This window comes from Leptosomus discolor, chromosome 7 (genome assembly GCF_034619465.1).
Source record: "Leptosomus discolor isolate bLepDis1 chromosome 7, bLepDis1.hap2, whole genome shotgun sequence".
In the NCBI taxonomy this organism is placed as follows: Eukaryota; Metazoa; Chordata; class Aves; order Leptosomiformes; family Leptosomidae; genus Leptosomus; species Leptosomus discolor.
Window position 1 is genome coordinate 55,272,372 of NC_141397.1, and position 71,664 is coordinate 55,344,035.

The 71,664-nt window shown below is 42.0% G+C and overlaps 3 protein-coding genes across 5 annotated transcripts in view; all 3 read right to left on the reverse strand.

The window, feature by feature from the left end:
- Positions 1 to 16,795: 16,795 nt before the first annotated feature.
- Positions 16,796 to 28,346, reverse strand: LOC104352521 (cytochrome P450 2J6). Of its 2 annotated transcripts, none has more exons than XM_009958881.1 (9): positions 28,176 to 28,346; positions 26,658 to 26,820; positions 25,393 to 25,542; positions 24,165 to 24,325; positions 22,647 to 22,823; positions 21,311 to 21,452; positions 19,385 to 19,572; positions 18,076 to 18,217; positions 16,796 to 16,974 (listed from the first exon to the last, which is right to left on the reverse strand). In XM_009958881.1, the coding sequence occupies exons 1-9, from the start codon at positions 28,344 to 28,346 to the stop codon at positions 16,796 to 16,798; spliced, it is 1,473 nt and encodes a 490-aa protein (XP_009957183.1). The 2 variants fall into 2 exon arrangements, with proteins under 2 accessions (XP_009957183.1, XP_086323978.1); XM_086467852.1 differs by having other exon boundaries at positions 21,311 to 21,459; positions 22,630 to 22,823.
- Positions 28,347 to 45,523: 17,177 nt separating this feature from the next.
- On the reverse strand, positions 45,524 to 60,540 carry LOC104352522 (cytochrome P450 2J4). 2 transcript variants are annotated; one of them, XM_086467778.1, is made up of 10 exons: positions 60,370 to 60,540; positions 58,870 to 59,032; positions 57,613 to 57,762; positions 55,646 to 55,806; positions 53,014 to 53,190; positions 51,711 to 51,740; positions 50,456 to 50,597; positions 47,896 to 48,083; positions 47,082 to 47,223; positions 45,524 to 45,764 (listed from the first exon to the last, which is right to left on the reverse strand). In XM_086467778.1, the coding sequence occupies exons 1-10, from the start codon at positions 60,538 to 60,540 to the stop codon at positions 45,586 to 45,588; spliced, it is 1,503 nt and encodes a 500-aa protein (XP_086323904.1). In that variant the 3' UTR covers positions 45,524 to 45,585. The 2 variants fall into 2 exon arrangements, with proteins under 2 accessions (XP_086323904.1, XP_009957184.2); XM_009958882.2 differs by lacking the exon at positions 51,711 to 51,740.
- Positions 60,541 to 68,427: 7,887 nt separating this feature from the next.
- LOC104352526 (cytochrome P450 2J6-like) overlaps positions 68,428 to 71,664 on the reverse strand; it is a 9,864-nt gene continuing 6,627 nt past the window's right edge. Inside the window, 3 exon segments of the mRNA XM_009958885.2 lie at positions 68,428 to 68,606; positions 69,136 to 69,277; positions 70,342 to 70,529. Coding sequence (XP_009957187.2) covers positions 68,428 to 68,606; positions 69,136 to 69,277; positions 70,342 to 70,529 — 509 coding nt within the window.

The following is a 71,664-nucleotide window of genomic DNA, read 5'->3' on the forward strand; positions in this document are numbered from 1 at the left end:
GTTCCAGGATTTACCACCATGAGTTTGGAAGGATCCCTGGCAGTATTTATATGAGGAATCAGAGGTGTTTATGCTGTTTTTTCACATCTACTTGATCGTTTTTCTGGGAAATAAGTTTGATACCTGTCTTTCCTTTTCTGCTCCTTTACCTGGAAGCATGCACTCAACACATGCTGGGTCCTGCTGGCCAATGTTTTTACAATTTTACACCTTTTACCACAAAGACTTCTTGAGATGGCTTGGTAACATGCTCAATAACTGAGAATTGCACAGGCTATGCAAGTGTATAAATGGGAAACACATGAGTTTTGTGTGCTGAATGTATGTTTGGGGCCCGGTGTTTGAGAAGGACATGCAACACTTGCAGCAGTGGTTGTACAGCATTCATCTTGCTGCCAAGAGCAGCTCATCTTGAAAAGAGGCATTAAGAGTGGATGCAGTCATTGTACCAAACCCCGTTCTCTATGATCCGCTTGTTCTGCTAAAAATATTTCAGTGCACACCACAACAGAAAGTACCGTAGAGGCCTCCCATGACATCCCTAAAAAAGGATGCCATGAGTCTCTTACAAGATTATTCTGCATGCCCAATCAAGGCATTCTTCACCGCTTGAAAGCCATTTAGCAAAATCGCTGGTGTTTTTCCTAGCTGGAGTGTGTATGTATTTCTATACATCCTGACCACCTAGAGAGATGATAAGATATGTGATGACATAAAGATGCGAGACTTTTACAGAGAGACCCTTGCACATCTCAGTGGTACTCTTAGGCCAGAGCTCAAAGACCATTTCTATTATGTAAGCGCTGTTCTGTAGCCCTTGGCATTGCCCGAGAAAGGGGTTGGAGAAATTTCATCCTGCTGTCAGAAAGTAAGAGACGTTGGAATCATGTTTCGCTATTAAAATCTCAAAGGGCTTTCACTGTTATTAATGCATTGCATTATTATCTATGGCTGTTATTATTCGTGTATCTAGAGTATATACAGCCATCCATGTGAGAACAGTGTCACATTGTCCAGAAATACCTCAACGGGATTTCTTCCATTTACATTGCCCCACCAGAGGTGTTTGATGGAGACTGCAAAATCATAAATATTGCTTTTATTGTCTTTCCATGTTTATTGTTTTCCAATCATACAGCTTTTTCAGTATATCAGTACTTACACAAGGAACAGCCTTCATCGTTTAAGTAGAAATTAGAGCTGTAATTAACACGTGCAGCCATTAGATGGTAATGTTTGCTCACCGTTGCACTGAGCATTGTGCTTGCAAAGTCTGGCACAGTGAGGCCGTTAAGCCGGACTTTTCAAACATAGCCATTGATCTGGAGTATCTCATCTGAGATGTGTGAGTGTCACGGCCTGCCTACACTGCCTTGGCTCCTACAGATCCTACCGATTGCCACCAGCTTTGGGTTCCCAGTAGTTCTGCAAATCAAGTCTCTGGCACCTGTAAATTAGAGACTAGTTTCAAACTCTTCGACCCTGGGCAGTTGAGAAAGACCTAATTGCACAGAGGGAGGGAAGATGAGATAGTGTTACCTTTAGGTAAATTTAGGATTTTGGATAGGAACAACATCAGCTAGCCTGTGACTGTATGGGGTAGGAAGTAAGGATTCTGAACATCTGTTTCAGGGATTTTAAAGTATGAAGCAGAGGGATGAATAAAGACCATGCCTACACATGTTTTTGTGTAACATATATTTGTACATGTAACAGCACACCATATTTTGTTGCATGTATTTGTATATGTAACACCAAGCCATATGTAACTATATATGTATTTATGTAACTAAATGTATATAACGTGTGACCTTTTCCTGAGCAGTTGCAGCACTTTGGTAAAATATGATGGACACTTGAAAGATTAAAAGGCATATCTCTGCTCTAGGGATTTTCAGGGAACTGGTGAAAACCTGCCATTTGTAAAGCTGTTAAGAGATTGACTGAGCACAGTTTCCACACATGTCCTTACTTCTGCAGTTTGCTCTTAGGAATCCACTGGTAATGTGTTGCTGAACTCAGTTATGTTGCTTAGTGACGTCTATAAGCATGACTGCATCTCTGTGGAGGTGGGTGCAGGAGTCCTCTTTTGCAATTTTTGGCAACAAAGATGTAGTCGGGGATTCTGAAATATGCTGACCATACTGAAAACACATGCAGGTATGATCAAGCAGCTGGTTGCTGCCGCTTGCTGTAAGCAATGGCTGTTTTCTGTAGGGGAGAGTAATTTGAAGAATGGTTTTCACAGCAGTTGGAGTCCAGTCTTTTGCCTTAATAGCACAAGTAATGTGGAGAGGAAAGAAGAAACAAGTGCTTGAATCCCTGAATTGGATTCCATCTAGTACCCAAAGGAACTGCAGAGCCTGTGTTTTCTTCTGTACACACAGGAAAATCGGGAACCTCAATGCTGCATCTTGTCTCACACACCTCCCAGACTTAGTGACCCTCCTTTTTACCAACATTGCTGCGTTTCCCAGGACAGCCAGAAATGGGGTCATGGCACGAATCATGAGCATGAATCCTTCCTGGCTCATCCTCCGGCAGCACATGGAGAAAAGGAAGGGTCCTGTGGGTCTCGTTTGACAGATGCGGTGTGTAGACCACATTAAGGAATGTCAGTAACATTACTGATGTCTTCCTTCTGTGCCTCTACATTGCCCAAGAAAAAAAAAGGCCAGAAATCCAGTGTGTTGATACTCTACTGTACCAAATGGTACATACAATATCACCTACCTGCAATTCTGTGCAGCTGCTTACTTATGTAGTCAAATGGATGAAGACTTTCGTCTATCCACTTGGCTGTTTTACAGCGCACCTGTCCTGGTTTGGCTGGGACAGAATCACAGCCCAGCCATGCCAGGCAGGCCGTTAGCAGTTTTGAGTCAGCCAGGGCAGCTGACCTGAGTTAGCCACAGGGATAGCCCATACCGCAGTGTCGTGGTCATTACAAAGGAGGAAGGTTTGCTGCGTATTCATTTGGCTGAGTACAACTTTTTATACCTTTTTTTGGTATTAGTGCTATTTCATTAAATCTGTTTTCATTTCAACCCGTGGATCTCCTCTCCTTTTCCCAATTCCCCTTCCCGGCTGGGAAGGGGTTGTCAGGTAATAGAGCAACTGTTATCCTTTAGCCCTGGGTACAGGCTAAATGTAGACAGCACATCAGCTCTGATGATTACTGACACTTGCAACACCCTCCCAAAACAAGCAGAACTCTGGGGAAGAGGAACTTTTGTCTCAGCACAACCTTCAAAATTGAAATGCCACAGGCAACAAAACTTTCTTTCGTCCTTTCCACTTTGTTCCTATCCTCAACGGCAAGGACTGGCCTGGAGCCATAACACCTCCAGTGTGCTGCAGTCTCACCTGCTTTCCTGCTTCTGCACTGGCCAGGCCTCTGTCTAAGGAAGACTTCCAGGCCCTTGTTCTCCCAAGATATAACCAGACAATGGCAATATTGACGAAATAAGGGCTACAGGATTCAGTCCTCAAGCAAATAAGCTTTGCTTTCTGCCTCTCTGAGTTTTGCTTATTCTTCCTATTTCCTTTCCTCCCTCCTTGTAACTTGTACTGTAGTACCAGGATTCCTCAGGCATTGTTTTTAACTGAGTGACTGTTATGGTGATTTGCACCATTTGCAACTGTTGCTACAGGCCCTTTCCACTCGCTGCTAATCCTCTCTAAAGTCCAACAGGGAGACACAGGACTTGAAGTTCTGCCTAGAAAGCTCACAGTTCAGACTGAAGCCAGGAAGGAGCAGAAAGATGCCTTTATGTTCTAGCCAAGAATACATTAGGAGTCTACACCCAAACTATTCATAGAAGTATAAAAATCATCAGTACCTTCAAGAGTGTTTCATGGTGAATTTGGAAGTCCAGTGCCCACAGCTTGCCAGTTAAGGGGAGAGGTGTTGGTCCTGGAGGAAACTTCCTTTGGTCCCTCTGGATGTTCAGGAGTATCAGAGGAATTCATACACAGAAAAAGACAAGAACACCCACAAAAAATTGACTTTTAGAAAACATTGTTGTCCTCATGTCCCTCCTCACTCAGTTGTGACCTGCTAGCTCAGAGCTGCCAGCACCCAGATCCGCGCCCCCCCAAGGCATTAGCCCCATTGGAGCACTTGGACAGCACAGGAAAAAGAACCATGTCTAGTCCCAAGTGAACGCAGCTGCTCCGCAATGGAGTGTGTCCCCTGAACTGTGCACAGGGCAAGCGGGAAGAATGGATCAGGTGAGCTGAGGTGGGCCACTTTTCTGCTATCACAGTGAGAACAAGGCTGGTGCCCTGGTCTGGACGTTAGCTTAGACTTTAAAGACGTGGTTCAACTCCCTGCAATGCTACAGATCTACTCTGGTTCTGGGCAGGCTGCTTTGTGTAGTTTCATGTTGTAGCCAGTCTATAATCTACCTATAAGCAAGGTGCCTTGAAAACAAATAGTCTCATCCCCTAATTTGCCCTTTCACCAGGGTTGGATCTAGCAACCACAGAGTTATAAAGTGACTGGATTAATTTGGCTGATCTGGTGGAAAGCCTTTCATTTGGAGTTGCAGGAATAGTTTTCTGCTGGCTCGGCAGCCTGAACACACTCACCTGCTGGCTGCTCTCTCACTAAGCACAGTGAGAACATGGTCAAGGACAAAAGAGGCAGGACCACACCTTTTGGCAGACTCGCTATAGTTTTAGCTGCAGCAGGAGTCTATCTGTATCCTCTCTGCTTCAGAGTCTCTCCTACTTGAGCTCCTAGGGCTGTTGCTGTCACAAATACATTCTGAATTAACCACTCCAGTGACAGTAGACAGAGAACTACCCTGTACAGAAATTATATTATGCTCTCTGGTGATTGTTTCCTTCTAATGCACTAAAATGTTCTCAGCTAACGTCCTAATAAGATTTTATAGGCAGTTAGTGTACAGATGGCTCAGGGATGGAGAGACATAATAATGGGAGAACTTTATGAAAGACTGAAAACAAATCTAATAAATTTAATATTCTTCAGAAACATTGTGAAAGACAACAAAAGCATTGCAAAACTCTTCAAGAGACCATTCAAAACAGCCCAGGAATTGCCAGCACTGTTATCTCCCCCAAATCAAACCCTTCTCTGAGATTTTTTTGTTTTGTCCATCTTCAGCATCAGGAATTTGAAGGACGTTCAGGGTCTCTGCCACTGTTCGGAAGAAGCTACACTGGGGAGGACAGTGGTGGCCTGTAAGGGAGAAATTATTTTGATCCTGTGTTAAGGATGGGTGTTTCCCCTCTCTCGTTGAATGTGCCACTGTCAGCACTGCTGTCTCATCAGGACCACCCTAGGAGAGGCCTGGGCAACTGGTTGTGCTCAGCAGCATGGTTGCAGGAACACTGCGCTCTCTACTGTCATCTTAGAGGCTTGTTCCATGCCCAGCTCCCTCTGCTTTCATTCTGACTCTCAAGGAAAGGAAGAAAGAGTGAATCCTTCTTGCAAGGTGCAAGGCAGCAAGATGAAGCTAATGGGCCTGGGTGAGTCCATGACTCAAGAAATCAAAGATGTGTTTTTTGGCTCACAGAGAGTATGAACTTCCAGCTGGATGCAGTTTTACAAGTTTTTACCTTTACACTTTGTGCTGACCTTGTTGTGTTCTCTGAGAAAACACAATCTGAGTGATTTTGCATGTGACTTCATTAGTCTCCTCACTTCTCTGGGATAAGTCAAAATATGGAGCAGTGCCCAGTGCAAAGTGGTCATTGCAATTTCTGTTCCTGCCAAAAAGAGGTCGTGGAGAACCCAGGCCAGGTTGTCTTCATCAAATTGCAGAGCTGGGATTGCCTTTAATCTTCAGGCAAGAGAGAGGCGGCTTCAGATACAGCAGACATTACAACATGTGCAGTCATTAACTCCAGATGACTTCAGCAAACAATGGTTTGCAGAATCTCTGATTTTCCAAAGCAAATAAATGTGAAGAACAGTAGGAAATAGTAATAATATCTCATAAGTCTGTTTCTTCATATCTGAACAAAGTATCCTGTCTTGTATGCAGTGTTAAGAAGCATTTAATGATAATAAAAGATCAAACTGGAAGCTTTTCAGTGGTAGATGTTTCTTTCAGAGATCTGCTGATCTACCCAGTTCAGAACACTCCATGGGGTTTTCTTATTTCAGTGGAAGCCTTCAGACAAGTTTATAGAGTCCCACTCCTCCACTACTGTCCTCCTGTGCCATCCTGCAGGGACAGAGCCCTGTGGTATCCCTGGGAACTGCAGCTGTGTTGGGTTCCTTCTTTACCAAAGAATGTGGAAAACATGCAAGCTCTTGACAAGCGAAAAACTTCTTGAGAAGATCTCAGAGATGGTTCAGGAGCCAGGGCAAAATATCATCAACCAGTAGCAAACACACAGCAGCCTTGCCTTTATTCTTTCTACTTATTCCTAGCAGCTCTCAACATATTGAGGGATCCAAGATAAATTTTGGCAGTAAGATCTGCTATTTGATTTTACCGAGAGATCCATTTCAGCACCACGAGGCTGGTTCAGTTTCATGACTCTGATTAGCAGCATCTAAAAATACATGGCTAAAGCACCATTAGGAAACATCTGAAATACCTAACCTGAATGACTAAAAGAAGAATAATAATTAGACAATTAAGATTCAGAGAAGGCAAAATCTCAAGAAATAGTTTCTTCTCAACTCACAAACAAGCTTTTTAGATACTTTTGCCACAGTGCCATACTGTCAGCTAGGATCTAACTGCTGTTGCAGCTGTCTTGCAGCTTTTTCTGCTTTTCATGTTTTGTCCTGTGGATCATACCTGGATTTTTTGTATTTTAAATTTCTTTGTATTGATCATTATTCCATTTGTGCTGCTTATATTTTTAATTTTCTTTCTCTTGTAGGACTCCTCTGTCTCAACCTTTCTACATCTGCAGGATATGATCTTCAAACAGTTGTTTAACTGGTTCTCCTGGAAACAGCTGCGTAGAACGAAAGGTACTTACTTGGGAGATGATACCCAAATTAAACATGTCATTCACTATTCCTCTGAATCATGTTCTCTACATGATACTCGTAGAGAAATAATTGCTGTGAGCCGAGCAAGAAGACTTATCAATATTTTCCAGGCTGTGTTGTGTAAGGTTGTACCAATGCCTCTTTTGAGGCTGATAACAGAAAAAAGCAGCCCACAATCAGTGAAGGTATACAATAGAAGTGGTAATCCTGGCAGGTGTGGTAGTAAGACTTCTGTCTAATATGTCCTCTCTGAGACTAATCACAAGGAAACAGAAATGAAGCTTTATAAAACAGAGAAGAATTTATGTCCTTTTAATTCCCTTTTTTATAACCTTGCACTATTATTGCAATCAATATTTTCAAGAAAACTTATTCCCTTTTTGTTTTATCTTGTATAGTGATGTGATTAACTCTGCATGCTCTGCTACACAACAAACTACATACAACAAACCCCTCTGAAAGAATTCTGAATGCTAATGTATGACACAGCACAAGTCATTCCCAAGTTCCCAGCATTGAGCTATTGACACTAAACAACACTGGAACTGGGGAAACTTCTGAAGTCTTACCTGGCACTTGATGATAAAACCTCTGAAAACTCCTTGCCATTTAGTGGGGCCTCTGGGACTTCCAAACTTGGTCTGTTGGCATCCCACAGGGCTTATACTTAACATTGCCTGGTATGGATTTCAGGGGGCACCTCTCTTGAGTCACCTGAGTGCACATCAGTTGCCAAAAAAAGCTTGAAATTAAAAGAAGAATGGTGAATTCTGATAATTGCAATGTTAGAAACAATTACAAAAAATGTAAGGTGGAAAAGTACACGTGAAATAGATCCCTTCTGCAGGTGGGCACAGAAGGAGGGATCTTCTTCTCTGGGTCACCCCTTCATTGCGTTAGCTATAAGCCAACAGTGGCAGATCCTGTCTTAGACCAGACTAAGTCTCCATGGCTCTGATGACAATGCCTGACAATAGTCTGGATTCACTATGGCAGTAGATTTCTTCTTTCTCCTTCCTTCTGCATATGTCCCTACTAGGGGGCATTAATCCCTATTAGAGCTTGGATTAGCAGCAGGCATAGGCCACAGCACGAAGAAATCATCCCCCAGCTTGTCAGCCTGTGTTTTTCTTGGACATACACATCCCCTGTGGCATGTTGATTTCTTTCTCTGTGAAACATCTTCCTGATTAGAAAATCAGTCAATACTGGTTTATCTGATTTCTCCTCCCAGGATGATATTGCTCCCTCTTGCAGATGACATGGCTTTCCCTGTAACAGTCTTCATGTTTTTTTGCAAACTGGCAGAAAATATGATCTATGTAATACTTCTGATTAATTCTGTCTCAAGGTGCTGGATTGCGTCCTTGAAGACAAAACACACGCCTTGTTCAATGCCAAAGTTGCCAGTCATTTTCCCCTCCTCTAGCAGTTTGAGGATCAGGGTTGCTCCATGACATCCTTAAGTCACCTCCTTCCTTTTGCCTCATTCTGGAGAGAATTTCTTACTGAGAATTTCTTATTCATGAGGTCACACTGGAGAGTGACAGGTCTTAAGGAATAACAGGCTGGGGAAGACTCCTTAACTGAACTGTACTAGTGACTGTATTGATTACCACCAAATACAGCAAAAGAAAGGTAAGTAGGTCAGCATAATTTAGGCTCATATTTTTTAAGGAGAGGGGCTTAAATAAATCTATATTTATTGTGTGGATTACCACAGATTTCTTTGGAAGTTTGGTACTGCTAAATACAACATCACTTTACCTCTATAACTTTATTTGAGCTCGGAAATCTCTCTCTTAGGCTGCCTGTGCTTGCAACAATAAACTAAAGGTTTTCAAATGGACTTAATTGTTCCCTGAGGGTGAAAATACTGCTTTCTTAACTGGCTTTTGGCTGAGTCACAAACTCTCCATTTTCATTTCCTCTTAGGCTCAGAAGGCTCACCTAAATCCATGCTTTTTTCCATGGACTCTGGCAGTGACATGTATTTTCACAAGAGTAAGCTACAGATACAGCATTGTTCCACATACAACAGATTTTATTTACATGGCATATTTTGACTATTTTATCATTTATCTGCTAGCTACTTTAAATACATGTTGTGTAAGTTTCTCCAGATGTTGTGTTGGTTGTGGTGCTGTCTGAAACCAACACCACCTGAACCCTGTTTCCAGTGGTGGGGAGAGGAGCTGGGTCAGGAGGGCTGGTCTCCTTTGCTCATCACAGCTACCTGCATCTCCCTTCTCTGGCCAAACACAGCAGCACTAACTGTTAAACTTGAGCTCTGTTATACCCCTGCTGGGTAGCAGAAGTGGCTACAAGGGCAAGTGTAGGGTCCTGCACTTAGAGAGGAATAACCCCATGCACCATGTATGCAGGGGGTTGACCTGCTAGAGAGCAGCTCTGTGGAGAAGGACCTGGGAGTTCTGGTGGACAGCAAGTTGACCACAAGCCAGCCATGTGCCCTTGTGGCCAAGAAGGCCAGTGATATCCTGGGGTACATTAAGAAGTGTGGCCAGCAGGTTGAGGGAGGTTCACCCCCTCTAATCTGCCCTGGTGAGGCCACATCTGTAGCACTGTGTCCAGTTCTGGGCCCCCCAGTTCAAGAAAGACAGGGAACTACTGGAGAGACTCCAGTGAAAGGCTACTAAGATGATGAGGGGACTGGAGCATCTCTCCTATGAGGAAAGGCTGAGAGACCTGGGGCTCTTTAGCCTGGAGAAGAGAAGGCTGAGAGGTGACTGTCTTGGTTTGAAAAGACAGGTGTCTGTGGAGGAAGGCAGGAGCCTCCCTTGAAATGGAGAGTGCAACCCCCTTCCCTCCAAACTATTATAATTTTGAAATTAACGGGCCTTCAGGCAAAGATATGGGGAATAGGAATAACAGTTCTTTACTAATATATATATATATATATATAACACAAGGCAGGGAAAAACAAACAACCCACTGGTTTACACTGACAGAGTCAGGAATACAACCTGACACCCTGTTAGGGTGGCAGTAGCAGTCCGATAAGATGCTGGCTGCAGTCCTCCTGAAGTGATGGGTGTAGTTCTGTGGAAGCAGCAATCAGGTAAAAGAGTCTGGTCTTCCTCCGAAGGTCCAGTGGTCGGCAGGTAGCTCTTGTCCTCTGGAACTCCAGTTGGGGGAAAAGCTCCTCTGGGAATCCAGTGGAAGAAAGGCTGGTAGGGTGTTCAAAATCTCCGTTTTTATTTGGCATGGACTGCTTGGCTCCTTCCCCGCCCTCCCCGGGCGGAGTATCTCACAATGGGATGGGGAGTCGTGAGGCAGTTCCTTGATGGGCCATTAACAGGAGATAGCCCAGGAGCGAGTTACCGATGGGTCAGGCGATAAGGCATTGTTGTGCCCAGTAACAGGAGATAGTCCAGAGGGGGGAGGCAGGGAGCACCGCCCCACCTGGTCTCAACAGCTCCTGAAGATGGTAATAGAATATATTTTTTTTTTCTTTTGGCACATTTTACACTGTAACCCAGGACAGTGACCTTCTCAATGCTTATAAATATCTAAAGGGCGAGTGTCAAGAGGACGGGGCCAGGCTCTTTTCAGTGGTGCCCAGTGACAGGACAAGGGTCAATGGGCACAAACTGGAGCACAGGAAGTTCCACCTGAACATGAGCAAAAATTTCTATACCTTGAGGGCAACAGAGCACTGGAACAGGCTGCCCAGGGAGATTGCGGAGTCTCCTCTGGAGATATTCAGAACACACCTGGACATGTTCCTGTGCAGGCTGCTCTAGGTGAACCTGCTTTAGCAGGGGGGTTGGACTAGATGATCTCAAAAGGTCGCTTCCAACCCCTACCATTCTGTGATTCTATAAACTGAGTTACATGAACCTTACCTTTTCAAAGTTCACTCATCTCCCTCCACTGACGTAACAACTGAATCCTGCACGCTGTCTTGTAATTAGTCTGTGATCACTCAGGAACTTTGTATACCATTCAGTCAAGAATGTGAGTGATGCTTTTGGGTACTGGCACTCCTAAATAAAGTTGTACTCCACATCCTGACTGGTGTTTGTTGCCCTGAATAAGGTTCTTGCAGCTGGCTAGTTGCCTGTGTCTCTGTGCTATACCCTCTGAACTCCTACAGAATCATAAACTCATCCCTTACTGTTCCTTTATAAATCATGACTGAACTGATTTGAACTCATTTGAGATTAAAAAAAAAATTGGGCAAGCAAAAACTGTTGGCTTTGTAAGATTTGGTCTCAGAGAAGGCGCCTTCTTGGTAGAGCTGATTAGACTAGACCTCCTGTTCTGAATTACTGTTAAAAGGCAAAAAGGCACTGTAGCGTAATTCACCTCAACAACTGAGAGCAATTTCTAACAAACAGAACGATTTCAATCTAGAGAGACATCTCAAAGGACTCGGGGACAAGGATGAAATGAAACTTTCCTATACATGTTGGAAAAAGGTTAGAGAGTTGACATTTCTTTTCTCAGGTACAATTTTTATCTACAAATCTAATCTAGCAAAATGGCTTGCTGATTCAAATCATAGTACCCATATCTCCCACCATTTGATTTACACACAAAGCTGCCTTAGCCATAATGTTTTGGGTGAAATGGCAAAGCTGTTCTTCAGGCCTCATGTTTGCCATCTCTTGTCTACCAATCACTATGTGTTATGGCTTATCTGATCTATCTGGCCTATATCATTTGCTGTATAACACACACCCAGAAGTAACCCAAATATTCCTTATACAGTCCTGCTCTTAAAAGGATGCCCTTGCTTTATTCTGCAGTGTGTTTCTGCATATGCAGCCCTAGACCTTTCTCTCTCTCTCTCTTACACTGATATTTGAGTTCAGGGTGATTGTTGCAGGTATGTTAACTGTATTTTCACACATTGAAGCTCGAACTGTCTCCAAATCTCCATGAATCTGTTCCTTCGTGACTGAAGTTTGTTGTTCCTTTTAATTTGATTCAGCTGCAAACATTATTAATGGTAAATATGATGAAAATATTGAAGATAAAAAAGAAGAAGTGGGGAGATAATGACATTTACAGCATAAGGATTTTACAGGGACGAATTTCCTCATCTTGGGTTACCCACAGTTCCCAGGTCAAGGTTGCCCTGATAGCATACACTTGAATGCAGATCTCACATCTGATGATACACAGCTCCTTAATAACCCATTAAAGGAAGTGTGTGTAACCCCAATTCAATTAGCATATTATATATATATTTTTTTTTTTTTTTTAAACCAGAAATTTCATCCTAGTACTGAAGAAAAACTGATTTACTGTTCACAATGCATTTTTCTCACCTGAAGACATCTGGCAAGTGAGTAAAGTAAGCTTTGAAAAGAGCCAGCAGCAAGACTTGTAATCAAAGGCAAATGAATAATGTTAAGTGCATTTTGGCTTGTACTCCAGGATTACAAATTCTTTGGATGAGCATCTTTTTCTAGTCTCCCAAGTTATGTCTCAACAAGCACTTGGTCAGGGCAGTGCCTGGAAGTAAGAGCAAATTGTTCAAATGGAAATATAAAGTTGTGACAATAAATGTTCAAACTGAAGATAAATATTGAACTGTTTAAATTGTGAGTAAATGGCATAGAACTTAAGCACAGTCATAGTGTGTCAGAGGAAAGTTCAGCTAGTCTCATGTTCTGTTTCCGACAGCATGTGATAGCAGATACCTTAGGAAAGTTTGTAAGAACAGGACAAACCAGAAACACTGTATGGGTATTAAACAACCCAGAAGTAATTTTCCTGCTGAAAGTTTATCCAATTGCTTTTTGAACAGAAATAAATGTTTAGTACAAGTCCTGTGATGAGTCATAGCTTACCAACAAGGCATGTGCAGAGCAATCCCCTCTGCTTCTTTTGAGTGACCTCCCTTTTTGTTGCATTTGACACCTGCCAGCCCTTCCATTGGAGAGATGGTGAACACTTCCTTTTCTGTCACCTCCTGTCTGTCCAGGGTTTTCTAGACCTCCTCAAAAGTGCAGAAATAGTTTCCCTAAATGTGCTATGCTGGAGCAATGGAGAATATTTTTTTCAAAATTTAATCCCATAAATGTCAGGTTCCCCCACTACATGCCATTGATTCACTGTTTCACACACTGGAGCATCAAGAGGGACAATTTGGCCTGAGCCTTTGACACAAACCATTTTCCCAAACTACTTGTTTGACCAGAAGGGAAAAAACATCAACTCTTGGGTTTAATCTTTGGAGAGATGCTTAATCTATCAAACTTTTGCACAAGGCACTCTCTGTCTCTAGTTTCTGCTTTTTCCCTTTGCCAGGATAAAGAGTTTCCCTGGAGTTTGGCACACAGCCTGCCAATATGGTTGTGGCACTAATATTGCCACTCAGGAGAGCCTGACCGTGAAACAGAAAGAAAAGCATAAGAAAAAATTAGCAGAGGATCCTGGTATCAGACAACTTGGTGATGTTTTCCTTAACTGTAACCTTACCAGAGCTGAGCACCATATAATGTTAGGCAGCTCTGTCTCTCTCATATCCATCAACTTTAAATATATTAGGATTTTTTGATTCATACACTCCCACTCTCCTGCAAATATGAAACAAAGCAGCCACCTCTGCAGTTCTGTGATGTGAACTCACTTTTCCCCAAAGGAATCACAATGCTTTAAAAAGTGATACACCCAGTTGCACATCTTTCCCTGGAATAAACACCTGCAACCTGATTTCCAACCCTTCCAAACCATATTATTAAAGATGATATTTCTACCACAACTCAGAGTCCTGAGGCTATGGTTGACACTGTTTATAAAAAAACAAGATGGGGTGGAGGGTTAGTCACTCCACTTAAATGAAATGTTACATCACTCTAGTCATCAGCACCAGGGTGTACAACTTTTAATCTGACAGCTCTTTGATGGCGCAACGCAGACACGTGCCTGGGGGCTGTAAGCTGTGGGCAACCAAGTGATGAGAAGATGATGGTCAGGAGAGGAAGCAGCACTTGGAGGGGCAGGAGGGGAACAGCAAAGGCTGCGGGCAGGGGACTAGAGACATCAGTTGAGCCAACCAGAGGTGACTCTGCTGTCATCCCTCACCAGCACCTGGCCTGGTATCACTTCACCTTTTTCCCCATAACCTGCAAATTTCTCCACTACCAGAGGTCAGCCAGTCCAGGAGCTGGAGGTCTGTAACCCTGGACAGATACTGGGAGAATGGTCTCTGGGAGGGGAAACAGTGTTGTTCTCCATCCCAGAAGCACTCTCAAGCTTCCCAAGGGAGTGGAGGAAGAGCAAAGATAATTTTATCAGATTTTCCTGAGTTTCTGTTTGCCTTCCACCATCAGATCTCTTCAAATCTTTATGGGAAAACATGAGCATGAATTGGTGCTGGCACTAGCCCAGAAAACAGGCTGTAGCTGCTTGACCCATGTGGACTAATCCACACAGGATGCTACACACAGCACATTGGTTCCACCGCTCACGAACAGCAAAGCTGTTGTACAGCACTGGAAACTCAGTCTCCCTAAGGGAGAGATGGGGGTCTCCTGCCCTTCAGCCAAGTTTTCAGTAGACTCTTCAAAATCAAATGTGCTCCTTTGTACTGCCTGGTAGGGGTCTGGTGGACAGGGTCCCTGAGTGGCTGAAATAAGCAGTGAATTACCCGTTCTTTCCACCTTGTGCCACTCCTGAGTCCTGCCTAGTCACAGGGAAGATATATCTCAACGGAACTGAGTTATAGTACACATATACTATATGTGTACTATACATATATGTATATATGTGTACATAGATACAGCTGCAGTCTCAATGGACATAATGTTCCAGCCCTTGAGCACAACCAGCTTTACACACATCATTAAACTTCTTCAGTGAGTGGCAAGATGAGAAAAGGAGTGGTCAAAGGCAGTGAGAGACACCATCTCTAGCAGGGTTAGTGGAGAGGAAGTGTGGGAAGGTAGGGTGGAGGACAAGTGCAGATAAAGCCGGAAAGGAGGCTGAGGAAAAGCGTGTCAACCCTGGAACAGTATTTGACATGCTGTGCGGAGTAACAGGCTGGATTATTTATGACAGCTATTGCTTTTGTGAAACCCCTTACTGTACTGTCTTCCATTCCAGCTCAGTAAGCCTGCAGATACTGGGTTGTGCTGGAGCAGACCACTGCCAGAGCTACAAGGCACGCTAGGATCTGATCCAGCTCAGCCTGATTTTCAGTAGTCCTCACTTCTTTTTAGTAACATTCTGCTCCATTTTAAATTCAGGAAGTTCAGATGTACTGCAACGATTTACTTACAAATAGTTTATATTCCAACATAAAAGCACTTTTGGTCCTCATACAAATTCAGCCCTAAGTTTACATCAGTGTTTACAGACAGCTCTACTCAACTCTAACATTTGAATCCTTTCCAAAAGTGATTTGCATTCAATACTACAGCACTTTCCTTTGACAAAGCTACAGCTGAACTTGACTGTCACCTCCGGCTGTCTGCTTAAACTGTCTCAATGTTGATTTGAATCAGTGCCGGTGGGCAGCTACATTAAGTAATAGATATTTCAGAATTCCTGCATCACGTCATCACTTATGTCTTTTCTTACACTAAGTTACCTCCAGTGCACCTTCCACAGTTACTGTGTTCTTCTTTTCATGGTCTGGAGCCCCGAAGAACAAATAAACCAGATGTTCCAAGCTCCCTCCTGGAAACTCACTGGTCATTGTTTTCATCTCAGCACTGATTCCTCTACTAATACTTGTGCAGAAAAGAGTAAAAGGAGACAGACGCTTGATATGATGAAAGGTTGTAAGCGGTGGGAAACCAAAAGGGAAGGTGAATCCTGAAATAGCATTTATATGGATAAAGGGTAGGTGGGAATTGGAACTGAAACTGGGGAAGGAGGATTGACGTGAATGGTAGGAGTTGTAATGAAAGAAGAAAAGGGCCCAGAGAAAATGGGGAACATCTGAGTGTTCAGATAGTCCCTAGACACTGCCTTCTAAAGTCTCTACACTCCTCTGCTGCAAAGTTAGCAATGAAGCCCGCTGGCAAAGTGAATGTCTCATCCCACATTTATGCCTCATCTAAGCGGACCTGACAATGGGAGTGATTCTACATCATAGAAACCTCGTTAAAAAAAACCACAAAAACCAACTAACGAACAAACCACTTAGCAATACGTTATAACAATGATCAGGCTGCCAAGTCACACATTCACATTGCTAGTAAACACCAAATTTAAGTTTATTTTATCAACTTTATATTGACTCTCTTTATCTTCCACATGGGAGGTACATCAAATTCACACGTTAATGCACCCACATTCTAATGTGGGGTTGTTTTGGGGTTGTTTTGATTTTTTTATTTTCAACCTGTCAACAAATTAAAGGGTCTAGGTTCAGGATGGTAAAAACAAAATAGGACTTTAGAAGTGCATTTTCCAGAGTCACATTACTTGAGGTCATCAAACCCATCACAGAAATGACACCTACTCGGCTGTTACTGAGATCCTTTATTGAATTTTACTGAGGTTTGCTCAGGAGTGAGCGTCATGATGATTCTCCTTATCTAGGACAAGGAGACACAGCATGTTGGCTTCATCTGGGTACCATAGCAGCTTGCTTCAAGTGCTCTTGAAGAGGGGAAAATGGCTAAGATCCTTGCGAGAACATCTGGGACTTTCACAAAGACCAGACCAAAAGCACTGGGAGTCTGGATCTTGGCTTGCTTCCACTTTCTGAATAGCCCTGGGATAGACTAATATCAATATCCTGGCTAGTAGAAGGTCTATACATTTGTGAGGAAATTCACTGAGGTAAAGGTGGCTGTCTCATGCTGGTCTGTGACATGCTGCAGCCTAGCGTGGAATGGCACAAACCCTGTACGGGTGGGGCTGCAGCGTGCCCCCAAAAATGGGCTCTGTGTTGATCTTCGTCACTCCCTCAGGGAGCCGGAAGGTGAATGCCCGCAGCAGGCTGGCAAAGAAAATAAAGAGCTCGGTCCTTGCTAGATGCTCCCCCAAACACACACGGTGCCCTGCAGAAGGAAGAGGGGAGGGACAGTGAGTATCTAGGAAGTTTTCAGTTTCATAATCACTTTCTTCATTCTTGTTATAAGCAGAGGGTTTTTTTTTCGTTCAAGGCCAGGATCATGAAAGCCACAGAACTAAAACTTTGTGAATTCTTTCTCAAAAAGCTTCCATCCAATGTCATAGGTTAGGAAACACCGAATTAAAATCTCAGTGAAAATCCCTGAAGTACCACCATCATTTCTTGCTTGACCTTGCTTGACCTGGCATAAAATTACTAACCTTTTACAGGAGATGTTGAGCTTCAGGCTCATACACAAAGACTCTGCCAGCTGTTCGCACATGCTTTTTTAGTGAGTAAAATCAGTGGATTAAAATTACTTAGCAATGGCATTTGCAATTGAACAAAGGCCGGATCACTTTACAGGCAAAGCAAGAAGCCTACTGTTAATTTCCAAGGGTTCCTCATTGGAACCGATGGCATGAGCAGAACGGATGAACAATACATTCACATTTCTAGATTAGCAGACAAATAAAAGGGGAAAAAAAGTAATTTGTGGTAAAGAAGCCACTCCTGGATGGACACCTATGTGACTAGTCTGCTATATCAACAGAGAAACTAAAACAAAACCAACAGAGTAGGAACTTTACTGTCTAACTGTGCATGGTTACCTTATTTCCTTCTTTTGCAACTGGATTTTCAGTTCTATGTGCAAGAACTTAATCCTTTGTTTACCAGGATGCATTCAGCTTTTCTTTTAGCTTATTCCTTTAAAAGGGATTGCAAGTAACTCCAGTACACACAAGACACATTGCTTCTCAGGGAAAAAAAAAGTACATATAAAGAATACTACAGACAAAACCTGTGGATGACTGCAGCATGTAACAGGCCTGGGAAGCTCAGGAGTTTGAGTGGGATTCCCACTACAGTGTCCTAAGAACACTTTGGGGTCTGACAGCACAGACCTTGGCAGAAACAAGCCAGTACTGTTCTTTAAAAGCAGCAAAGAGCAGAGACAGAAGATGTTATCTGAAGAAATGCCATGATCTCACACTTCTGTGTTTTTCATCTAATCTGTTGGGTCATTTCAAACTGCCAGTGCATTTACCTGCTGAGAACGGTAAGAAGGCTTCTCGAGGTATGAAGTTTCCTTCTTTATCCAGAAAATGGCCAGGGTTGAACTGTCGAGGTGTCTCCCATTGCTCAGGGTCATACAGAACAGATGCTATATTTGGCATAATGGGGGTGCCCTATAAGGAATAAATTGCTGATTCAGTTCCAGCTACTAGCCTCTCACCCATCAGTTTCTGCCTGGCGGATACAACTGCTGCTTGTTGCCATTTCTTTGTAATGAGCAGGTATGATGTGGCTAGAAGACCATTTTCCTAGAAAATTGGAGTTTGTGATCATTTTCTGAGTAGGAAATTATCCGTTCTCAGCCCTGCAGCTGTCAGTGGAGTGGATGTTAACAGAATTAGTGATGTTGGTACAACTGCATTGTGACCACTTTTACTACTAATCTTAGTAATACTTCTAGGAGGACTCTTTTGTTGATATTCAGGTCCCAGCATCGGAAACCTCCTTTCAGGCTTGAGAGAGAGAGAAATAACTGCAATACTTCATTGACAGCAACCTCTGAACCCTTTCAGCAGTAGTACTTCAGGCTTTTCCTTTACTGGCTGTTCCCAGCAGACCAGTTCATGTGTCTTAGCTACCTGGCTGTCAGAAGCAGACAGAAATGGGTGAAACTTTCACCACAAAATGAGTTAGGTGGGGCCAGTCCCAGATGCCACTAATGATGCTGGCCTCTCCCATTCCTGTTTCTTGTTTCTTGCTAGTGTTTTACAGTGAGAACTGGCACCCAGCATAGCTTATATCACTCTTAAAAATGCCTTACTGGCTGTGAATACGTGTCTTAGGCAGTATTTGGGAGCAACTCCTTCACTGTCAGCTGTAGCTGACAGTCTCTCAGCTGTTACAGATTCAGGCAGGTCCCTTAGCTCACGGAGTCAGTGGAGGTATGAGCCATCCTCTCCCAAGTCTTCCTGCATCCCAGGAGTGCTGGCAGTGCCAAGTTGGGCAGGGATGTTTTAACCAGTGCTTTGGCAATCCAGTTTCTCCTCTCAGTCCATCCCCAGCCAAGCAGAGCTGGCCTCTGCAGCTGTGCTGTTGATCAGCAGGGCAGGAGCTCGAGGCTTCTGTGGCAAGGGCAGGGGTCCTATCAACCGTCTGAGCATCAACACACTGACTGAGAGACTTATTTTATTCCTGGAGCCACAAATGGTAACCTTTCCCCAGGCACCATGTTCCTGGGTTATACGGAGAATAGTTTACAGATGGAAAACAGGTTACAAAACTGGAATAAAAGTTAAATGTTTCTCTGCTGAAAAAGGAAGGGAGGCTGAAAATGTCTGTACCTTTTTGATGGGGTATCCTAGCAATGTTGTGTTCCTCACACACAATCTGGGCATGCCGACAAAGACAATATTGCTGAAGCGTTGGATCTCATGAACCACAGCATTTGTATAAGGCAGCTTTCTCCGATCCGCATAGGAAATTAACTGGGAAGTACCCAAAACAGCATCCAGCTCCTTCTGCACCTTCTCTGTGAAGAAATAGTCAACCATTTCAGATGGGAAAAATGCATAAAATATTTTAACTGGTCTCTTTTCTTAGACCAAGAGGGAAATGTGCTGTTTCAACAGAGTACATTAAGTCTATAACCTGTGATTTAATATGATTTAATGACTGAGTTTAATATACAAAAATAAATATAAAGACGAAAAAAAAAAAACCCAACAGTGTGGTCCAGATCATAAGCAAGGACTATACTGTACTTGTTCCAGCTCTGACATTTATTTTACAGAATGGTTGGTGGGTGTAGGGCAGGTCACTCAGCTCCAGGTTTTGAAGGTATTTAGGGATTGCTTAGTTTACTTTATCACAAAATGTAAATCTCATTTGCAAAATTGACATAAATGCCTTGGATATTAACTCCCAATGCAAGGGATGGGTTGAGCAGAGTTGGTCCAAGTAAGGCAACGTACTGTATGAACAAACAACACCTGAATCAGCCTAAAACCTTAGATGGAAACGTGCACTCAGTGACACAGCCTTTTTAGCCTCCTACTGAGGCTGCAGGAATACAGGTATATCCCTTGCTTCCCGTGCTGTAGCACAGCAGATGGAAGAGCCACCAGCCCCAGGAGTTCCCGAGTCCTCCTCAAACACTGGCCACATCCTTTCTCTTCCTGACATAGATGTTAAGGAGGAAACTCAGCCTCGATCTACAGAGGCGTTCATGGAGTTGGTGTTAAATAAGTTAGCAACTTCTTTTGCAATATTAACTCAGACAGGGACGGTTTGTGTGTACTGTCAGCTGTTCTTGCCTGAAAATACCACCTGTATGCATCAGGCAGCCAGAATCTTCCCCTTACACTTCTCTTTCTATTTCTACAGTCTTTCCATTCCTTGCAGATATTCTACATTCATGTTTTGTTTTCTCCTAAGGTTTGTGTGCTGCTTTGTGAAAAAACTGCAACAAACATTACTGGTTATTTAAAGACTAGATACTAACATCATTGGCTGATTACATGCAGAATGCACTCTACTGAAACCTTGAGGCCATCCATGAGCAACCCATATCCCATGGATGCCCACTGCCCAGCCTTGTGCATGAAGCACTCAGCAAAGACAGAAAGGAGTCACTGCATTCTTCAAGGAAGTATATGGATTTGCACTGTGCAAATTATCTTGCATCTCTCTACTGATTCCTGACAAGAAAGATACAGCAAGAGGCAGCTGTCTCTGCCGGGACCATGGGCCTTGCTTAGAGCAACCTGCAGCCCTTCATAACCTGCCAAGATCTGTCCAGCAGGTTTGTCCAGTAAGGGATCCAGTGCGTTTTTCAGAGTACTGGTGTGCTCAGCAAGGAGTGCTGCGCTAGGAGGTGAAGAGAGTGTAGGCTGACTACATGGCAAATACAGCAAAGCTGTGTTAGCACTCCTCATACCCGGACAATGTCTGATGCAGACAGGACTCATGTTAGAGCTCTGATCTCTGTTCCTGCCGCCACCAGTCAGCCTGCAAACTCTCCACAGAGAGCACCTCACTAACTTGTCACTGCAAAGCCCTAACTTTTGTCTCACTGTAAGTGCCTTTAGCCACCTGGTTTGGCCAGGTCATAGGATGAGCCTCTGATTTTTTCCAAGGCTGCCATTCTTTGTGTTTTCGGAGAGTGAGAGACAAGTTCAACTAGTGGCTTTTGTGCCTGCAACTTGTTACATTCAGCCATCATTACCATTTGTAGCACCCACATATTTCACAGAAAGAATCCCTCTCACCTTGGATTTCTGGATTCACTACCATATAGAGCAGTCCCCAGTACAGTGTTGTGCTTGAGGTCTCTGATCCACCGAGGAAAAGATCATTTATAAGATATACCAAGTTGTCTTCATCATACTTGGGCTTGACCCCATCTTTAGACTGTAGATGATGATAAAAAGTTGAAGTTAAAGCATAAAAGTTAGGTCATCCTGTATCCCCCCGGTGTGAGAGTCCTTTTTTCTGCAGCTGGCACGTGCACAAAGAATATTCAAAACTACCGTTTTTGATGATTACTAAAAGATTAATAGTTTCCCAAATGGACGTGCTAAGTCCTCGTTGTTTTTCACGAGGTAGAATATTCTTTCATTTAAAAATGAGCTTAATCATGAAAAGCACAAAAAAAAATCATGGAAAGTTTTGCGCTTAGCCTAGAGTGTACTTCTAAACAAGTGTCTCACAATGTGTCACCCGTTTGGCCTTATTCTCTCCAGTGTGTTATCAAATGGTGCTAGCAAATACCAAAGGAAAACCTATCTGAATAAAAGGATCTCAACAGAACATCTTGAGAGTAATTTCTTCTCTCAGTTCAGGATAGATGTGAACTGGTGGGAGAGAGGTACCCAAGTATTTTCTTCTTATAGTAAAGGAGTAAAATGCAAAAACAATTAGAGAAAATACATTAGGCAAAAACATTTTAAAATAAACAGATTGGAATAACTTGCATCCCTGAGACCAGAGAAAGCTGCATCTTTGCCTATAAAATGCTTGGTTTAGTAAATTTTATCATACTTATTCAGATATAATGTACAGGAGGATATACCAACTCCTTCCAGAGCCCATGAGCCAGCCCTGTGAGAACATGGCAGCCTGACTAGCTGAAAGCTTATGACCAGAGGTAGAAGCTACATGAACTTCACCTACCCTAGGAAAGAGATCCTTCTTTTAGCTCCCAGAAGTATCCCAAAATTACTAAGTTTGAAGCAGAAACTCTGGTGCTCTAGCAGAGCCTCTCTGGCTCCTGAGTCGCATCCTGCTATGGAAAGGACTAGCTTGGGCAGGGAAGAAGAATAACAGCTTGTCATGGCACTGTTTGTGAAATTGTTTTAGGCCCTTGTCCTGGTTTAAGCTAGAACACAACAAATTCTCCATTCAGTGATTTTGTTTTTCAGCTGTTTAAGTGACTGCACTTTCTGATATTAACAGCACGAGTTCATAAGTCCCAAGCTACTGTATTCACATTAAGAAGCCCATGAAATGTAAGAAATCATAATAGAAGGGGTCAGACTGGATGATTTAATGGTCTATTTGTCCTTATACTCCATAGGTGTGTGATGAGGAATAATGAACACTTACTTTCTCCACCTCAGCCAGGTAAAAGTCAATGAAATCCTGTGGTTCGTCTGGTATCCCTCTCTCCACATGTCTTCTGACCTCCTTCCTTGCAAAAGAGCTCAGGACATCATAGCAAGATAGTACTTTCTTATGAGGACCAGGGATACAGCACATCAGCCAGGGTAAGATGTCGTACAACTGCAGGAGTGACATACAAGAGGTAGTGTGAATTATCTGCCAGTAACAAAGCTGCTTTTAGATACACCAGCAGGCTGAATTGTCCTTTCTGGAAATGTTGATAGTGGAATAAACAAATTAGTATTGCTTTGAGTAGATTTTTGCCATTATGTGGGAAAACCTTACTAGAAATTTTGACACACTTCTGGGGGTCAAGACAGTACTGACAACGCTCTGCTCATGACAGTAAGTTTACTTGACTAATGCAGATCACTAGAAGACCTTACACAATTGGAGTTTGTCTTTTTTATCCTGTTATCTACTAGTTTACATCAGTTTCTTTCCTCTTAACCTTTGCACTGAAATGTTCTAAGCTCACAGCGGATGTTAAGCTCTAACTCCTAATATGTTTCATAATTTAATTTTGTACTATTACAATTTGTTCCATTCTTATAACTCAATCCACAGTGCTTACGAGCTCTTGCAGCAGGATATCCTGAACCTCCTCTGTATTGTGTAGGCCTCCTGGCTTTGATCGTTCACAAATTTCGTCTATTTTTTCTATTTTTCACTATGGGAAAGTTTTATAGTACTACCCTTATATGACAGATTTATTGAAAAGGTTTACTACCACATCAGCATTTTAGTTTACCTTTTCCTATAAAATTCAAATGTCAATGGAATTTGCTATGCCATCCACAGTCCCCATTACACCCAGCTTGTCCCTCTTTAAGAGTCTAAACCACAACTCTAATTCATGGGGGAAAATTCAAGCGTGAAGTTGGTCTTTATGTTATGGGAGGTTCCTACCAAAAAATCTCGGACAGAACTTGAATTTTGAGACTGTCAGAGAATGTATGTATAGTTTTTGTAATGTGTGAATTGTGAGCTATAATGAAGTAATGGAAAGAATAAAACGAATATTTTATTATCTGTGAAGGAGGAAAAAAAGGAAAATTGTCCGCTTACAATTTGCAGGGTAGTAAAAACAGAACAGTGAATTCAATGAAACTCATTTTTGAGAAGTAAATACAGGTGGGAGAAGCAGCATTCCAGAGCTCAAATTTATTACAAACTCCAGTCTCAAATTAAGTTTAAAGGTTTCTGTTAACAGTCTCAGAAATGTTGAAAGACTTAAAGCCATGAGTCAACAGAGAGATGTCCACTACACTTGCAAAGAAAAAAGAGGTCTCAAAAATGGCCTCAAAACGAAGGTGGCAGTAATAAGGTCCCCAAGGATACCTCTTAGCTCCCAGTTTGCATTTGCCAGTTGCTCTGTATTTAGTGAAGACACATTTTTGTATGCACACTTTTTTTTTTTTACCTATTTTGAAAAAAAAAAATAGCATATTATTTACTTACCTGGTGAAGAAAGCTGCCTAAAAATTTGAATAAGGTCTCTGTGGCACTGAGCAGTTCATGGAAGGTTTTGTCCTCATCAGAGAAGTGATATCCAAAAACCAGAGCACAAATTACATTTGAAATAGAGTGGAAAAGACGGAAATAAGGATCCACAGGTCTTCCTGCAAACACAGTAACTGGTATTCACTCTCAATATTTTCTTCAGGTGTTCCTTACACAGATAGGACAAGATGTTGTTAGAGATTACATAAAATATTCTCTTTATCCAGCTGGGGCATGAATGGGGATAGAGATGTGGCACTAATATGTATTCATGAAAACAAAACATAGTCTTAGAGTAAAGGACACTGTTAAAATGTTAAACTCATAGCTCTAAAACAATCTTATAGCCCTTCCTGTGAAATAACGTTGTACAACTAAGATCCATTAGAGGATATCGTATCAAATCTGCTGTCCTCAGTTGTGTGGAAGAAGACAGGTCAGAATGCGAGAAGGAAGAAATGTGTCACTGGAGATGAACTAAGGGAAGACAGTGACGGGCATGTTCAAAAATGTAAAAAACTACTTAGGGGGAAAGACTGAAGAAACTCGGGAAGGTTTAAGAGGAAGAACAGATGGATAGAAACTGCAAAGTATACATAGTAAAATTATTACACTCAGCTGTGGAGAGTAGATCATCATATCTGATGATTTTTTAAAAATTATGAGACAGACATTCATAAAAAATGATTTGGATAGAAATGATCCTGGCTTGGACTCTAGAATGAGTTCCCTCCCACCTCCTACTTTCTCTGATTCTCTTGCCAATAGTTACTTAGCCAGGCAGACACTAAAATATCCAGTTTACCGCATAGCACCTAATGTAATTGAAATTTAGAGAAATGACTACGCTATGCAATACTCTTTAGTTACCTATTGTAGGCAGTCTGAGAATGGCTTGGCAGTGCTGTTCAGTGACATCATATCATTGTACAATCAAATCACAGACAAATTATAAGCCCATGGAGTGGAGTTTCAGGAGTTCCTAACTTCACTAAGTTTATGAACAGCTTTTTAAGAAAGAAAGTCCTCCTTGTGACACTATGCTCTGTCTGCTTTTTGGGCTTTGGTAAGTTTGGATACACCACTTTGGACCTACCCTGACCCTAGAAAGGGGTAGGTAAGTTTTTGCACACTGAATATACAGATCCAGGACTGAAAAGCATCTGATTACTTAGCAGATAGATACCTTTCAGGTTGGCAAAGAACTCCACCAGGTGAGAGGCCTCCTCTTGCACGCGATACTCCAGGACTTTTTTCCCCATTCCCAGACTGCGAAGAGTCATTATACAAAAGCGTCTCTGCTGCTTCCAGGAGTGACCATTTGCCAGTATAACACCTGAGGGCATTCTCTGGCATTATTAATATTTGCCATAGACATGAACGATTAATTTAAAAAATACATTATAAAATACATGGAGTAAATCAGGGAATACAATGTGATACAAGTATCTTTAGGTGAAATTATCAGTAACAAGAAATCACAGCCAAACATACCCAAACTATAACTAGACCACATGTTCTTAATATTGGTTGTAGTTATTCTGTGAAAAAAGCAATCCAAAGATTTGCTCACTGCTCCATTTCTTGGTGTCTAAAAAACCTCCAAACCTTAAGATGCCTTTTCAGAAGATCTACTTTAGCCATACTCAAGTGATCATGCTCAAGGCAGGAATAACGGGATGAATTTCTACAGAGTAATGTAGGGGGCCAGGGTACGTTTATGGAGATACAGTTTGAGGTGATGAAGGTGAAGAATAAGTGACATTTGGGCCCTGTTTCTCATCTAGAAGGGAGACCACTCCATTGATTGTTAAATTGCACTAGTGGTTACCTGAAGAACCCTGAACTGCTGCTGTGATGGTGATGCTTTACCTCGCTTTAAGCAATCTGTGTTTGCTTTGGTATGTCAAATGCAGGGGAGGAAAAAGAAAAGACTGCAAACTGCTGAAATACAGTAAGGAGAAGTGGGTTTTTGTGTGTTAGAGGCACTCTCACAATCAAAGGGTATTCACCAAACATTTAAGTGTGGCTCAAACGTAGACTTCTGAAGGAGGGTGTTATAGGTCTCTTGCTCATGATAGAAGGTGTTTGGCAACCATAATATATGTGGTTACCAAACATATAAAGAAGCTTTGCATTCGTGTAGTGTACAGCAAAATCATGTTCAGCAAATTGGATTATTCTGTGAGGAGGGCAAGATAGCTGAGTTCTGAGCTGGGATCACATACATCTTGAACACAGCAAAAAGGTCACCTAGAAACAACCTGATTTGGAGTGTTTCCTAGGCTTGGAAAATGCTCAGTATAAAAGGCATCATGGCAAAGAGTAAGTTATTCTCAAGAGGTATCTGATTGGAAGAGCACTCTGAACCGCAGGACAGAAGATGTAACAAGACAGAGTAGGTTGCTAAGTCAACATTCCTGTACGCTCGTTACGGCAGGAAGTTCTCACCTTTTCCTTTGGCCATTTCTCTGAAGAAAGGAGCCAACATCCTCCCAGAAACATCTTCAGGGTGCGTGGTCATGCCATCCTTCACTGCTTTATATCCATTCAGTATGATCACTGGGGTCCATCCAAACCATAAGGTGAATATGTTGCCATGAATTTTTGCCAGCTGTAAGTGGAAAAGGTGCCAGAAAAGAACAGATGAAATCCCATACATCTCAAGCAGACACTACACCTGCTATTCACCAGCCCAATGGCCAGTTTTGTGCTAAGAATGTCTTCCCCGTGAATATAATTATAGCTAGAAGCAGAAAGAGACCGTTGGTTTTCTGGGAATGAGGCTTTCAGCAGCCAATTTTATTTACGTGGTGGTGGGGAAGGTGGGGAAGTGATTTAGTTTTCACAGCACAGGCTGCAGCAAGAGAAAGGAAACTGTATTTTATGTTGCAGCCCATCCAACTCCAACACGCGTACCTCGTTAACTGAACAGACACCCTCTGCACCTCTCTGGGGCTCTACGCCTCCAGCTACCCCTTCCTTTGCGAAAAGGAAGCAGCTGATTAAACTTGCTCTGTCTATGTGCTCCAGGAGAGAAGGTGGAGCCAGAACATACTCAACAGCTGTGAAGTGCTAGTGGGATGCAGCTGGGTCCAGGGTTTCCTCACAGTACTGAGGAGAGCACTGACTGTTGGAGATAGCAGAGGTATCCAAGCAGGGAGAGATGGATGACAGAGGAAATTCAATCACTTGTGGAAAAAGCTTTGTCCAAGAATGGGACTCTGCTCCAACACGCCCACAATGACACAAAAGAGGTGGTAAACAGTGTCTGAGGTGCCACCAGAATTACATCCGATTGATCACACTAGTCACCCGCTTCTCCTTATAATTCTGTAGATACTGGCTTTCCTGAAAGCATCACTGCCTGCCCAAGTCTGCACTGCGCTCAACCATCTGTGCCCACTGTCTCAAGCCTAGTTGTGAATTAGAGGTCATCTGCAAGCTGTTGGAAGAATCACTTCCAGGGTACAGGGAGGACTGAGATGGCCTGGGGAGGAGCAGCTGTCTCTAAATTAGAAACAAGTGGAAAACAAATAGTTTTAAGGAGGTGTTGGAAGATGAGGAGTGTATGCCCTTTCTGTATTACAAGCACACACACACACACAACATATTACCTGCTTTGTGATCAAATTAGACAATGCCAGCACATCAGAATTTTAAAAAGTAACACATAGGGACTTATCAGCAATGGAGAAGCATCTTTTTGATTATTGGTATTTTTCAACTTTAATAACAAATCAGAAACCCTGTCCCCAAGTTTATTTGATTCTTAAGGACATTAAGTTTTTCCTGAAGATAACACATTCCTCATAAGAAGGCAACGTGAATGTAGGAATCAGGTTGATCCTTATATGTCCATACTTTGTAACTTTCTAAGACTTAAAAACTTCGCTTTGCTATTAACACATCAGTTTTGTTTAAGCTGTGACTAAAATTAAGCAATTAAGAGCATCTTAAAAGAAATACCTCCATCAGAAGATCCCGATGAAACTGAAAGTTCATGTGCACCAAGCTTCCAAACAATGGGAGAGGAGTTGGTCCAGGAGGGAGTTCCTTGCATGCCTTTTGCAGTCTGAAAAACTCGACAATTAACAAAACAATTATCAGGACTACAAAAGCTTGAGTTATTGTCAGCATTTCAGAGCTGATTTATCAGCTTGTCTCTGTCAAAAAGAAGGTACTGGAGCTTGGAAAAGATGATCTTCCTTCTTGTTCCTCCAGTTGTCTCTGCAGACTGAATTCTGTAAAGTCTCGGTTCCTTTCCCTCCCTCTGTCCCTCCCTCTTTATCACTGCCTGCCCTTTTCCTGCACCCTATACATTTCCCATACTGAGGCACAGCAAGCTGATCCCTGACCAAAAGCATACCTAGCTGGTTACAGCAAGCCACAGTATGGAAATGTGGAATTGCTTGTACTCCAGGTGTGTGTCCTGAAGCTTGTGTCAGGGAACTGCTGGTGTGTATTGGGAGAGCTGGATTGGAGTGACAGCAGGTGCGAGCCCTTGTTGACCAGTGGATATGAGATGAGTGAAAGTCAGTTTCATGCACCTTGAGAACTTTAAACACACACATAGCTGTTCATCTCAGAATAGCTGAATTCAGATCATGATCGTTACATGCCAGCTACAATAGGTTAGATTTTCTAGGCGCTTTAGTCACAAATACTATTTGACTTATCTTTAAATGTAGTTGTAAATTCAGATTTGCCTGCCAGTACACACAGTTCACACAGGCAAAACCAGCAGTAGTTGCAGACTAAACGTGCAATTAGAAGACAAAATTGTTACATGTAATTTCTGGAAAATTGGCCTTGAGTGTTCAGTCAAACCTTTTTTCCAGTAAATGGAAAAAATAACAGTTTTATCAAATGATGATTAATGAAATGGGGATAGTGCTTAAAACCTCACATTGCAATTAAATACTAAAAAAAATCAGAATATTAAATTTTGTTTATTTAAACATTAATTAAATATATATAATTATATTTTTTCAGTACATAACCCAATTGAAGGCTTCATTTGCCTTGGTTTATTTTCTACAATTTTTTTCAGAATCATGGCTATTACTACCAGCTATCAATAAGTTTACAGTACACATTGAAAATCTGTCCTCTGATAACGAAGGGATTCCCACCTAGTTTGAAACACAGACAGGGGAAAGCACTGTGTGTCAGTTATTGGAGGATCCTATCTCGCATTGCAAAGAGAAAGCGTCTTCATTAAAAATGAAGTACAAGTCTGAACAAGAAATCACCCTGCCCTCCAATGCACGCATAAATGCAGTATTTTGCAAAGCTGGCAACATTAAGGAAGTAACGTGACTCAGTGATGTCAATCCATCCTCTTTATCTGGCCAAACTTTGCAGCTCTTGTAGGTACCTACATGCCTGCATTGTACAGTGAAGACAGCATGGAAACGTATTTTTTTTATGACCGTATCTGTGCAAAACTAACAAGATATTATGGGTAGCATGTGTGGGAAGAGGGCTGAGGTGGGGTCCACGGCTTTGCTAAAACCAGTGCAAGTCAGGTACAACTGCCCACTATGAGGCTGAAATCAGCAAAACATAAAATCGGAAAAAATTGTTTCTTCAAATCAAAATATCAAGTTTAAAATTTTGAAAAAAAAATGGAGGAAAATTAGTTTTGTGCAGACAACAAAGTCAGAAGAAATACTGAATTACATAAATTTCATGAATGGACTAAATACAATCATATTCATTGCTTATCTCTTTGGTCAATATTCCATTGCTTAGTTTGAGATATTTTGTACTTGATGTAGTATTTTGACACCATGGAATGAATTCACCTCTTTCAGAACATGGGTCAGATTTAACTGGAATCAAATCACCAGGGTTAGAAGCGGGATGAAGCCAAATGCACCAGCCAGCAGTTTATCCTACCAGATGTTACCTTCACCTTTCCTTTTTCGGTGGTTTCAGAATTTTCCAGCTGTCTGATGTCACTGGATAAGCTGTACTGGAAACAAAACCTGGCTGAGGGATCTTGTGTTGGCATGGATCTATTCCTGTCTGATGCTTCCTCTTCTGGACACACTATCAGCCATATTTGCTGGTTTATATTTTCAGGAGAAAATTCATCTTTCCTAAAAGATAATAACCCAAGTAAAGAGCAGTCAAAAGAAGTGGACTCAGAGGGCAAGAAGAGCAAGTTTTGATGAAAGCTATCAGAAAGCCAAAGTTTCGATAAGATTTTTAGAGAGCATTCAGAAAGCTTAGTACAACTTCCAAAAGTAAAACTGTGCAGGTAATGTGACAATCAAACAAGCACGGTCCTGATATCCTCTAGGAAGCAAATGTTTAGTTTCAGCTCTGGGACATCAATACTGAAATACTAAGAATAAATTGGAAGACATTTGGTAAGAGGGAATGTCAGGAATCAGGATCTCCAAAGCACAAGAACTGTTCACAGATGGGAAACAAAGTAGCAGCCAATTGCTTTGAGTGAGTCTTCAAATATATAATATTTAGAAGTGAAAAATGCACAATACATTGCTATGTTTTTTAGAAAAAAAAAATCTTTTCAGAAATGTGTAAGAGAAGCACTGGCAAAAATATGGCAAAAACTGTAAACGCAATGCTGATGTTATCAGCTAGAGCAGTTTATCATCTCAACCTCTATCAGTGGTATCAGTTTCTTCACAGCACTACTAATGACTGCCAAGAATCAGGAAAAGCGTGATGACAAGACACTTGATGGCAAAGCACTTTTAATTTAAGCTAAACAAACGAGCTCCACAAGAGACTCCCACAAAGTCTGACAGAAATTAAGTACCCAAAAGTGTGTGTCATAATAGCTTGTCACAAAAAAATACACCGAAGTTGCAAAGAAAGAGTGAATGGCTGGGGAAACATTGAAAGCTTGTACTGACCACAGGTAAAAATATTTTTATTGACACAGAAATAGGGAAAAGCCAACAGGACAAGGAAAAAGTCATATTTAGATACCGAAACAAAAGTACTTAATAGTTCACAACAATCAGCAAAACTCGCAAGTTAAAAACCTCTAGGATATCATTGTACATGGGATAAAAGAACTGGACGAGGCAAAGTTAAAGCGAGAACAGTAGCTGACCGCCAATGTTTTTCACCTTAAGTATAATCAAAGAAAGCATTATGTACCAAAAAGTATCTTAAAATTTCACAGATTAAAGGAAACAATCTCTACCACAAAATAGATTAGATAGTTACTTGTTTGCTTTATTTGGAAATAATAAAACTGTTTGATAAAGCAACAGTATTGAAGTCACGTTACTTAATACTTTTTTTCAATTACCTTAACCCATTAATTTAAGAAAATCTAAAATTGTGGTTTGTAAATCTTGCCAACCTCAAGATTGAGAGCACAGTGAAACTCAGGAAGCCAGATCACTGACAGAGATGGAAACCACTGGGTCAGCTGCAGTGCAGTCAAATGTAAAGCCACACAACACAAAGCAGTTTGTCCCAAGGGAAGTGGGAAGGCCAAGAGTGAGACGCAATCTCCTGGAGCTCTGCACTGAGAAATGCAGAAGTCTTGGCACCGAACCTGCCTCAGCCGGACACAGGCCAAGGACTAACAAGTGCCATAGCCGATCTCACTGAGTGAAGCAGCAAAAGAGGATCTGGAGGACACGTACCTCGGCATACCTGACCAAGAGACCATAAGCATGTCTAGACACACCAGGGACGGACAAACTCTGAAGCAGAGCAATGGGCACACTCAAGGACAAAGAGATTCACCTCAAAATAGCCCCAAATACAAGAGGATGGCTCTGAGGGTGATGTTCCCCTCCCACTCGGGTCCCAGCAGTCTGAAATTACCTGGTATGTCTGTCTTTGTGTTCAGAATAGACATATTGCAGAGGGAGTCATTCTCAACTGAAAGTACTAGCTCCAGGGACTGACTTGACATAGCTACATCTTTTCAGCACAAAAAATGACAACAATATTTGAGATAGATCTTGACTGACTTAGGATGGTGAGCTCCAGCTTGCCCAGCGAGGAATGCTGTAGGTGAGCGTTTCACTCTTGGTGTGTTCTTCACCAGGTTCGCTGCAGATAGCAAACTTGGCAGATACATGGCCAGAACAACATAGGCAAGAATGTGGTGCTCTGACTCAGACAACAAAGCAATATAAACCCCAAAAGCTCCTGGAAAAGCCATATGCAAGGGAAAGCTTGAAAAGCATGTGGAGAAGAAATACAATTTTAAAGGAACGCAGGTGTACGTACCAGTGGTTGCAAAATGAGAAGCAGCTTTTAAAATAGAAGACTTGGGGATAAAGAAAGGCTGAGAAGGTTGCAGTAATGTACAACAGTGAACAAACAATCTAGTTGATAAAGACTGCAAGACCAAAAGATTGCAAGACCAATATGACTCCCACGCTGTCTTTGTCTTTAAACAATTCATACATTCAAAATGAGGACATCCAGGAGTTTACAACGTGTATTTTTCTAAACCAGCATTAAAAAAAACAAACAACAACAACAACAAAAATGCCTCAAGATTAAGCACTGACCTATAACTCCAATATACTTTATACAATACTGAATTAAGCAATGATTTCCCTTCTTTAATTCACACACCATCAAGTATCTCAGGGTGCTTTATCATTACTAACTACGTTTTAGATCTGTCAAGGCAAAGATATCTATTGCTACATATGCAGGCAAGAAATTACACAGCACTACAGGATTATTTACATTTAAAATGTGTAACGGAGCAAACTTTCTAATCAGGCAAGTTAATACCCCTAAATTTACGTGGTAGGAATTCAAATGCAAAACATGAAATGCAGAATCAGCACAACTCGATAAAGTATTATAATTACTACACCCAACTTGTAGCAATACATTATCCCAGAGCTGTACCAACCCTATTGCCTATCTCCACCCTACACTTCCCATTGTAAATCCTTTGCAGTCAAGTATTTACAAATCCCCAAAGTCTTTAATTAGGGTGTGGCAAACAGAAGCCAAGCAACAGCAGGTAGAAACCAAGGGAAGACTGAGACAGAAGCAGCCACCTGCACATTACAGAGGGTCAGGATAGCTCACAACCACGAGGAGATAACACATCCTCTGACCAAACCTGAAACTGGCAGTTCAGAGTCTTCATCCTCTGACCAAACCTGTGATGACTGGCAGTTCAGAGCCTTCAATTACACCATCATTCCTCACAGGCTTTTTCTCAAGCAGGGCTATTTTCTATAACATTTCAGATTTGAGAGGTTAGCTTAAGCCAGCTAAACAAGCCTCCAAAAGTACTTTGGAGAAAGATTTAGGTGATGTTTCTGTATTTGATTTTATATATCTTCAGGGGGGTAAAAATCAAGCAGTAGCACAGGTGCTTAATAACCCTCCATCACTCACACACTCCTAAACCTCCAGCATAGTGGCAGTGACAGAAAACTTTTGAAGTATTGCACTAATTGCATTAAGCTGCTAACAGAGGACATCTGTTTTGCTAAAGTAGCAATGTGACAATTAGACATGTATAAAGTGCGGTGGCCAGAAGTCTGACTCATGGCTTTCTTCCCTGTTTCGGGAAGCTTTTTCTTCTTGCTTCCAAGGCAAGTTGAACGATGGGGACTTGCACTGCGAGGTACTAATATGAAAAGAGGGATTAAGGGTTACATGCTGCGTGTGGCAAGAAATCCCCTTCACAATTGACCTTACAGCCGGGACTGTGCCCCAACAAGCCCTGTTAACCTGCCTTCTCTCTCAGCATCTGCCTCTGTGCTGGTTCTTTGTTGCTTTTTTGGCAGTTCCGCAAGGGAGGAAGGGGCATGTTTAATCACTGCCCTCCACCTTTATCTGAATCTCCTATGGAAGAAAACCCTTGGACAACACTGCTTATGGCTTTGCCGTTATCAATGCCTGCCTTCAGGAAATAACTTCCAGCACCTACAGCAACTCTGCTAGTGTGACTTTCAAGAAAGATGGCAAGCACACTCAGCAGCTTTCAGCATTTGACAATCACTTACAGATCAAAGGGTAAGTTGGGTGGCAGCCACTGAGACTATATAACAAATGAATATGCTAGAGATCAGCAGCTGATACCGGCGAAGAACATGCAGTCCTTTAGACACGAGTTTCTCAATCAATTGCACATGAAGTAACTGCAGTACATGGACACATCCCCAAACTTAAGCAAGAAAAAAAGGGAAAGATGAAAAAACTTGACCTAATTTTTATTTATTGTTCCAATTATTATTTTATTGTTTGTGCATCACATCAGCAATGTCCAGGATTTTCCCAAAAAATGTTCCATTGGTGTTGAGTTAAAAGGGGTTGAGAAATACTCAAGCAAAAATGTTGCTCCTCCTAAAGATATTATACTGCAAGAAATTTTATTGCCATCTTCTGTCACAGGAAGCAATATGTATCATCCTAAACATCCATCAGTTTGCCTATCGTCCTTGTCAGCTCCTCTGCAGCCTCTGGTTTCAGGCTACAGCTGGAGTGAGGATTTATGGCAGAGTGGGGATGTCAAACACACATGGGACAGCACAAAGTTGCAGTTCTGGACCTGTGGACAGAGGAGAAAATAAATGCCCTCAGAAGCTGAAGAACTATTGTACAAGTGGAGAAAAGCAGGGAGCAGGAAAAACAACTTCTTCCAGGTCTATTTGCTTCAGGAAAGATTTTTCTTTGGGACATCTTCTAAACTATTTCACCAACTGGAAAATCCACTCGGCTTGTGGAGATTCTCAGGATATGTGCTTGAAAAACCCCTCCTCAAAACCTCTGTGAAGCCTTCAAACACATTTCTCAGATCTTGTCCTTTTGCCTCAGGTATTTACCCTCACTTTCATTTTCTTGCTTTTCACACCCCTCCTTCCTGTCAGAACAGACACATGCACAAAGTAGCTCTCCACTGCTCTACCAGACTGTTAACATTTACGCAGCAGTGCTGGGAACAACAGGGACCAGCACATGAAAGGACAGTTGACTATTTCTGGGCAGTTTCTACATCAAAGTGATCTCACCTTTTCCGTTTGCTGTGACTTTACAGAAATAAGTACAACTCACAGGGCAGCTTGTTTGGGGGGGGGGGGCGGGTAGCCAGGTGTCTCCCCTTGGCTCAAACTTCAGTCATTGGGACCTGCAGATTAACAATAAATTTGTGCTGGATCAGCTCCTGGAAAATGCAAGTTGGAAAAAAAAAAAAAGAAAATATTAATAAGTAGGAAAACCAAGATCTCTTCACCAACCTATGAACCTCACAAGCTTTGTTACTAAGGAATGTGCCCTACTCTCTCCTATTAAATATTTACAAAACTAGTAGGATAATTTCTTATGCTATTGCACTGGGCATTTCCTGTCCACCTTCATGAGGAGATCATACTGACTGCTTTGTTCTTTCAGGAACCAGGAGCAAAACAGGATGAGAGTTTATATTTGCATATTTGCATATTATAACTCCAGAATCTGTACAGCGAGCAGATAAAAAGCAAGGCCAGAGAACGGTGTTTGTCCACATTTCACAGCTGGTTTTCTCCGCTTGTCTGTGTAAAACAAAAAAAAGCCTGCAGCAATGAGAAGGCCAAACTTCTTTTTCTACTAGTCCTTCCTACAGAGATTTAAGCCTGTTAAATGCATGCATCACATATACCCCTCTTTTACCGCTCGTCTTTTCTTCACCCATTTTAATAACATGTTCCAGGCTGAAGAGAATGTCATTAATTATGTCACAAGCAAATTTCTCCAGCACAGCAGGCATTACTCCTCAAATGTGCCCAGTCTGGTCTGGTTTAAGGCAAAACGTTCTAAGCAATGTGGTCACAATTGTTGACACATTTTCAACTGCTTTTAATGAATTCCTGTTTTAACCCCCAGAGATACTTGTGGTGTTCAGTTTATGGATGCAAGAGAGAGAACTGCATGACCGAATGAGAACTGGAATCACGGATGGATAGTGCAAACACTGGATTTTGAAAAAATCGCCTTATATTCAGGAAAATCTGATCTACAATTGGAAACAATAATGAAACTGCTTTTATAAACATAATGAAATTTTAACCATTCAAAACAATGGTCTAAAAAGTTTTAAAATAACTGAAAAGTTTTTCATTCTGTTTTCAAAAACAGGTTTTGGGTTTTGTTTTTTTAACTCAAGCTTTCAGAAGCTCTGTACTTCTACCAGCAGTTGAACAAGAGCATAGAAACAGTAGATCACAAGGCTGAAATAGCAAGAAATACATACTTGTCAGCCAAGCACTGTAACAGTTTTATGTCCCCCTTACTGTAGGTCCCAGTATAAGTGTATGAAAGCAAGCAGCACCAGTTGCACATGTAGGGGTGTAGCATCCCAGGCTATTTTAATTTCGAACTAACTGAATGATTCCACATGTCAGTTTGAAGTTTCAAGTTCAGTGAAAAGTGGACAGCAATATTCAAGAACAAAGATTGTTTGTCCCATGGTAAAGCTCAGTTCAGACCTTAGCATGCATAAAGTCTTTAATTATGTGATACCTGTTATCCACAGCACCGTGCCTGGCAGTCCCTGCTCTGTGAACAAATCCAGATTACAGAAAGCTTTGTCTGTTGTCTCAGGCTTAATCTCTCTGATGCTGAATTCTGGTGCTGTCAGAAAAGACAGAGAATAGCAAGAAAATCTTCTGGACAAGCCAACAGAAAACCACTTTGAGAGCTGGCTTCTCACCCTGAGTGCCTGTGTACTGCTGGGCAAGTCACAGTCCCTGCCCTTCAGATGTACCCGTTGCCAGTTACCCATTCACTGAATGGAATTCTGTCTTCAGACAGCAAAGCTCAGGTCTGGAGAAACATAACGTACTCATGACTTGCAGCCACTGCAGTTGTGCTTTGAATATAAATATTTAGCTTTATATTATTTTAATATTTTGATACACAAATGCTAAAGCTGCTGAAAGACTCAGGCCCTCAGCTTATACAATGCAGTACACAGGGCTGCTTGTCAATGTTGGCATAGAGGCTACAAGGACTGCTTCCCCGTTAGCAAAATCAGGGTGACGGGACCTGGAGCTGTGAAGATGTCGTTGTTACCTTTCACACAGCATTCAGACAGTACAATGCAGATGCCACAGGAAATGCTATGGATGCATTAGTCATGCAGTATTTGGTGCTGTGCAAATGTTGGTGATGCGATAAGTCTGACTATACCCACTGGGTGATAAGAATGTAAACAAATTGAGGGCAACCTTTGACATTGGCAATGTCCATCCTGCCCATGGAGATCCTGCGAACAACGCAGTGTGCGATCAAACAGAAATGAAATTTTAGCATGCCTCATGGTACAAGTCTGCAAAGAGACTAACTTCAAACCAGCAATAGTCTTAAACACAGAATTTCCTGAAGCCTGAAAATGACACTACACACACACATAAAAAAGCAGATATTTATAACGCAATGTGCAATCAAACAGGTGCCAATGGGGAGTGACACAGGTTGCTACAGACAGACAGACATGAGAAAAGTTTGAACAACAATAACAATATATTATACTCCTTATGACCTGTCCTTAACATGGAAATCATTCTTCCAACATCTGCACTTAGCGTAAACTCACTAAAGGAGTCGGTTCTCAACACATCTTTCAGAAAGGGAAGGATGGAAAGATAAGTCCTCTATCTTTGTTCATTAAGCACTTCGTTGAGACAGTTTCTACTGTACAGATTCATGGAGTACAGGGCTTTCTTTGATCAAGTGACAGTGTTGTTCAAGAAGAATCATTTTGGTCTGCTCTGTGTTAAGCAACCAGTCAAACATATCATAAAGACAAGAGGCAAGCAATTTTCAGTCCTGACTGACTCCTCTCCTGCAGAAGCTCACCTGCAAAGCTGGATAAAAATCATCAACAAGGTAAAACTGATGAGCAAAAGCCAGAATTATTCTATTAAATATTTTCTGGTTTGGTTTGGTTTGGGGGCTTTTGGGGTGTGCAGTGGTGTTTTTTTAATTCTAGCAGAGTTTTCTTTTTTATCTAGGCAAGGAGAGGGGCATGGTAAATAGAACAAATGCTCTGCTTCTAAGCCTCGTGGATGCGATTCCCACATTTCAAATTGTATAATTACTTGTTTTTTCCAACATCTGGGCCTGGCCTAATGGCACTATCTCACCTAGAGAAAATAAGGGTTAATGCGAGACACACAGTAATTTATTTGGGAGCTTCCCAGTCCACAGCATTCCCTTATGTGGGAGAGACTGTAAGTACAGAGAAAATTATGGACCTCTTATCTTGATCAGAGGGCAGAAGAGCATTGTCACAGTGAATAATATCCACGTACCCAGTAATCAGTAAACCCCGCAGGTACTGTGTTTTACCAAAATGCCCAAGAAATCTATTAAGGATGTTGTATTGTAGCATCTGAACCCCGTTCTGAACCAGTCTCATACTGATAACAAAGGAGCATGTAACGAACTCCAGCGTACCCTGCTGAAACTGCTGTGTGTCAAGCCAGCTCTTGCTCAGCCAGTGACAGCAATGCAGGCACAGCCCTTTCAGAGAGACCTCTGCTGCCCTCTGCCTGGTTCCTCGGAGGATGCACTGCTGAAATATTAAAATTGGATAAAACGCGCTGCAGAATTCACACTTGATCCATGCTGGATTAACCAGCACTCTTGCTAGCAGCTGTTGATGTTCTTCTCAAGCAGACTGAAGGCTGCACAGAGATAGGTTCCCTTAACTACAGCGTCAGACCAAATACGCGCGCTAGGACTAGACATCTAAGCAGTGAACTCCCGCAAAGACATGTCCTTTTCTGCCATGACCCAGGGCAATGGCACAGCGGTGTCAGTGGAAAGCCTGAAATCGCTTGCATCTCTGCCTGCATGTCCCGTCGTTCAATAGCAGTCTTAAAACTTGTGACATCATGATGTTGGTTACTGTCTGTGAGTGCTGAAGCTGCTGGTACCCTCAGTATTAGTGGAGGGTGGTGGCAGTGATATTTGTCCCTGCCTAAAGCTACTCAAAGTAGGCTAAGTGCCTGCCTTATATGACCAACTAGAGTCATCTATAGCTTACAGTTGTCAATCCAAGATGAATTTACAAAGCAGAGCCTATGCTCAGGTGACTGCATCGTTGGAATAAATGTTTTTATAGTATTCAAAAAAGTTATTTGAGAAAGAATATCATACATAACCATCCAAAATATTTCGTTTTCTCTGTAATGCTCCTTAAATTGCATTCCTTGTAGAATATCATCATATCACCAGCTGACCAGGGAATAGACTAATATTATTAGCTCGTCCCCTCTCTCATCTGCTGTATTTCATGAACTATTCAGGGAAAGGGCTGCAATTTTATTATTGTTATTCCTTTAACATTAGAATCTCACACTGCAGGACAGCAAATAAATAGTGCCTGGAGTGTTGGCTAAAAATACCACAGGCTGAGATTTCTTTGCAGATATTAGGACAAGTTCATAAGCTTTTCACTGAGAAAAGAAATATGCCAAACCCAGCTGAAATGCTATTTCAAATTAATCCAGTTACTTAGGGTTTTTTTAGGCCAATAATCTCAACAGAGAATACAGTGTCAAATAAACCTTCTCAGAAATTTCTTAATGAAACCTTTCTATTTTTCCCCACTAAATCTTTTATTCAAGAAAGTCTGAGGAAAATGTTTTAGCTCAGGACATCTGACTTGAGTTTGAATAGTCTGGCTTTTAGAGGCATTTTGATTTACTGCAAAACTAAAATGTACTTTTCTGCTGCAACTTACTGCTCTGTGGCAACCATAATGACCAAGAAAAAAATCCCAGAGAAACTCCCCAGAGAAAACTGCCACTCCAGGAAGAGAGGAAGGAGGGAAGAACAAGAGAGGTTGGAATAGTGTCATCTTCACCTCTCCAGCTGTCTGACATTAAAACTGATAAGGAGTAGTATCCATGTTATGACAGCCTTCATGCTTCCACAAAGGCAATAAATCCAAATAAAATGGCCCTGCCTTTAAGTTTCTGTGAACCATGACAAGTTTGGGAATACCTCTTTTTCACCTTGCTGCAGATATCAGTTTGGGATCTGACAGTGCCAAGAAACTAGATCTTACCAGGCTTGGTGTTTATACTAACTATCAAGGTCCTTGATTAAATATTGAATAGTACTAGCTGCAGGACAGAATCCCATTCAGCGTATTTTCTCAGTTTGATGCGATACTATTCATACGTATTTCCTGAGTTTTCCATGAAGTTTTGCAAAGCTTCAGATACTCCACATTTCCCTGGAGTTTCTGAGATTGTGTCAAAGCCACATTAAAGAGCAGTAAATTACATTAATGGCTTCTCTCCTGAAAACAGGCCTCTAGCTATGCCATCAAACAAAACTAAGTAACCTTGACATTGTTTGGCAAGGACTGACTCTCTGTTTTCCTCCCAGTGCTTACAATTTGATTATTTTTCCAGGATATTCTGAGAAGTGCAATCAGGCCAACTGATTGATAACACTGCAACTCCTCTTGCCTTCTGAAGACAAGCAAATATTTGACCTTTTCCCATCCTCCACAGGTTCTCATAGGTAATTGCTAATAGCTCTGAGGTTGATACTGTTCCCTAAGTGCCCTGGGATGAATCAGCCCAGCCAATTTGAAAACATCACATTTATCTAGTTATTTTCTAACCTCTTCTTCCTAATCTAGACAGAAATCTTCCATGAACATCAGTGGTGTTAAATGTATTGGCCTCTGGATAACCATTGCCATTTTCATTGACAGCCAAAGCCAAAAAAGGCATTAAATTGTCCATCTGCTGGAGAGCCTCCCTGATGTACTGCAGTTTTAAGAAACCAGCACTTTCCTCAGTCCTCATTACACTACTGAAACACAGAACTTTTATTCTTTGTTACTTACATTTGCTTTGTGTATAAACCTTAAGGATACACGGAGCCAATCTGCCAGGTAACACATCTAGAAGTTCTAGATCTTGAAATTTTCATCTCATCTCAATAGTCACTGGCAAACTCTTCAAGAAATGAGACAGTGCAGAAGTGTTCGCTTTAGGTTGTACTTCCGACACTGTGCAGACAATGGAATGTGTTTGTTAAGGCTCAAGAAACAAGGCCAAGAATTGCTAATGTGTGAATTTGTATTAAATAACTCCACCTTCCGCTATTTCTTGCCCTTCTCTCACTCTTTTATAGGTGTCACGTTTCTCTGCCTGTTAAAGGGGAATACTTCTCACGAGCGGGAAAGTTCACTTCCTTCCTTCAGATGCAACACAGTGCAAAGTAGAAACATCTACACTGGCTTTGCAAGAGTCAGCCTCGATGTCAGGAAGAAGCTCGCTGCAGAAAGGCGAAATCCTGCCTGGGCTAATTGCTTCACTGAAAACCAGGGCAAGGTCCCCGCAGGCACGGCTGGATTGGCCTGCTTCTGCTCCCTGAGCAAGGTCATTTACAGCCAGCTCAAAAGTCTTGGTGCTGGATGTTCCTCCTAATGTCCATAGAGAGCTGTGCAGCCACTCTGCCTTCTCCTCAACAGGACATGTGATGTAAGTGCTTGAATTTTTTTTTTTTTTTTTTTTTTTTCCAGTGTGCTCTCTCCTCCCACTAAAGCGATACATTTTATGTGCTCCTCCTATTCCATTGCGGTCACACCCTCCCACCCTCCCAAATCACGACATTTATGATCACATTTTGTAGTTGATACAGCAGGAGGCTGACACTGGTTCATTGTAAGTTCAGAAAGCAAACAGCTAGAAGAGGAATAATTTGACCTACTAAAGATTTGCTCAGTCTTTGCATCTTGCTGCTTTATCTGTCCACCCGATACTGGAAAAAATTAAATTCTCACCAACTCTAAGGCTCTCCTCCTGGAACTGCTCTGTTTTTCTCACCTTTCTCCTTTCCTTAGAATTCTTTTTATTATCACCATGACAAAAAAAGACTGCTAGGCCAAGGTATGTTTTAAAGGATCTTTGCACTGAGCCGTGGTCTATTTCTCTTAACCTCTTACCTCTGAGAAAATGTTTTCTCCTCTGCTGAGTAAAGATCTGTCAACATGAAAATATTTTACATGTTAATTTCAGGAAAATCATGTTTTAACAAAGTTTAAAGTCTCACAGAAAACTTTTCATTTCCCCCTGATTTTGGAAAAAAACAAGCTGACCTGTATGTGTTTTTTTAATTGTCATTCACAGTTATGTATGAGAATTATTATATGTTTCTCTTTCCAAATGCCTGTAGAGCAAAGACATAAATAATTTTTTTTCCTTTTCTTTTTATACCTTGGCCTCAATTTTATACATAAGCAGATTACCTCTCACAGCTGCTGACGTGAGCTATTCCAGAGACAGAAAGTTGTGAAGCCACCTTCACCAGATAACACCTCTGGGTTCAGTGCACTTACAGAATTCAGTGGAAAGGGGGGCAGATGAACATTGCGGTATCGTAAGGCTCTGAGCCTCTTCAAGAGCTACATGAACCCCAAATCTCCAACTTTGCCTCTCTACATTTTCTGTATTTTCCTTTACAGCCAGGTCTTCCACTTATGGTTGAGCAGTTGCATGGTGCTACACGCACCACAGGGCAGGAGCTCAGCCACGGGAGGACAGGGTGATGAAAGACAAAGCAAAGACTTCTATATCTCATAAAACCACTATGCCAAGGCCTGGCCATCTTCCCATGTTTGTAAACAAAACTGAACTTCTGGTTTGTTTCCAGAAAAATACAGTATGGTCTCACCAAGTCAGTAAGTCACCCTCCCTGCAAGTCTATGCTCCTTACCATATGCGAGTCTGTCCTTGACTGGTTGCCCAGGCCAGCTCCCAACCATTCTTTAATGTTCTGTCTACAAGGATGTGAATTTTGAAGTGTGAGCTAAAAGTTGTGAGACAGAGACTGACCTATACACTGATGTGACAACCCAGGAGAACAACAGTCTTTTAAATGGGGCTGTATGCCAAGAAATCAGGCACCAAAGTACGATTAGCTTCACAGGCTAAAAGCCGCTGACCTCAGCCATCACAGAGAAGGTGGTGGTCTGGGAGCAACAAACTGAGCTGTGGACTGATACGAGCAGTCTGCTCAGCATCCACGATACAGAGGACAGAAAAGGTGTCAATCTCCCTCATCTGTCCCGAAAAGGGAGCTTGAGCAAACCATGAGAAATAACACTGAAGTGATAAACAAGAGCAGAGAGGAATGAAGGATATGGTGGAGGTGTCCAACACACTCTCTGTAAGAGCAGCAGCCCTGGAATGACACGGCTCAGCAGCCTGATGGAGAGGCACCACACAGCCAAGGTGGAGAGAGCTGGCATGGCACTTGGGAGTGGCAGCTGGGCTCCTCTCAAAGCTGCTCTCAGCTTTGTTGGCCTTCCGTGGCAACATCAGCCAGGCTTTAAAAGGCTTTTAAGCTCAGAAGGACCTGACTTGATTAGAATATGAGCTAAAGTGAATCACTTCTAAAATAGGTCAGGCAAGAACAGAAACGCAAAGGCTCTGAAAAGCACCCGTCTCCATCTGCTGGCTGCGAGCCTCCCGCTGACACCCTGCTGCCACACCTTGTGTGCCGGGCTCTCCTCTCCCAGCTGTCCCTGCGCAAGGGATCAAAAATCGCTAACGAGCAGTTCCTGTCACAGCCAGCCATCAGCACAACCACACACAAATAACCTACCGCGTACGACGTATGGTTTCCCTCTGCAGCACCCTGCGTGTCTCCCCTTGAGCACCCGGGTAAGTGGCATTTACTTAGCCCGTCGGTTCGGGTTGTGTCAGTCCCAGGGGTCCCGGCAGCTCCGCCCGCTCCAGCTGCGTACAGGCCTTCCTGGGCAAGCTTTCCTCTCAGACCTGTTTATGAGCTTCCCTTTTGGAAGGGTGACTGGGGAAGTGTGTGGCCATCAGGAGTGACAGCATCACATAGCAATGACGTTAATGCTTGTAGTGCTACAGATGTTTCTAGCTTCGTTTTTAAGCAGCAATGACAGCTCCAACGTCCCCAAATCACAGTGTTTTCTGCTTTGCCTTGTCTATCCATGCACACATGCAAATCCACAGAGATTTTGACATCAGTTTTTAACAGGGCACACAGTTTTCTGTGAAATAAAATGTCAGGATATGATCTTCGATATTTCACTAGTGCTCTTCTGCTGTCGTTTAGACTGTGCTTTTGCCAAGAAAGGTTGGACCAGATGATCCTTGAGGTCCCTTCCAACCTGGTATTCTATGATTCTATGATTTAATTTAATAACAGCTAAATATCAAGTGCTTCCTATTTTGAGGCTGCATTCCATCAGCTATTAAATTAGAAATAATGAGACAGGCCTAAATTTGTGATTCACGGTCAAACTGCCTAAACTAATCTCAATCACACAGCAGATGACATCTAGTGATAACTGATTTAACAGATGATCAGCTGTTTAGCTGTCCTATCCTCTCTCACAAAAATAGGAATATTAGTGAAGGACAAGTTCACTTATACTTTACAAGCCTTTTCCAGACAGTATAAATAAATTTATATTCACCACTGGAACAAATTTTTTCCTTTTCTGCTATTATAGACTCTTCCATTGAATTTTACCAGTATTTTGTATATATGACAAGTCTTTGTAGCTTCAGATATACCATTGGACTTCTGAGGTGATTAAAAAGTATTTCTGTTTTCCATGCATATTTTTCAATTTACCATCAGCTCTAATTATAGCAGGAGTCAACTCACAGGAGTAGCAGGAGTTGCTCTGTTAGAAAGGACTTTCCAAAAATTAACTTGGCAAAATTTTAAAATATTAAAAGTATCTACCCTAAAAGAAATCTTCTCTATATCTTCACTCTTCACCGAGTTTCAGCCTGCAGCTTTTCTGTTGGACTCAAACCAATTATGCTCTGGCAGAGTTAAAGATGCCTTACACATATTCTGCTGTATCAAGTCTAGAAATTCTCAGTGAACTGTAAGTCATCCATAAATAAAACCAGTTGCTAATTTTTCCTTCATATCTTTTATTAGTGACCATCATCAAAAAGTTGACTGAAATGTTCTGAGTGATGACAGTAATATAGAGGCAGAATTTTCCAGGTATGTTTTTCCAAACTGTGTTGCTTTTGAAAACAGGATAACTCTGAGATAATGAATTGATTTTTGGACTCTCCCAGTCAATTTTGTCATTTTCTCACCAGCATACCAGATTTAAATCTGCCCAGCCAGACAGCAGCTGCATGATGCCTTTGTGGGTGAGAATAACAGTGTGTTACAGATCAAAAGAACTTGTACCAAAAAAAAAAAAATCACCTTCAAGAGTAAGTAACAGGGTCTGAACAAAATTACCAGCTGTAGACAAAAGGTGGCTTTTGGAGGAGAAATTCATATCCAAGACAAAAAACATTACATGATCTCAAGACATACATTCACAAAAGTAAGCAAGCTTGCTTAATAGATGGTCTGTGCCATACTGCCCGTGTCCACCCTAGCGTGGAATGGCACAAACCCTGTACGGGTGGGGCTGCAGCGTGCCCCCAAAAACGGGCTCTGTGTTGATCTTCGTCACTCCCTCAGGGAGCCGGAAGGTGAATGCCCGCAGCAGGCTGGCAAAGAAAATAAAGAGCTCGGTCCTTGCTAGATGCTCCCCCAAACACACACGGTGCCCTGCAGAAGGAAGAGGGGAGGGACAGTGAGTAAATCACCCTGACGTCAAAAGCAATGGCATTCATCCTCACACAGCGCAAAGGTATTTTTGCTGACTGCAGAATTTCCTTTGGACATAATGCAATCAGTGACACGAAACTTCGTGTAATTCTTCCTTTAAGGAATCCTACCTGCAGCTACAGATAATTGCGCAGCCTTTCTGCTCTGACTTTTGCTTCGATTACCACAAAAATCTCATCTTCATTTGACTGACAATTTTGAAGGAATTTGTTCAATCATGTAAATTAAGAATAAGGACTTGCTTTTCCTGGGAGATGTCACGCTCTGGTTTTGTATGCATAAAGCATCAGCACAGCTGCTTGCAAGCACTTTCCAGACATATGTCTGGTGTTGAAATGTATGCCCCAAATCAATAACCATAATCATTAGCAGAGAATTTCCTACCAAAAATAGGGTAAGTCACGACATCCCTGATTTTCCATATTATTATTTGTTCAGTAAAACGAATGTTTATAGAATCATAGCATCATTCAGGTTGGAAAAGACCGCTGAGATCATCAAGTCCAACCATCAACCCTACTGTACCAAGCACACCCCTAAACCCTATCTCCAAGCACCACATCTAAACAACCTTTAAACACATTAAGGGATGGTGACTCGACCACCTCCCTGGGCAGCCTATTCCAATGCCTGACAACCCTTTCAGTGAAAAAATTTTTCCTAATGTCAAGCCTAAACCTACCCTGCTGCAGCTTGAGTCCATTCCTTCTTGTTCTGTCATTAATTACCTGTGAGAAGAGACCAGCACCTACCTCTCTACAATGTCTCTCAGTTGTAGAGAGCAATAAGGTCTCCCCTCGGCCTCCTTTTCTTAAGACTAAAGAGCCCCAGTTCCCTCAGCCGCTCTTCATAAGACTTATTCTCTAGGCTTTTCACCAGCTTTGTTGCCCTTCTCTCCACTCTCTCAAGCACCTCCATGTCTTTCTTGTATTGAGGTGCCCAAAACTGCACACAGTACTCAAGGTGCGGCCTCACCAATGCTGAGTACAGGGGGACGATCACCTCCCTGCTCCGGCTGGCCACACTATTCCTAATACAAGCCAGGATGCCATTGGCTTTTTTGGCCACCTGGGCACACTGCTGACATATATATATGAGTTATAGCTGGATTGGAAAACGTTACTGAATAACCATGCTGATTTTATCACTGTTTTCCACAAAGAGGTTTAAAATAAAGGACCAATAATTTTTTAACAGACATCTTAATTCTACAGTCTCAAACCAAACCATTAATGTTTGTGCTGTCAGTCCATTTACCAATTGAGAATGGTAAAAAGGCTTCTCGGCTCACAAAGTTTCCATCCTTGTCCAAGAAGTGACCAGGGTTGAACTGTCGAGGTGTCTCCCACTGCTCTGGGTCATACAAAGATGAAGCAATATTTGGAAGAACTATGGTGCCCTGAAAGGAGAAAGACATTCGCTCAGTTCTCACTGTCAATCCCCCTGCAACAGTCAGAACCGGCTAGGTGAGACCAGTGCTAGTTTTCCCTTTCAGAGTTCAGCGTTGTATGCTGGTAGGATCATTTCCCCAGCAGGAACTGTGAGGAACACAAAGTCTTTTTGTTTCAGAATGTCAGTCCAAGACTGGCAGTAGAAGCGATCATGTCAACAAAAACTAACAACTTTATTTGTACTAAACTCATTTTCATCTCTAACATTAGAAGTTTCTTTGATTTAGTCTCTGACAAAAGCTGGTTGCAAACCTTCATGCTTTTCCCTGGATCTTTTACAGGTTTTTCTGCATGCAAAAATTAAGTCAGAAATCTTTCCAATGCCTTATCAGGACAAATCAATCACAGTATCCTTCAGTGCCAATCTCTAAGGTTTTCTCTTCGTTGGTTTGCAGAAATACTTGCTAAAATCCCCTCTTCCATCTGGGGGCATCTTTCACTACTGGTAACCCTTAGCCTGGCAGATGGTTTCTTGTCCTTGTTCCCATTCAGGCTATGACCCAGAGGTACCCAACCCCACTGCTGTTGAGGAGAAGACCCTGGCACAAACAGATTTGAATCCACACCTTGCTCTACTGATGCAGGGAAGGTCTGTAGCAACTGAGAAACTGTGCCTGTACCTTTTTGAGGGGAAAGCCAAGCAAAGTAGTGTTCCTCACACACACTCTGGGCATGCCAATGGCGATAATATTGCTGAAGCGCTGAACTTCATGAACCACAGCGTTTGTGTAGGGCAGTTCTCTCCGATCCTCGTAGCAGATTAACTGTGAAGGACCCAGAACGGCATCCAGCTCCTTCTGCACTTTCTCTGCAGAGAAATATCCACCATTGCAGGTGGAAAAATATATCAATTATTTTCACTAATTCAATTTTCAAAGACATTTCCAATTTACAACTACAAGGACAGCAACAAAATTGATGTAAAAATGTAAGTAACTTTTATAAAGAAAATAAAAGTATCAGGGTGTTCCAACAGCTTAAACATATGGGATCTCTGGTTCTGGGTCTGAAGTTATTTGATTGTAGATTGGGAAAAGACATTTGTTGCTCAAAATTTTAAAACTCTTGTAGTTGCCTTACTTAAATGGAAAGGATAACTGATTTATCTTTGTGTTTCCTTTTGGCAAGGTGCCTCAGGCACCAACAGCCAGTTAGAACCACTAAGCTCACAGCTCTCTGGAATCTAAGCCAGATGAATCTGGGCCTTAAAAGCCTAATTCCTATTAAAAGGAAATGGTTCTTATGTAGGACATCTGTTAAGTGAGGCAATGCCAACCAGAACAATGTCCAAATACCTTTAGAAAAAAAATGGGTCTGCTTCTTGGCACCTGCCTTTTGAGCAAGAATAGCATGATTTAAATCACTTACTGCACAGGAGTGCTGGGAGCATTAACAAAAGAATAAAATACGTTTTGTAAATGTCAAGAGAGGCAGTACACACACAATAAAAATGCCTTAGATTTTTAACAAATGACCCTGTCTTTTTCCAGGCTCTTTGAATCAACACTAAGATGCAGGGAAGCCCATTCTCTGTTGGTCAGTTTGTGCTCATTCACATCCAGCCTGCTCAGTCACTGCCAGCAGTCCTTCACAAAACTATGTTAGGTAGACCCTAACAACAGAGATTTGAGCACCTTACAGAATTTAAAATGTACATCCAGAAAGATTTTTCAGTAAAGTAAATTTCCTTCCATGAAGAACTGGCTTGCAAAATCAATCTCAACCACTTCAGGATTCGGTACAGTTTGAAGTGACCAGTCACTGCATAAGTATAAATGTGCCTCTCGGTTCCAGTAGTTCAGAGAACAAGAGCAGCCCTGTTCAATGATGAGACAAAAGGTCAAGCTTTTCCATGTGGTACATAGTGGAACCGTGTAACATTGTCATTGCGTGGCCACACAGGCAATGAGTTCAAAAAGAAGCCACCGATTAAATGAGGACAGATATACTGGTGTCAGTTCATTATGAGAGTCTAGATGCAATGTATGGCTCAAGAAGCCCAGGAAGGCTCATTCTGCCCACACCCTGCTTTCCCAAGTATGTGCAAGATATTGCATTTAGACAAATAAAATTATTTAGGTGATTCAGCACTTTCGTAACTTTAATTACATTACGTGATAATAAACATGCAATAACACAAGATTAAGTAGACCTTCTTGTCTGACAGCTACAAGTTGAGCAATTTTTTCTTATCTTCATCTCTTTGCTCCATTTAAAATCCTGTTTTCCTCTGTCTATTTGCACATATTCTGCTATCTAACAATGAGATTTCTGTTATCCAGCATAAGACATCATTCTTTCTTTGGTTTTCATTTAGTGCTCTATGAAAGTGATTGATGGCTATTTAAAAGCTAGATGTAAAAATAAACTTCTTAAATATACATAGACATAACAGATAAGCCATCAAATTCCCCTCCCGACTGGAATAATTTCTGTTGCAAGAAACTCAAATACAGCACAGAGCTAATTTAATCACAGATTAAATAGTCACCCTGATACCTTGGGATCATAACTGGACTGATGGACAAAAACAAAGTCAAAGTTGCTAATTGACCTTTGGGTGATTATATTCACCGCTACACTGACCTACAGAGCACAAAGGGCAGGACTCCCTGCAGCCCCCATCACGGATACTCAGCCAACACAAAGCAGAATTGAAGGAGGTTTCCAAGGAGTGACATCCCCACTACTCACACATCAGTTTCCATTAATTGTTTTCAGCCATCAGTCATGTTTACGACTAAGACAGAACCCAGCTCAGTTTCCTGAAGTACTATCAGCACCTCACCAACGGCTGCAGCAGTGGCCACTGTTCCTTCAGGCATTATGGGTGCAAACCCTCTGGCTTCCCAAACAGCAACTCCAGTCCTCTTACTCCCTTGACTACTCTGCCACAATTTTCATTTCCCCAAAGACCTCAACCCCTCCACCTCAGCCAGCCACAACCTCCTATACCTACGCATACTTCCCAAGCTGTTAAGTCCTTCTGGGAGCTGCCTTATGTTTGTGACAGATACTGTGGAACTACCAATGCTGCCCAGCGCCGATCTACCAGTACAAAAAGGTCCATGTGCCTGTAGCCATATACCAGCATCTAGGAACAATCTCTGATCCATGAAAACGTTATGCCTTGGCTGTTCTGTTGCATCAGAGACATTTGTGGTGTGCTTATCCACTCACCTTGGACATCTGGATTTGCCACCATATAAAGCAGGGCCCAGTTCAAAGTAGTACTTGTTGTCTCTGATCCACCCAAGAAAAGGTCATTTATAGAACAAACCATGTTCTCTTCATTGTATGTAGACCTGGGTTCATCTTTGGACTGTAAATGATGAGATAAAGTAGAGATTTATACATGAAAGTCAGAAAAATCAGAGCAGCTTTACATGCAATTTATCAGTGGTTCCAAGATGCAGCGTGTTCTGCCTATACTACAATACAGAGAGACCGGTAAAGAATTTTAGACATCAAAGACAATTATCAATGGGAAAAGCTAATGTTTCACAAATGGACACATCATGTTTACTCTGCTTTTAATCATGAAGCCAAATCACGTGTTCTCCACAGAAAAGGACTTTTGGCTTAACGGTGCAAATAGTGGCACATTTAGAATGTTTCATAAGTAAATTTTCCTCTGAAGAGAAGTGTACCAGCATGTCGTTCTTCATGCCTCAAGTCATATTCTATCACTTAGTTTTTCTACCAAGCACTACAGTGACCAGGTAATGAACACTGAGCTGTCAGAAGTTCTTAACCTGTGGTACTCGGACTTCTCCACTACCAGGCCACGATGACTCACGGACAGCTGCTCTGGGGCTTTGCAGTTAGAAGTGTGAGGACATGTATGTATATGCTGAAATAATGAAAAAAATATTGCTATGATTTGGGAGAATTCATTGTCTAAATTTAGGGAGGTTGTGCTCAGGGGGTTGCGAGTAGAGCAATTGGAAAGTGGGAAGGAAGTTTTTCCCTGTTGTAATATCATCTAATCTTGTTATATTGCCCCTCTGTATCTATTACAGACAGTTCAATTTTTTTAATAAACAGACTTGGATGATTTCCAACCAGCAGAGTCCCAGAAGAGCTCACTGAAACAATTTCTGGTCCACTGATGTTCAAGTCTCATAACTCTTAGGACAGCAGTGAAAGGCTTTAGAAGCAGTTGAACACTTTGGAAGACCAGATGAGTTAATATCATGCCAGTATCAAAAAACTTAAGAGGATTCAAGGGATCCAGTTAGGCTGACATCCACCCTGGACATAAAAATATAGCAGCTGATATGGGAATCAATTAATAAAGAATTACCAGCTACAAATACAAATTAATGCTATTTATTATGATCCAGAAAACTTACCTTGTCAAGGAGATCTGATTTCATTCTTTGATAGAATTACCAGCTTGGACAATAATGACAATTTCAGAGTTGCAATATACTTGAAGTTCCACAAGACAGTTGCTTTTGTTCTCCACAATAATAAAAACGTCAAGCGCTACGAAGTGTTCACAAGACACATGCTAATAGACTACAGAGCCGGCTGGCAGAAACAGCTCATAGACATTCTTCCCTGGGCGCATGTCTCTAGTGTGACTGAGCACAGCAGCAGGGCCAACACAAGGCAGCACAGAAGGCAGGCAGCGGTCCAGGACAGCAGACCTGTCTCGGCTGTGCCAGGAGGTGCAGGACGGGTGCCGACAGCCTGTCTAGGTTGCTGTGCCCTCTCTTGGTGTAAGCAGGACATGACCATGGCAGCAGGGGCACCTCCTGTCCCTGCAGGGAAGCACTGCCACCCAGGAGCAGCAGTCACCACCCGCTTCTCCAGGGGCTGCAAGACTAGATACATCCCCACCGGATACCTCGTTTGGCAATCTGAGCCACTCTTGCCCTGTCACCCCCCAGCAACGCCAGTCTTATCTTGTCACTTCCTCCCCTTTCTCCTTTTTCTTCCTGTCACCAAGCAGAAGAGGAGGAAGAATATGGCCTACTGCAGCGGAGAAGAGGAGAAAGGAAGAGTGATTAAGTGGAGTTGGGAGGAGTCACAGAGGGGAAGGGCAGGTGCTAGTCCAAGGATTGGGGAGGGGATCCAGCTCCTAAGAGGTTCAGATAAAGTGACCTGGTAAGGTCTAGAAGAGGGAGAGATACGTGTCCCCACTCACAGCTTATGCAGGCCTCCTGCAGCCTTTCAAAACCCTGCAGATTCCTGCCTATGTCTACTATGTCTGCCTGCCCAAAATGCCCCTATTTGTCCCAGTTCCCTTTGTCTGCTTGAAACTTCACTGACTCTGGCACTCTCCTCTTCTGCAGCCTTGTCAAACTCTGCTGACTCCTAGACCATTTCCCCACAAAATGCTCTCAAAATCCAACTGTCCTTTTGCAGCAACCTCTCTTGACAAACCCTTACCAGCCAAATATCCTATCCAGAACATCCCACTCTGTCTTCCCGAGACCTTCCCAGTTCTCTTGCGGTCCACTTAGAAGTTCAGTATTCTTTTCTGGAGCCCTGAAATAATTTTGTGACTTGTGACAACAAGAAGAAATGCAGTGTCCTTTAATGAAAGGATTGCAAGCTGCTGTGGCATATAAATAATTAGAAAGGATTTAGCAAGTCCCTGGCTACTGGATTCACATTAGGACGTCTATGAAAGGTAAGAGACGATAGAAGGCCTCAGACTGGATGATGTAATGGTCCATTTCACCTTATTCCCCATGGATGTACGATCAGGCAGAAAAAATACTTACATTTTCAATGTGAGCCAGGTAAAAGTCGATGAAATCCTGCAGCTCGTCTGTTATCCCACGCTCCATGTGCATTCTGATCTCCCTCCTTGTAAAAGAGCTCAGGACATCATAGGAAGATATTGCTTTCTTATGCGGACCCGGGAGACAGTTCATCAGCCAGGGGAAGATTTCATACAGCTGCGGGAGTGACACACAAGAGGTACCACACAGTCTCTGTCACTAGAAAACGCATTTTAGGCCTACTAAAAAGGCAGGGTAATATTCATGTTAGCATGTGGGTTTGGCATCATTAGTAAAATATTCTGACAAAGACTACGCTTATGTTTTCAAGTTGTGAAACTGCACTATATAATTTCTAGCTGTGTTGATGGTAAGATGCAGAGTTCCACAGGCTTTCAGCTCAACCACAAGCCAAATTAGAATTATTATAATTAGAACGAACTGTATTAATTTATTCAATTATTCAGTTCATGTATTGAATTACAATGAACTGTATTCAGATGTTTAAAAAGGGAGACCCTGCCCTCCAGTGGAGAGCACCAGCAAGGAAGAAGCAGAGCGGTTGCAAACTGTCCCCCACCAGTACCTGCAAAAGCAGCTGACACAACCCAAAGCAAGGGCCGGCTGCCAGCAGCTGGCATACAACCTCGGTAATCCCCTAAAGCACTCGCTACTAATCGAGCTCTCAAGGGTCCTCTCAAACTTGAAACGTCTGAAACCCAGAAAAGCTGAGAAACAGCTACCTGACAATTTTGCGTGCTCTCCTCTAGAAAAGAAGGGGTTAGCTGACCCAACCATATTAATTTTACCCTTCTCTCTTACTGTTTAGGAAAATAGGTGCTTTCTGCCTATTCTGATAGCTAGAAAGTTCATTCTGATTTTCAGCCTATATTTAGGCCCGCCTAACTTGTATATATTGTTCTTGTATCTGCAGTGCATTTTCTCTTCATAGTTATTTTCCTGCTCAAAACATAATCCCATGATTTTTATCAGCAGAACTTTTATCCTTTTCAGTCTTCATTTTGCTGGCCTGTTCTCTCACTCTCCTAGTTATACCGCAGAAAGCAAGCTGTTAGGTGTTCACTGGAGTCTGGCTGAATTAATTAGGCTATACTTCTGTCTTTTTGGAAAATCAGTTCTTATTGCCAGACATCCAAGTACCAATTAACCATTGCCTTATCACAGACAGGTAGTAGACCAGCCGTTGGTAAATTCACATAGAACTTCATATCCATTTTGTTTAGTTCCATCTCTGGTATTTTTTTTTTCTTTCAAAATCTGTTCAGAAGTCTTACATACAGCCGTGGTCTGACTCATCCTATACGGTTGCCCAGATTACATGCGTTCCTACTCTCAAATGTGTGCAGTTTCTGGCTACTAAGGCATCCTGACCGTAAGTGGAATTTAGCTACCAACATTCAAGCCAGGAACTGAGCCTATCCACTTTCCTGGCTACCAGTCCTGCCCAAACTCCTCCATTTCTGGAGAGGCCCAGTCCACAGAGTTCTCTCGGTCAGTGCCTGACAGCATGAAATCCAGTTAAGAAATAGGCATGTGGGTGCAGCAATGTCCGTTTTGGGGGTAATACTGAGTACCCTTTGCATCCAGGAAGCAGGAAGATTGCAGCCCTCCCTCTGGAATGGTTTGAACCCCTGTTCTTATTTCCCAGAACAGCATCTTACTCATTGGACTACAGCAAAGCTAGGACAGGGAGGAGAGAGGAAAAAGAGGTATATTCTCTGTCCCAAAAGCAGGTCTCTCCTGCCACCACCACACATGACTTACAGGGCCAAAGCTAAGCTAAGCAACAGGGAACCTCATTGTAACTCAGCAAGAATACTGCTCCATGGGATGGGAGGGGAAATCTCTGTATTACAGGGATTGCTTACGTGGTTTACATTAAGAAGGTACTGCATAAGATGTACGGGACAGCTATAGGAGTGGAACCAGAAGCAGAACTCCCAGGCACCTTGAATACCCTTCTGTGCAAAGTAGGCCTCTTCTAGTGTCAGGTAAGTCCTTGACTCTCAGAAGAGCGCTGATTGTTTCTGTTGCCAAGCTTACAGGTATATTTGCTGGCTTAGCAGGTCCCATCTTCTGCTGCCTGCATCTAGAACTCCTCCTCACTCAGGGTGAGGAGTGGAATTTCTCTGGGGAGTCTTCAAGTCTCCACTTACAGAAGAAACAGTGATAAGTAGCCACAGGCAAAACACTTAGGTATTTGAATCATTCTTCTCTCTGTTGACTGTACATGAACCAGTTTTTAATCCTGGCACATGAATCACACTTTTAGACATGACATTTAGTATTTAACAACCATGATGCCCAAGGCAGGAATCTGTTGTGCATAGGGGTTGAGAAACCAAGTAACAAACATATCCCAAAACAGTCCATTAGCTTGTGCCTTGCTGCAGAGATTTAGGGGCAAACTACCTTACCACAGTACTCAAACACAGGACAGTGAACACAAATGACCAAGGCCAGTATGTAGAGCTTTACTATCACGCTTTGAGACAGGGCACTGCCCAGTAAAGCTGCATGGGACATCACTCACTCAAAAACTTTTGCCTAACAGCTACCTCTTGAATCTGCATGTCTCACTTTCTGTCTGATTCAGAAAAAGACAACTTACATGATGAATAAAACTGCCTCCAAATCTGAATAGATGCTCCATGACTCTCATCAGTTCATGGAAGGTTTCATCGTCTCTGGAGAAGCGATGTCCAAAAACAACAGCACAAATTACATTTGAGACGGAGTGAATGAGAGAGAAAGAAGGATCCAGGGGTTTCCCTGCAACCATAATAATAAATGTCACTATTGATGTCTCCTATCTGCTTCAGTGAAATGAGAGAACATTTTAGGTTACCCAAAGAACTTTGAAGCGAGCATTGCATTTCACAGAAGCAGCAAACTTCTTACAAAATTGTAATATCAAACTGATTCTTCACAACTACGGTGCAATTTCATAATCCCAGGAACACGTAGCATCCTAAAGAAATGCCAGATGTGTAAAGTATTCTGTAACATGATAGAGCAAATTTAAAGGTAAAGAAAAAAAAATTACGCAAATTCGCTGTCTGGGAAATTCAAAATAGGTCTCAGGCATGGGAATGACTGAGAACACTGCAGTCAAAGGGAATCTGAAGGGAGAACTGTAAGAGGCAGCCTTATTCAGCAAGGACATAAATACATGCAAAGCTACTGCATTTTGTCTGACTTTGCTAGAGATTTACAGCCTCCAGTAAGATAAAATGTCATCAACTCCTTTCCACCAATTGTGCCAACAAAATAATAACTAATTTTAAAGCAATTACTTGAAAACCTAAGCCCAAGAAAACTATCTTGTGACTCCAGAATAAATTACTATAAACAACTGCATTTATGTGTGTGTTGATGCAACTGTCCAACACCCAACACACAATTCTGATTAGCAATTTATTGTTCTGGGCTTTTTTTTTCCTGCACACATGGTCGTACCTTAGTCTCTCCTGGTTCTTAAGCCATGGGATTGGGCTAGATTTAATTACTTTTATCTGACACAATGCTAGCCACAGCATGCCCTGATGTACTGTGCCTTTGTTTAACGATCAGTACTGGGAAGTCCAACTCACATGCTCCTAACTGGGTTGATCAGGGTAAAGTCTTCTAACAAAGACAGGGCTCTAGTCACTGCTCTACAGAGTGCATGCGAACAGCGTTACAAGGCTTAGTTCGTCAGCATTGATAATGGGTCCACACCTTTATGCTCTAGCATCATGTACGTGCCAGCATCGTGCCCTTGAGGCAAAGGCAGCCAACAATTTCCTGCATCAGGAAAGGCATTGCTGGCAGGTCAAGGGAGGTGATTCTTCCCCTCTGATCAGCACTGGTGAGACCCATCTGGAGTGCTGGGTCTAGTTCTGGGCGCCCCAGTACAAGAGAGACATCAATATCCTGGAACAAATTGGGCAAAGGGCCACAAGGGCAGTTAAAGGATTGGAGCATCTGACATAAGAGACGCTGAGGGAGCTGAGAGTGTTTAGTCTGGAGAAGAGAAGTCTCAGGGAAGTATCTTCAAAGTGGAGGGGAATAGAGAACATGGAGCTACATTTTTCTCAGTGGTATTAATGGATAAAAACTGGAATACATTAAATTCTGCCTAAACATAAGAAACTTCTTTACTGCAGGGCTGATTGAACACTTGAACAGGTTACCCAGAGGTGTGGTGAAGTCTCCATTCTTGCGGATATTTAATACTCAGCTGGACTCAGCCCTAAGAAACCTGCTCTGATTGGCCTGTCTTTGAGAAGGGGTCAGACTAGACCATCTTCAGAGATGCCTTTCCCCTTTAAGCATTCTACAAAATAAATAAGCTCCGGTTTTGCTTTCCAATTTTAGTAGGTTTGTGAATAACTTTGAACAAGAATAGTCTCCCACTGGGTTTGAAAACACAGGACGGGTGTCTTTGCATTTTCAGTCCATCCCACACAGACACCGTAAGACCCTGCACAGTCTTTAGTGGAACAAAAGCTACCCTCAATTTCATAGGACAGAGAAGTTCGCACACTAAAGACAGCAGATTAATGACAAAAATGAATTGGTATTTATTGCTGATACCTTTCATACTTGCAAAGAAGTCTACCAGGTAGCGGGCTTCTTCTTGAACTCGGTGCTCCAGACCTCTTTTCCCCAGACCAAGGTTGCGCAGAGTCCTCAGTGCAAACCTTCTCTGCTGCTTCCAGGTGTGACCAGTTGCCAACATAATCCCTGCATCCATTCAAGGAAGAGCTCTTTATCATGCTAATATTTATTCTAGACAAAGACTACATTAAAAGATTTACTAAATCACAGAATATAGTGAAGCTATTTGCATGAACACAAAGACACAAAGGAACAGCTGTGGCATGTAAGCATGCGGGCAGGGCTAAAATGGACAAACTCAAGTGGGTAATAAGACAACTTGCAGGATTAAGCTTGATCCAAGACAACCAGTTATCTCAGAAGGCTTGACAGCTGCTTCTCCAGACCTCCTCTGAAGTGCTTGCCTCCCACTCTCTTCTATGCTTGGAGCTCACCTGACCAGAGTAATGATTTTCATGAAGGGGAAAGGGGAAGGAGTTCTGACTGTCCACAGTCAGGAGGAAAAGTTCCTGTCCATGGGGCAGAAAAGTTTAGTACTTGGGCTTTGTGACAAGTACCTTTAGAAGAAATGAACATCATATACTAACAGGATCTTTAATGTTGTATAAGAATGATCAATGACTGAAACAAAGTCAAATGAGAATTATTTAAGGGATTAGTTTTCCTTAAAAAAAGCCAAGGTCCTGAATAAAACAAAGGTTTCATAATGCATGTGTTCATGAAAATCAGGAGTTTGGGAATTTCCAGTACGGTTGGGGGAGCATGAAACCTACAGCAAGACTGAAACAGAAGTGCACTGAACCTCTAGATGCAAATGTGAGAGTAAGAAAATATTCACAAAAGGAAGGGCATGGGAAGAAGATCCCACCATCAAGCTCACTCTTCAATTGAAAACGTAACGGTGGGAGGCAGCAAGTCCAGGACAAGGAAGTGTGCTGTTCTTCCTCTGCTTCTCTGTGGTACAACCTACCACTGCTTCACCTCATCACCTCTGAACCTGCTCCAGTGAATATTTTATACAAGGCATTATGAATCCTTTTTCTTTTGCTGGACTTTTCCTCCTACTACTATCCCAAAGCTATTTCATGCCTCCGTACATTGCAGTTCCCCTAGCAGTCATTCCTCATAGACAAACTCTGCTACTGTAGTACCTTTGGAAGTTACAAGGTACAAAAGAGCTGCAATTTGTCAAGATGATGTTTCTGTGCAATATTTATGGCAAGAAATTCTCACCTTTTCCTTTGGCTAGCGCTCTGAAGAAAGGAGACACTAGTCTCCCAGAAACATCTTCAGGGTGCATGGTCATACCATCCTTAACTGCTTGATATCCATTCAGTATGATCACTGGGGTCCATCCAAACCATAAGGTGAATATGTTGCCATGAATTCTTGCCAGCTATAGATGGGAGAGAAGCCAGAAAAGCACAGATGAAGTCGCACACACTGCAAACACACAGAGGATGAACCTGTTTTTACACCCATTACAGGGCCAGCCCTAAGGTGGAGTGATGTTCTCCATCTTTCCCACACAATTACAACTATCTGTGAGAAAGCATTAATGTCTTCCACCATTCGCTGTTGGGAAAACCTGAATATTCCAGCTTCTCAGAGCCATAGATCTATGCCAAGAAACTTTAGGCAGCTTCTATTACTGTATCTAAGCCAAGGCTCAGCTCACAATGATTCATATGATAAAGGGTATTTTCTATATATGCATTTCTTTCAAGAGGGTTTCTATTATTTGTACTGCTAAAGTGGCACAAAGGGAACACAGAAATGTCAGAGAAGTAACTAGTTGTAGAGACTGGACCAGTTACTTTCTTCTTTCCTCCCACCCGTTTATCCATATTTAGGTACTGGAACTTGAGTAAGACCATTCTGTCTCGCAGTGCCCTTAATTCCTGTCTAAGCCTGCTGTTTGGTCGAGATAACTGTAGTGACTCATCCAAATCAGTGACAGAAGTCACTGGAGTTTTCTGCTGAGAAACCTGACAGCACTGCGAGAACCAACAGAATGAAATAGAGGTGGCTTTGTGCACAGAAGTACTCCTCAAAAAACAATAAACAAAAGGTTCATGGGGTTTTTTTAGATCCTGTCAGCACAAGCAAGCATATACACATACAGTGCATCTTAAGTATCTATTTACTGCTCAAGCTAGAGTATAGAAAGCTAAAAAAATCTGTGAAACTAATTTTTTTTTTAGTATTTCTTTTAATATTTCTTTAGTATTATTAGTTTAGTATTTATATAGAATTTAAATACTTTCATTATCATTTTAGTATTTCTTTAGTTTATTAATTTAGTATTTCTTTGCACTAACTGCAAATGTGATATATTATCCCTGAAGGTATTTAATCCTAAATTATATCAATTTTCACATGAGTTTTGTCAAGTTTGGTGTTAAGGGGTGATGGAAGGATACCAAGTTTTACAAGAATTTGTCAAATTCGGTGTTAAAAGGTGATGGGTTTAAGATTTTCACACATTCAGAACTTTCAATACCAGTTTTCTTAGCTTGACAAACTACTTTATGCTGCAATAACTTTTTCTTATTTTGCCAACCAAACCAGCAGTTCCAAACCAAACTGAGTGCAATATCACAGCGGATAATTAACAATTACAGTAAGTTACCAATGTAGTTCTTGGAGAGGATGTTTACACATAACAAACGACATGAGAAATGGGAAATTACAAAGACTTTTAAACAATTAGGAGTATCTGAAAATAAATACCTTCATGAGGAGATCACGATTAAACTGAAAGTTCAGCTGTATCAAGGTCCCAAAAATTGGGAGAGGGATTGGTCCAGGAGGAAGCTGCCTCCTCACCCGTTGCAACTTTAAAAACTGCATAATCAGAAGAAATACAGCCACAGCTATAAGAACTTGACTTATTGTCAGCATTTTAAGAGCTGCTTTTACCAGCTTGTCTTTACTGAAAATAGTCTATTGAAGCTATTAAGGCTGTTTGCTGAACTAGTTTTTTTGTAAGAGTTTAAGTTTCATATATTAACTATTCCCCGCCCCTAACCCTCCCTCTGTAATCAACCACTCCCTTTTTGTCCTACTCATTACATTGTCATGCTCAAGCATATTTAATAGATGCATATCCCTCTCCCTCTTCTCATTCAAATTATATTTATCAAATGTGGATCACAGATTTGTAGGAACGGTATGTTAAGAGACTAGGGCCAAGATTTTCAAGGCAATGTAGATACACATATCCACATGCAAATTCTCCATCTAATTTTCTGAAACAACCGTGGATGGGATGTGCACCTACAAATACTTCATGAATGCTTTTAGAAAAGCAATAGCCATACATACACATTAAGCATGCAAACGTAAGTGGATATTAAATCTTGGAGTTTTAAAAATGTTTTGTATATATTCCATGTACATGCATATCCAGTAATTGCAAGGCTGATAAAAGTTAAAAGCCCACATTTATCTTAAGATATATATATGAGTATCTAGTGCTTAATACAAAAAGCAAAATTTATTAGGCTTTCAAATTTAATTGAAAACATAACTGGTTTAATATATAAGCTCACTTTTTTTTTTTTCCTAACCTATTTGCAATAGCTAACTCTACTGGGGGTTTTGCTCGCTTCTGCATTTCCCCTTTCAATCTTGACATAAAGGTGGATACCCTAAAGGATATTTTGAGCAATCATCAGAAAGCTTGCCAGAGAAATAAAGCATATGCATATAGAAAGTACATCTTGTATGAAACACAGAGATAAAGAAAAAAAAAAAAAAAAAAGGAAAAAGCTACTACAAATCTTGAGCTACAGCCAGAACTAAGGGCCCCAGCAAGAACTAGTCATGACATGTGTGTACCACACTTGGCAGCTTGAGAATAAGAATAGGCTGTAGCCAAGGCTCTTTGCCAAGCCTCAACACACGCAGGAAGTATAAACCTAGCATCAGGGGAGTTTACATGCCTGCAATCAGACCATGAAAACCACGTGAGAGGGACTCTGGGCACCACGTAACAATGACAGCTACAGCCCTGTGTTACAGATCTAGGTTGAAATGCTACTGGATAAATGCTTCCCTATGAAAAACGCCCATCCCCTGAAAGAAAAACACTGCTGAAAGAAACGGGTTTTCACTAATCTTCTGAACACCTGCCAAGACAACTTGTGCATCAGCTTGCTACTTTCGAGTGCCCTATCTTTGGGACAGAAACTAATCCACAGAATTTGTGGCTCTGGGACATGAAACACCCTCATGAACAGCCTGGAATTTGCCAGCCCACAGTTTCCAGACCTCAAAGTCAATTAGCCTCCAACCACTGCACTTCGTTACCGCTAAAGCATAACTGATTAGTGTGTATTAACCAAGAAGGGGATCTTTCTACATTTCTACAAAACCTTTGTTTGTTTACAATAAAAAGCTTATTTTTCAAGTCACTCATTTCTCATTTAACTCTCTACTTCGATAGGGAAAAAAAAAATCTTTAAAAAGAAATTCTGATAAATTTTACCTGCTCTGTATCCTGTGTAATTTTACAAAATCTACTTACAATTCACCAATTTATCAGAATTTTTCATTTGGAATCAATGTAGTACACTCCCTGGTCCTCTAGATATTAAAAGATTTTCCATCTAAATTATTTTTCTCAACAGGAAAAGCCATTTTTGTCCAGTGATCTTTTCCATAGGGAGGTGAAGAAGTTAAGGCCCAGGGCCTTCACCGCCTCCAGCGCTACAGCCTCACAACAGGACCTCTTCATTTCTTTCTATAGCCTTGCAGCGTTGAGTTTTCACATTATCAGTTATTTCTCACAAATCCAAGTATTCAAATACCCTCCAACCCCTTGTCAGATTCATCCACTTCCTTTGTCATAGTCTTAATACCACCCTGAAGTTCTTCCTAGACAACTTTTCTGCTAACAATTTCCTCCAATATGGGGATCCGTGTCTCATCTCATGCTCTGGCCCCTTCAGGAGGCTTTAAAACCTTTTTCCTGGTGGTGTTTTCCTGAGGGAGGAAGAAGATTTCCTGTCTTCTCCCTCTGCTTCCCTCCACGATGCCAAAGCCCTGCCCTGGCAGAAGTCATCTCTTCCTTCCCTGTCTAAGATGGGGCCACACCACAGGGGCAGGAGTAGCCAGGAAAAGTAAAAAAGACGGCAGGAAATGGAGCCGAACAGAAAGCAGATCAGCACTTTCAGTCACCACTGTGCTGGAGAATGGAGTGGGCACGAGAAGGAACCCCCAAGGCCCAGCCTTCCTCCCTCTCATGCGAGGCGACCTTTGTAGGAAGATGCTCTGTAAGGAGGTGAGCGGTTCCCTCCAAAGGGCTGCATGACACGGTTGCGTAAGCCATTCCCCTGCGAGCCAGCAGCCTGCCTTCCCCTCAGGTTGTTTCCAGGCACCAGTCCAGCTGCTTTTTTCCCAGACCTTTCTGCAACATTTGGCTGTGACAGCTCGGTTGCCTCCCTGCTGCCCACTCAAGATGGCGGCCACGGCTTTCTCTCCAGGCTGACTAGCTCCTAAAATGGCTTCACTACCACAGCATGAGGCAGCCTGTGGCCTAGCATCACCCAGCTCCTCTGCCTTCTGCCTTCACACTGGTCAAAGACCAGATTTCTCTCTGGATTCAGCTGGATTTTCTCTGTATCTCCTCTTTACCCAGCATCATGTCCGTTTTCCTGAAGAACCACGTTAAATCCCCATCTGTCTCTCCACCAGGTAGCAATCTAGGACTTAAATAGAATATATGTTTTAACATTATATTTCTATGGCAGGCAGCACAGATTCAATGTAAATTCCAATATCCATCTTAGATCTCCAGTTTCTCCAGGGCTATCTTTGTTTCTGCCAGATTTTCAAGTGTGAAACTCTGAAACATTGAGGTCCACTTCATTTTTCCCAGATATTTCTCTGGGAGGGCACAGCTCCTTGAACCATGTGTATTAAACACAATAACTCATCCCCAGGAATGATTTTTAAGTTGTAAGAATCCAGACATTGCAGCGTGCAGCCAACACCCTCCCAACATGGCGGGTTTCCTAAACGATGAAGCAACAGCTGCAGAGACTCAGTCTGACACCAGGGACATGGAAGATGCTGGGAGCATGAGCTGAGATTCAGAAAAGCAAGAAATAAGGATTGAGTAATTTTTGTTTCATGTGTAGTGATGGTGATACTCTGATGCCGATTACATTCTCCAAAACTAAACACATTTTCACAAGAAAATGAATGCTGATGATGAGGTTATTATCAATGGCCTACCAGAGAGAGGAAGGGAGAAGCTGGCACTTACCCACTTGGCCTTTTTTTCTTAAGCTTTCTGAAAACCACTCCGTTTTCAAAATGGTATTTTCTTATTGATGTTGGTAACTATAAAGCTTCAGGCTGCTTTCTTCAATGATGACATTATTTACCTGTATCTTCTGCTTGTGGCGGTGAAGTGGCTTCAATCCATACTGTCATTATCAGCCTTTTAACTTAATGCATACAAAGCAATGCTGTTACAGAACATAGCTATGGCTACTCTGCTTGTAATTTAAGAAACTGTATAGAATAGGGAAAGACAAACAGCTGCATAGTGGAGGAAAGTGAATAAAAACAGTAGAAGGATACAAGAGAGAATCAGAAAGAAGATGGAATACACTAGAATGAGGAATATCTGCCAAATATGTGTTACAATAGATGGGACTGAGGTGAGATGAGAATAGGCGGAGAGATTTCAGTGAGGAAAGCACAAGAAGAAACAGCAGACAGCACGGGTCTGGAAGACATCCAAAGAACAACTTGGAGAGGGAGGACATTGTATAAGGAAGAAACTGAATAGAGGAATGTGCAGGGGAGTTGAAAACACAGGTGTAAAAAAGCACATTAAATAGAAAGAAGCTGAACCAGCAAGCAGCTACATTAGGAGACAGGAGGGGGTAAAGATGTGTTCTTCCTCTTAAAAGAGTCTTTTTGTGCATCTATGATTCTATGATCAGTTCAGAGCTGAGCGCTCTACCAAGCTCAAAAAATTTGGCTAGAGCTCCCTCTGGAGGCAAAGAGTAAAGAGATTTTATTACTATGTAAGACAATTTCATACGTGTTTGGGAATTACCACAAGGTACTTCAGCCCTGCCTGCATTCACTACAGCATACACAAAGTGTGTGTGGTCCTCTGAAAGCTTATTTCACACCAGCCTTTGTGGCAAAGAGTGAAGCCAAATGCAGCCAAACTGGGAGCAAAAAGGCAGACCAAGCAAGAAAACACCTGAAGTGGATTTTGAAGATGAAATAAAGCAAGGAAAGGACAGTAGTGTGATCCGTGGGCAAATAGGATGGCCGGTTCCTTCTTATATGTCTGCTCCACACCAGTCTTGTACCTTTTTTTGCTTGGTATGCATCCACTCCCAGAAACTCACATTACTTGCAGGAAAAGTGGAGTATGTAGTCGCCTTAAGCTGTTAGTCCATCTCTGCTGTGTGCTTTTCTACAAATAGCATCAGCTCTGGAAGGCAGAAAGCCAAAGCCACATTGTAGTAAGTTCATTTGGCTGCTGTCTCCTTCAGCAGGCACTAGAAAACATGGCAAGGCAAGTGGCACTGAAAGGGAGAGCCCCAGGAAAACCAAGGTTGTTGTTTAGATTATTTCTCTCCTTGGATTTGTCTCTTAGCCCTAGAAAAGGGATGAAGAGATCTGGAATGGTGTGGAATGGGACAACTCTGTGCGGGTCAGCGGATTCTGCTGGTCCTCCCCATGGCTCCGTGCCCGTCCTCCCTGCCACACGGTGAGATCCACAAAGCCCTTGAACATCGACGGGGAGCAGCCTCTCACGGGAGGCAGAGGAGGGATGGCCCGCAAGCTTGTTCCTGCCGTGGGCAAGTGGTGGGGGTGGCGGGGGGCAGGCGCAGCTCCGGGCCCGGGGGGCAAGCTGGCTGCCCGAGCACTGCTGAGCTGAACTGTCCCAGACCCGTTTCTGCTCCTGCGCTGCCGAGCACACTGCGCAGCCAAGGAAAAGCTCCGCAGCGGTGGGGACTGTGGCCCTCCCTGGCCTGCAGCGCAGTGCTGGCCCTCCCTGGAGCTGCTACCCCCACTGCTTCCACCTGCCTGCCCCACCGGTCGCCCCTCTGCCTGCATGTCTTCTCCTCCTCCCCCTAATGCAATGCATACTGCAGGCGTGGCATGGATGAGCGCACGGGTGGTCCCCCCTCCGCCTCCCGTGAGAGACCACTCGCTGCCAGGTCCTCAGGGCTCCCCGTGGTGCTGTGCAGAGCCCCCACCGATGTTCAAGGGCTTTGCAGAGCTCACCACACGGTGGGGAGGAGCGGTGGAATCCGCCAACCCGTGGAGAGTTGTCCCTGCAGAGACTTGTCCACACGCAGAGTTGTCCTAGACCTAGGCCCTATGGCTTGCACAGCAAGCACATTCAAAGCTGAATTTCACGCTCTGAAATGTTTGCATTTAATCTGGCGCAGGTAGTTTTCCCTAGAAAATATGAACACACACTTACCACGGATTACTACAGTGTAAGAGTATGCAGAAAGGTTTTTATCTCATATTAGGTGACACTGCAGGATTACATTCCAGTTTATCTAGGAATGTTTTGTAATCTGCTCAGATCCTGAAGGCTCAAACGTCCAAGGCATATTAAAAAGAATCCAAAAAGAAAATCTCATTAATTCTCAAATGATTCCTAATACGTTGTCTAGAGGCTGGGCTCAAAACTGTACTTTTAAGCCACTCATAACAGTCCTTCCAGAGCAATGGGGGTGACCTTATCCTCTCTACTAATTTGTGAAAATGAATGTCATCTTCTGGTGGGAGGATAATCAAGGGACAGTCTTGACTCAAGAACAAAAGTGAAGAGCAAAACAACCAGGATAAATGAGAAAATGAGGTAGGTTGGAAAGATGGTACAGACTATAAAGGTAACGGAACACTTTGGAGAGGTGAGGCAAACACAGGGAAGAAGAGGAGGCAGAGGTTCTGGAGGGAAGCAGCGTGTTGCACAGGTGAGAAAAAACTCATTTGTTGACACTTGATAGCTTCAAACCTTACTTGTTTGTGAGCTCAGTAGATGCTTTAACCAGTGGTGCAGCTGGAGGTAGCCTGGAATATGGTTTCCTCACACTGCAAAAGGAAGATGACTGTGGGTTGTTTTAGAACTGAGGCATGGACTCATCTTACTTTATTTGATGGAAAATATATTTATGAGATTGCTTAGGCTCCATTTTCTTCATAATTACTAAATGCAACCAGCAGCAGCATTTCTTCAGTGCTATCTACCAGCTATTCTTTAGGATTAGTGATTTTAACTTTGGTGCTAAAGGCAAGGAACTGCTACTGTGATTGCTTCTCCTCCTGCTATCCATGTGGATACAAATGAAGCACCCCCTTACCAGTGTGGAGCTGCTGCCAGGGGTATGTTGCAGTTCCAGCATGGAGGGGACTTCACGCCAACCACTTACCCGTCTGGACATGCTGCCGTCCAGCCCACAGCAGTGAAAAGGGTTGAACCATCCCATAAAGTAATCCTGGAGAGGAAGAAACTGGCAACCCAGGTTTCATGCTGTATGCAAATTACTGATTCCACACATCTCTGCCTGTTAGACTGGGGTGCTTTAAAATACAAGGTAGGCAGAAGCACCTGAAACAAATACAGCTGATAATGACTTCAGTCCTGCAGGCAGCACTATCAGCTAATCAGCGTATAAAAATAATCCTTCGTGTGCTGGCATACAGTATTCGCTTTGTACATCATACAGGAGGAACGTACTCCCAATGCTGTCAAAAAAAAATCCCTTGTTAACGGTGAGGAACTGAAAGAGCAAAATTTTGAATATCCACTTTTGCCCAGTCCTTAAGCACCTTGGTCATAAAGGGCTTCGAGAAGTCTTCAACAGTGCCAAATCTTCTGTTGGTCATGACATACAAATTTATGCTGACTGATGTGAAGTCAGCTAACTGTGATAAAGAATCCATTAAAGAATTGAAAGAATGAATGGAGCTGAATAAATTATTGGAGGATCTGGAGAAAACAACACCAGAAGACTACCTGTCATGAAAAACACATGTTCTGTTGCTGTCAAACAGTGGGCTCATAAAAAAGAACAGTTTATCAACATTTTGTGTCTGCTCCCTGTTGTCATTTGTCTTCCAGTCCTTGATCCTTCCCTGTCTTATGAAAAGCTCTCCGCCCCCGGCTGATGAAGCCACTCCTCTGTTTTCAGCTGAAGGGCTGAAATACTACCTGTTTTAGCGGGTGAAACCCTGAACGGTTTTGCCAACCGTCACTGTCAATGATAGTGTTGTATACAAGTTTTCACAACACCAAACCTGATTAGTCTAAGGGAACGTTATCTCAGATCATATTATCTGCCTCTCTAAAAAGCTTCCTCCAAGAGCCTCCTGCACCCACTGGGACAGACTGAAAGACCTCTAAGCCTACCTCCACAAATGCGACTGTGGCTTACGAGAAAGAATGCACAGACCTTTAATCATGAGACTTTAAATTTATAGACTTTGTTTCAAGTTCTTTCTCTGTAAATCCTCTTTCCAGTTAGCAATAAGTAAGGCCCAATTCTGATTCTTCCCTTAGTATCTTTATTTGTTACACATCAGGAGAAATTTACCAAGATTTTCCAAACAGAAAACAAGAATGAAAGATTAACTCTTTGTAGGTACAATCCTCAGGATGCAACTGTCTGGAAAAACATCTTTCAGGGTAGTGATCAAGAGGAAAGCAAAAATCTAAGACATGCAAAAAAGGAATTCACATGCAGAAACAACCTTGCAGAGTAAATCTTCCCTGAATCTGTGGGGCACCACTTCCTACAAAGGAATGGCACAGAGCTGGTAGGGAGGTGGCCTCATTGTACTCCCAAAAACACACTTCATATTGACTTCTTTCACTCCCTCTGGCAGGGTGAACCTGAATGCCTGTAACAGGGTGGAAAAGGCAATAAAGAGCTCCATCCTTGCCAACAGCTCTCCCATACATACATGCTGCCCTGTGAAAAGACAGAAAGGGCAATCAGCCAAAGGGTTTCTGCCACACCTCCCTTTCTAACCTTCTTGGGTTTTTGCTTGCTTGCTTGTTTTCTGCCAACTTTGTCCTTTTCTCTTAACTGACTTTGCCATTTAATGATTCAGAACTGAAAGGTTGCTTGTATTTCCACCAAAAGTTTTAATGTATGTTTATAGCAGGCAGCAAGACATTATAGAAACGATCACCAGGGTGGCATAGTTCACATTTACAGTCTTCCTATGCATTTTGCTGCCTCTATCTTGATAACTGGATCTCTCTCCAAGAGAAACTGGACCTGTCTTCCAAGAGAAACTTTTCTATGTGTCATTCCTTCTCTTCCAATCTTTTCCACATACAATTCTCTCTTCCTGGGGATCTTTAAAACAACGCAATGTGTTTATATACCTATTTGTAGATGCCTTCCCAGTTATGTTGGGGAATGAATAAGGAGTAAATAAAGGAGTGAAGTAAAGTAAGAAAGGAGTAAATAAATCCCTGTTCAGTGCACATACCTATTGAAAACGGTAAGAATTCTTCTCTGTTTACAAAGTTTCCATCTTCATCCAGAAAGTGGCCTGGGTTGAACTGATCAGGTGTCTCCCGTTTTCCAGGATCAAACAGAACAGAGTCAGTATTTGCTAAAATTACGGTGTTCTGAAAAAAAGAGCAGCAGCTTCAGTTCTGTCTTTTTGTTCATATTCATCAGATAAGCAAATAATGACCAAGGAGCAAAGAATTTAAAGTTCTAATTTAAAGTCTCTCTTTTTTTTTTTTTTTTTTAAATGAGATCAAGCTTTAAACATTTTATAAGAAGTTTAAACTTTTGAGAATGTCACGACTTCCTTTCCTTTATTACTCACTGCCAATAAGTTCAATAAAATAAATGGTTAGGATTTTGTATTGTTCATATTGTTAAAATGTGTTGCTTTTATTTTTCCTGTTGTCACTAATTATTTTTATTACTTATTCAGCTTTTGAGTTGCAGAATATCATGAGTATCAGTTTAATGTTTCCCTTTGTTACTTAATACTTTCTGCAACGCTACAGTTGCTTTGAGCAGATCCGGAATAAAGGACAAAAGTGAAACTACATGAAAAGCAGTGATGGGGGAATATTTAGAAACAAGCCCTAACGTACTCTTCAGTTACAAAACTTGAAAATACTTTAGTTTCACTATAACATTTGCAAGGTACTGCATTTAAAAGCTTGTGATAGGAAAATAATTTTAAATTTGCAAGTTTTTCAGTAAAACCTGTTTTCCATTTTCACCAGCTCACAAACCATTTTGGCAAGGGACAGACCTGGGATTGCTGGAAATTAATATGTTTATTTCCAGTCACCATTCGCAAGTCTTCTGTCAACAGAAATAATGATCTAAGAACCTACTAATATTTATGACAAAGGGCACGTTTTCTTGCCAAAGGCCAGCCTTAGAGAGTGTCATAGATTTGGGGCACTGCTAGAACCGACAGGATGCGAGGGTTCATGTCCCAGTCGGGAACACCCTCAAAAGCCTTTCTAAATTAATCGAATGTACCAAAGACTTACTGATATCGGCAGTTCTTGAGCAATTAAATCAAAAGAAACTGCAAAAGGGCAGTGTTTTGGGAATCACTAGCTGAGGTGGCTTCAGTTGTTAAAAGTTACATTCAATCAGTTTTAAAAACGGTTACAAGTGTACCAGGCATCAGCTGTTCAAATCCGCAGCATATTTGTACCTTTGGAACAGGGAATCCCAGCAGCTCCGTGTCCTGCACGCTCTGTCTGGGAAGCGCAATTAAGATTACATTACTGTATCGCTGGATCTCGTGAAAGACAGCGTCTGTATAGGGCAACTTTCTCCTGTCCTCGTAGCAAATTAAATGGGAACAACCCAGAACAGCGTCCAGCTCCTTCTGGACTTTCTCTAAGGAGGAATATTCAGCTTTAAATATACACCAAACAATCTATACTCATATTTTTTCATATTGCTTTTTACAGTAATAATAATAACATCCAACAAGATGAAAAAGGTATTTTATAAAATAAGAATGCCTTCAAATTCCCACACAGACGGCCTGAATAGAATTTGACACTGAGGGTTTGTACAGGCTGCATGCTCAGGTAATACTTTAAAAATAATGGTAGCAGACAAAGACCTTCTGTAAGAATATTTAGGTTCCTGTTACGTTTACTGCTCTGAGGTAATTTATAAAAAGACTTTTGTTCATATTTATTTTTAGAGGCAGGGAATCAACTGGAAAATGGAACAGTAATGATCTATTAAGAGACCAGTTTAGTAACTGATCAAGGATTGTGCTTCATTCAGAACCACATAGATGTTGCTTGTCATCTACAGATGGCCTAATTGCTATTCTCTAATTACCTGCCTTGGGAAGCACTTACATAAATTAATTTTTCTCAAGGACTTTTTTTTTTTTTTAAATTACTTACAATCTGAGCTGAAATGGTAATTTCTGATTAATTTCTGAGCTGAAATGATCTAATTAATACTACAGCCTTTATCATTGCAGTTAGATTGACCCTATACATCAGGAAACTTAAGACTGTTTTAATATATCCTGAGAGGACGAAAGATCATGCTGTGAAAATTCAGTATGTGGAATCCAGTCTCAAATTTTAGGTCTTCTGAAGAGCTGTTAGGTGACAACAATGGGAAATCTTTTCTCCTTAAAACTTCCACCATTTTCTTCATACCAGCTTCCTGCTGTGCCTGGTACCCAGCTTAGACTCTCAAATATGAGGCCTTTGATGTGATTTGTCTATCTTTTAATGCTTTCTACCCTGCACACTCTGATTCTTCCTTTTTACTGCCAACCTATACCTTTCTTTTATGAATATCATTACTAGAAGCATACAGATTCAAGCTACTCAGCCCAATATTTTTTGTATATCTAATTACATGTAGATATCTGTGTTTGTAGTTTTAAGCTTCATGGAATAACCACACGTATGAGCAACCTCCCACTGTATTGAAATTCTTTCCGCTGCAAAGAAGCTGGGACCACATCAAAGACTAGCAGTCATGGGCTGAAAAGGAT

Coding starts and splice junctions, on each gene's coding strand:
- LOC104352521 (XM_086467852.1), bottom strand. CDS start 28,346: ATGCTGACAATAACTCAAGCTTTTGTAGTCCTGATAATTGTTTTGTTA. Junction 22,824..24,164: donor TAGGCAGCTTTCTTCACCAG/GTAAGTAAATAA, acceptor TCACTCCTGCAG/TTGTACGACATCTTACCCTG. Junction 18,218..19,384: donor TAGGATACCCCATCAAAAAG/GTACAGACATTT, acceptor TATTCCTTATAG/GGCACCCCCATTATGCCAAA.
- LOC104352522 (XM_086467778.1), bottom strand. CDS start 60,540: ATGCTGACAATAAGTCAAGTTCTTATAGCTGTGGCTGTATTTCTTCTG. Junction 55,807..57,612: donor CTTCTTTGCAAGTATGAAAG/GTATCAGCAATA, acceptor TTATGGTTGCAG/GGAAACCCCTGGATCCTTCT. Junction 45,765..47,081: donor CTTTTTACCATTCTCAATTG/GTAAATGGACTG, acceptor TTCCTTCTGCAG/GGCACCGTGTGTGTTTGGGG.